Source organism: Chroicocephalus ridibundus, chromosome 1, assembly GCF_963924245.1.
Source record: "Chroicocephalus ridibundus chromosome 1, bChrRid1.1, whole genome shotgun sequence".
Lineage (NCBI taxonomy): Eukaryota > Metazoa > Chordata > Aves > Charadriiformes > Laridae > Chroicocephalus > Chroicocephalus ridibundus.
In genome coordinates this window covers 187,855,275-187,916,222 of record NC_086284.1, presented here as the reverse complement: position 1 = coordinate 187,916,222, position 60,948 = coordinate 187,855,275, and the positions used below count along the sequence as shown (strand labels likewise).

The 60,948-nt window shown below is 42.5% G+C and overlaps 1 long non-coding RNA gene across 1 annotated transcript; it reads left to right on the top strand.

The window, feature by feature from the left end:
• The first annotated feature begins 1,035 nt into the window (after positions 1-1,035).
• LOC134510169 (uncharacterized) lies at positions 1,036-15,569 on the top strand. Its single transcript, XR_010069517.1, has 5 exons — positions 1,036-1,302; positions 4,615-4,688; positions 6,105-6,252; positions 9,150-9,344; positions 13,144-15,569. It is a non-coding gene; the product is annotated as an uncharacterized LOC134510169 (long non-coding RNA).
• Positions 15,570-60,948: the final 45,379 nt, after the last annotated feature.

Genomic DNA, 60,948 nt, shown 5'->3' with positions numbered 1-60,948 from the left:
TAGGATCATAGAATCATAGAATGGTTTGGGTTGGAAGGGACCTTAAAGATCATCTAGTTCCAACGCCCTGCCATGGGCAGGGACACCTCCCACTAGACCAGGCTGCTCAAAGCCCCATCCAGCCTGGCCTTGAACACTTCCAGGGATAGGGCCAAAGGACTCGCCTTTCGGTATCCTGCAAGGGTAATTCGTAGGTCTTCATGTCACAGAATGCTGTGGACAATAACATTATAGACCTGGTCAAAAGGGATTTGACAGATTCATGGAATAAAAATCCATTGAGGGATATTAGATCGAAAAATACCTCTCTGATTCACAGAGAAGCTGAATATTGGGGATATCTCGAGAAAACACCACTTTCTGCTTGCCCTGTGCATATACTGTTCCCTGGGGATCCACTGCTGGGCACTTTTGGAGACCCATGCTGGGGTAAATGGACTTTTGGTCTGCCTTGCATGGCTGCCTTCTGCAATTAATCCTGTTTGAGTTAACGGAAATTGAAGAACAATTTAGACTGGCAGCAAGGCTTGACCTGCAAGGGGGTTTTGTTGAAGTATTTATAATTCTGATAAACCGAGACTGAAATTAAAGAATAAAGGAAACACAATAACTCTTCCCCTAGTTCTTCTTATTGTGGTTTCATTCCTTTGTTTCTTGATGTGGATTCCAGAGAATTAATTGAGCATTAAGACCTAAAGAGCAGTACTTTTGGGGCTGATTATTGCACGCCTCAGCTGCTATAATAAGGTATGAGTTAATGACTTTAACCACCTGAAAAGTGTAACAATTTCCCTGTAAATTCAGTGCCTGGAGTTACTTATTGCCTGATCACCTAGTCTGTGGCTCAGGAAAAAGGAGGAATTGAAAAAGCAGAAACTTACTGCTATTGCATTTAAGAAGCGTTAAATAAAAACAAGTTTAAAAACAAATCCAGATTCTTGCACTTCCCGGACATTATTGTCCTGTGCACGACATACCTGGCAGTGAGTCAGCACATTGCGCTCACGTCTGAAGTCTGGAAGCTGTTTCGTAACGAAGGAGAAACCCGCGACCGATCGCTAGAGGCAGCCAGGCCTGAATCTGGCAGCACCGCACGCTGTAACTGGCTTGGCTGGTTGCTTTGTGTGCGTGTGTGTGTGTGTGTGTGCGTGTGTGTGTGTGTGTGTGCGTGTGTGTGCGTGTGTGTGCGTGCTTCTCGTGGGTGAGTGGGTGCTGTCGGTGACTTTCCCTCTCAGCTCCGCTCGCAGGAAATGAGCAAAACTCCCGTCTGCTCCGAGTGCTTTTCAGTACAAGACCAAAAAGGTAAGCTGAAATCCAGTGCCCCTCGTGCTCCTGGCACCCTGCCTCCCCTACCTAGGAGGGCTGCGCCGTTTTTCTGTGTTTGTAAAATGTTGAGTGACTGGGGCCGGTGAAAATTTCAAGGTTGGACGGGATCGTCCCAGCAACGTGAGGGACTGAAAGGCTTATTTTCAGATTTTGACCTCTTCAAGACAAAACCCATCCTTTCATCTGTATTTTTGCAATGCTTGGAGCAATGGTCTCTGCTCCTTTTTGAAAACCGTGCCTGCTGTAATACTGTCTGTGTTTATTAATAGCAATAACAACAAAAGGCGGAAGCTAATGGAGACAAAGGATGGTGAGTTGCAGTAATTTATGTTCTTTTCCCAGCTTTGTCATACGCTTGCTATGTGACCTTGAAGAAGTTATTTAATCTCTTTCTGTTTTAAAGTTCCTCCGGAGACGTAGGATAACAGTGTTTAGCCAGGGTGTCGGGAGGCTTAATTCGGAAGCGCTTGTGAAGCCCGCTGGTCCCCGCAGAGGGGACACGTTCTGTACAAGGCACGGATGATTGTCCTGGTAGCAAAGGATCCGCCAAGAATGCGAGCAGGTCATCAAAACAAGAAGTCTTATGTTGAAAAACGTCAGAGTGACCCTTCCTGCCACCTCCGTATGGTTTGGAGACAGATAAAGCAAAATGAGGGAATTCCTGTCTGAAGCAACACCGTGATGGGAAGCATTCCCTTTAAGTAAGCAGCAGGAAAACAGCCACAAAACTTGCAGCAAAGTGGAAGAAAGAGCCTGCCTTGAGCACACAGGCTATTGCAATTGCCAAGAACCGAAATCTCCCCTCCTTTACACCTGAGGGGTTCTCTCTGCCCCCGGCGCGGGTCTCTCAGCCGTCAGCAGAGGTTGGAATGAGCGCTGCAGTTGCCCTTGGCTCGGCATTCCTGGCCATGCCTGGCCCTTCCCCTGCTAATCACCGCTAGCGAAGGCCTGTTATCTCCCAAGGCACGCCCGTGAAGGGAGCTGCCCGGGAATGTGATTTACAGCGTGAGGCTGAATCCCATCCCTTGTTCTGCAAGCTGCTCGGCAGCGGCGAGAAATACCACCTCCTCCAGGAAGGGATGGCTGGAGCCGGGGCCCTGACAGTGAGGGATTAAACCACGAGCAGACTTGGATGGGATACAATCAAAACCTCCTTCTTCCCGTAACAAATCTGCAGCTCCGAGGATCTTATTTTAAAGTACCTCCGGGAGATACCGCCCTTCCTTTCTCCTGGCTTATCCTCGTTGCAAAGTCCCGCCGTGCTATGCCACGCAGACCCGGCCCGCGCTTCCTGGCACGCAGAGCTACGCCTTTCCCCAGGAGCTCCTCAATCATCTCACTGCTGTAAATTTTCTTTTATTGCTTTTTAAAAATTTTATTACAGGGGCCTGATCCTTTCAGTTGGAGGCTCTTGCTCGAAGACACTGCGCTGCAAACCCTGAGGGAGTCACAGTTCCTCCTCAGAAGAACGCGGGCTCTGAAGTCCACGTTTCCTTTCTGGAGAGCCCCTTCTGAGCACATGTTGGGGAAGAGCTGCCAGAAGTGCCCATACGAATGCGTACCCAGAGAAGTGAAAGAAGTGTCACTTGATCAAGGGAACAGATTTTGTGAGCGCATCTTACACCATTCAGATGGTTCGTTCACTTCCTCAGATTAGAATTAACAAGGAGCTGTTTAGATAGATGCCATTGAACCCCTCTTTCAACCAGCTCGTGACTAAATGCAAACTGACAGTTGGGAGAATTTTGAGGTTTTGTGACCTTCCTTGTAAAATTTTAGTTTTTCAGATCGATGTCTGGATGACACGTATTCAGAGATCCAGGGCACAGCTAATATATATGGGATGTGAAGTCAGTCAGGAAAGACACAAAAGTAGTAGTTAGCCACTTGCATACAGTAAAAAACTTTCTGCACTTTGTTTAGCTTTTTCATAGTGTCCTGTGTCAAAACCACCGCTGAACAGGAATGGCGTGGCTTCCTGCGACCAAACAGTTTCAGCATTTTATAACATTTGCCATGGCTTTCAGAGAAGTAAAATGCATGTCACGGAAGGCGTTCTCAGCTGGGGCATATCACTGCTGGATGCACTGGCATTTCGTTCCACTGACATGCATGCTATGTGCTGTTGAAATGCTACAAATTTCACCAGGGCTTTTTTTTTTGGAACCTAATCCCGTGGTGACAGTAAACACGGCATATGAGAGAACCCAGCTCAGAAGTTATTTGTGCATCACTTTACATCACCCCAAAGTTGCTGGATACGCTTTGCAAACTGCAGGAAGCGAAAAAGTTGCTATTTTTAAAGTCTACTTCTAATTGCTGCATTTTTCAGTAATGACAAACAAGGATGAAATTTCATTTTCGTGATTCTGGGCAATGAATGGATTTAATCACTATAGTTGCAGGAATAAATACCAGACTAAGAATGTGATTGACCAGACAGGAGAATCAAGAGAAATGCACTGATTTATTATCTGCTGGAGTAACATTTCAGCAATTTGAGGAAAAGATGGTCCAAATGAAATGAACAAACAAAGCCCGCAATTTTTATATGAACAAGATGGCTATTTCAAGAAACCCATGCACTATCCTGGCTCAGCTCTGCTATATTTTCTTGCTTTTACATTTGTCACATTCCTCTCAAAATTTATTTAATAAAGTTGCATTAACGGGTTCTGGTTACCATTAGCAGAAAGTAAATAAAATAAATTAGAAGTTCAAGAGCAAATGAAAGTTGTGTGCGCACTGAAAGATGTCTAGTGACTGGATCACATAGGTAGAAGGTTTTTGTGCAAAAAGCTGCCTGCCTGACCTGAAACTGGGTAAAGCAGAAAAGTTCCAGCTTCACTGAACCTTCTCGAGGAGATTACTTAAACCCTAAAAACTTCCTGCTTGTGGTATGCAACCATCCTTGGTGTCTGCAGAACGAACAGAGCACAAAAATGAGAGCTGAGTAAACTTCGTAGAAATAGTTTTTTAAAAATGAAAGAAAAAAAGACGTCCTCATTCAGTCTTACTTATGCAAACCAGAATTTCAAAATTACTGCGTGAACTTTTGAAATGAGCACCCTCTCCTTTTCTGAAAGCCCTATTCGGGCTCCACCAGTGACGGTGTTAAGCAGATGTTTTCCCTGATCAGCAGGTAGTTTTCTTGTCTCTTGGGAAAAGAATGAAGCTCCTTTGCTTGGGGACCAGACGTTTCCAGCCTATTTCAAGGTTTGAAATGTCTTCAAACTCCTGACTCCTTTGTCGCATCTAAGTACCTTCTCCTGGATCTTCTTTTGGCAGGTTTAATCGTTATCTGGCTGAGTTCCAGGATTAAGTGTGTGGGGTTATAGAAATCATTTGATACTTTGAACCTGGTGAGTTTCATTACCTGGCTATCACTGCAGTAGAAAACACTGCACAAGTTCTAAAATTTAATTTCATGCTCCATTCGTTTTTGTGTCACCGCCTGTTCTGTGACACCCAGGCTTGCAGGTCTGTCATCCCTTCCCTTCACATAAATATGTGGAAAGACCGTAACATTTGGATAGATATTTTAATCCCAACTTTCCAGCGTCTGCTGAAAAACTCAGAATTAATTGTAGCGTGTGGGTGCTTGCCCATCTCAATTATCAAGCAATCAGTAGGTAGCAGAGGATGGTAGAGCACTCTCAGGGGGTGAAAGGTATCCAAATAAACAATGTGAAGGCTTTCCCACCCCCATCCATAACACGGCAACAAATGTAGCCATGGTTATACTAATCAATACACATTTAATTATTGAACCTTCCCGCCTGATGTTGGCCAACCAGATTAGAGAACTTTAAAAAAAAATTATTGTCAAAAGCGAGATGGATAAGTTACCCTCTGGATGGATGGATTGTCCCTAAAACAAGCAGTAATTCAGACAAAGGGACATACATCATTTTTAATTGACGAAGGCTGGTCCCTGAACATGAGTAATCGAAGCTTAGTGCCAACTAATGAATCTGCAGTGCAACACCATTGTAGCATTTTGGCTTGAAGTTAGTGCTTCTAAACGACCACTTAATTGCTTCAGTTCATATAATTTGGATTTATGAATAAACATGTATTTTCCTTGGGGCTTTCCTAACCTTTTCTTGCTGTGGTGAACAAAGTAAAACTTCTTTTAAATTTTGTTACTTCCGCAGTGTTTTGATTGAAGCACTGCTAGTTTTCTAAATTTTAATAAGAATTTCTCAGTGTAACATCACTGTCACCACAAGGGCTCTGTCTGATGAAATCTGTCATTAAAAGTGCAAATGGAAAATATGATTCCATGTGTTGCTTTTCTTAAACTTCCTGCTGCTTCTACTAGTTCATAATTTAAATCCTGTTAGCTTTATTTGAAAACATTTCTGTCCATAAGTATAGTGTACAACAGCACACAACATTATTTGTGAGTGAAATGTCTTTATCACAGTATTAAATTTTTAATTAGTTGACAATAATATTTTGAAGGGAAGTTCAAATTACCTTGTAGTTGTCTGTTTATACATTTGCCACTTTTCTAGCCCTCGTTGCAAATTCAGTATCTGAAAAATAAATTATAATTCCAAAATGATAAGACTAATTGTAAAGATAAAAGCTGTCATGGACCGAGTGTGCAAATGTCCTTGCGTTGCCCTAAATGGCACGTTGACAGGAGAAGGTACACACTAACCAGCTAAACTTTCAAGTCTCAACTTGTGAATTTTAGGCGTTTTTTTCTGGATTATGTAGAATTTGCTGTAAAAAGTAAATGTAGCATTTATTTTGCAAATCTTATGTAGGCAAAAGCTGGTGATGATTTGGGTCGAGTTACTGCCAAGAACACCCGAATCACGCACTGGTGTTTTATAAACATCAACAGAGCCATCTGCAACCTTTGGTCCAGGCTGAGAACTCGAAAGCCGAAGGGAGTCTCCTCACAAGCAGGAGGTGAGAAACTGAGCTTCGATGAACTGGGCTTCTAACTCAATCACATAACATTATGAATAGAGTCTGGGGAAAAAAAAAAGAAAAAGTGTGTACATTTTTTGTACATATACCACTGAACAGACTTAAATGATGTTTGGCACATGTCTCCTTAGTTCGAAGGCTGAAACCTGGCTTGTGTATTAGGAAAGCACAAAATATAGGGGTGAGTTCATCAATTCATTTTTCATATGACAGATGTTGGAGATAACCTGTATATATTAGTCATATTCTTTTATTGAAATGGTATGGATTTGGAATATAAATATTTGGCAATAAGTAGAGCCATATGAATAAAAAACCTACGTGTTGTTTGAGATATTTTTGAGCAAGACTCTGGATTTGAAACCAGTGTTTTTTTCTGGGAAGATACGGTAAAAAGGAACGTACAAACACGGGAAAAGGTGGTTTTACATAGACTTGAAGACCATTTTGAGGGTCATTAAAGCAGATGTTCAGTCCTGACAGGGTAGGATATCCTAAAAGTAAAATGACTGGTTTCAATTACAAATGCATACTGTGATTCAGTTAAAATTAGACCATGAGAAATTGCAGCTGCTTGAAGCAGGATAGCCAACTGCGCCCCAGCCCATCTGCCAACCTCCACTGTTTTCTTTCGGGGCTAAAACAAAATATACGTGAGATAAGAGAAGTTATTCAAGATAAGGAATGACACAGTTCCTTTCCTAATCAGTCATGGCCAACACCACTTCACTGTGGCTGTCGTGGTGTGTAGTATATCCCTCCTTCCATCACGTCCCCAAGTCATAGGTGTGGGGCCTCTCTCACCAAGAGAGATGTTGTTGGCCCCATGGGGACCAGCACTGCAAGGTATTTGTTTGCTGTCCTGAATACGTCTGGTGAGATGGCTGCAGCTGTTGTATAATTGTGTTATCTAATATGGATAAAGAAGAGCATCATCTGGACACTTGCCCACCCCAAGCGGTCATTTTTTTTTAGTTTATCTTTTGTTTGGGGCTTTTTTATTGTTTGTTTTCAATTTTGTTTTGTTTGTTGGTTTTTGTTTTGTTTGGGTTTGTTGGGTTTTTTTGAGTGTGTAGAAGATATCCTAGTCACTTTATTTATAATAATTATCTTCTCAAATGGTTTGTCCTACAAAGACTCCCTAGTCTTACTCTGAGGCATGGATGACAATGTATTTCAGGAGTTATACTGAAAAAAAATATGTGTTGTATGCCAAAGGAAAACTGTTTTTGTTTTTGACTTTGCAAGGACAGTGTTTGCAAGGGAGACATTAGTGTGATTTACCATGGGTGTTCAAACCCCGCACTCACAGAGAATGCATTGCCCAGTCTGTTCAGAAGCTGCACTGGATCAGTGCTGGCCTTTGCTTTGTTAAGCAGAAATTGCTTATGGGCGTACGGCTGCAGAAAGGGTGACTACCTTTGCAATGCATGTTTGGTTTTTGAGCTCAGAGTGAGGGGAAAGGGAGTTCTTCTACTGCTTGGGACGAGCCCACCTCAACCAGCTTCAGAGATTTTTCAAAATCTTTACCGAGGAAGTTCAGAGAGTCCTCAGGCTTCCTAGTGACCCCGTTAAAAAAAAAACAAACACAAAACCAAAACAAAACCAAGACCCAAACCTACCCACAATACAAAGTGCTCTGAAACGGTTTGGTAAGAGGAGGAATTGTGTTACAGCTGGCTACCAGAGAACAGTGCTGAAAGGGAAATAGAAAACAGGAGCGACATCGGCATGGGAAGGGCTCGAATTAAATAGTAGAGAAAAGACTGTGAGAAACATATATATATATATATATATGTATGCATAACTTAAAAGTGAGAAAGTAGAGGAGACAGTAATATATGGAAAACTGTATTTTCCATAAATTAATGTGTCTTGGTGGTATTTATTCCAGGAATATTATTAAACATTATGCATTAAAGTACACTTTCATGTCTACACAGGTATGAGTATGTACTGTACAAAAGAACATGGCAGGGTGTTGCTAGAAATGGCACTTGAATGTTTGGAGAGGCTGCTGTTTTCCGTCTGTGTTCCCCAGACTTGTGCAAGAGACCTAGGTGATCCTGGAAGTTTTCTGGCATCCCTGTACCAATGGCGATGGCAGTGTAGCAGTCAGCTGCTTGCTGCCCATCCGGCAAGCGTATCCGCAGCGGTGTGCAGTTAGTATCCTTCCACACTCCCCAACGAAGACAGGGTGCTAGCACTCACAGCTCATCAGCAAAAAGCACCCGACCCCCAAAACGCTGGAGAACAAACCTCGAGCAGCTGTACAAACAAGGAGCTGACAACCAGTTTCTATAATGGGTGCTGAACTTGGTCGACCTGACCACACAAGCAGGACTACTGCGTTCAACGCTGACAGAGAGGGTAGAAGCAGCTATTACTGTCACCCTGGTAGATCTGGCTGAAAATGCCAACTAGTTAGATTTATAGATACAACTCAAATGTGCATTTTAGCCTCCTTCTCAGTTACCCCCAAAGACAAGGAATCCAAGAAACGTTTTCAATTACCCTTTCAAGGACGATTTGAGACGATGAAGGATCAAAGGCATGCCCAGTCTTTGAGAAAAGTGAAGGTGTTTTCAAACGCTGCTTTGTCTGGGGTAGATAGAGCCCTTCAGTGCACCGGAAACCAATATTAAACCAGCTGGTTATCGACAGGTTAGCGAGAAGCCAGCCGCAAAGCTGGTGTAGGCAGAAGGTTCTGCACTGTCGAGGGACCTCAGGATGCAGCCTCCAGTCTTGATTCAGATGGAGACCTGATTAACAGGCGATAGCATTTACTGTAAACAGTCCTGTGGCTGTCTGGGGGAGCCGCTGTCTGCAAAGCTGTCTGCAAGAGCTAATGTATTCTTTATATGTTTTGTCTCCAGGTTGTGCAACGCATTCTGTGAAACTCATAAAAATCTCTGGCCTGTACCTAGTTTATCATAAAGGTGGCCACTACGGGACGGGGAACGACAGCGAGACTGCGGGAGCAGGTTTGAGCACTCTGCATGCCTGCCAAGATTTCAAAGGGAAAACAACAGGCAGGCTTTTCCAACTTCTGCCAGCTCCAACTCTATCAGGTCACTCTATTTATTTTTCCTTTATAATATCTTCAGTAACTTTAATAAAGCTCTTCTTATGACTAACAGCTTGAAGGGATCAGGGTATTAGAGGAAATACAAAGGGAAAGACAACACTAAGTAGGCCCCTCCCTTACTTCAGTGCCGTGTCTCAAATAAATGTATGCAATCTATGATCTTCTAAATAATTACCTGGTGTTCCATTACCTACTCCCTCTTTGCAAACCTGTTTTCGAGCTCCTGCAAACCCAGATCCCACCCAAATGCTGCCAGGCTCATTCCAGGGTGTAACAATAGCGGAAATGCTGAAACAGATTGATGTTAAACTTCAATTGATTACTGTAAGGTGATATATTAAGAATTATTGATACTAATACAAATGAGAATTAAGCATAGAAGAAAGTCCCTTGGACAGAGGGAGGCAGAGGGGAAGGTGACTTTGTGGCTGTATGCATCCATGTGCACAGAGCGGTGTGGAACATTAATCCATTCATTCCAAAGCAACTCAACTGGTATTAGTGCTTGTGCTTCTCTGCTGTTTTGCACAGAGATGTCATAAACCAACACTAGAATAGCTTTTTGTGCTGTATCTCCATGGATACTAATGTTACACAGGAGGTATAGATTTTTCTAGTTAAAGAAAATTACATTCTTTTTCTAACTAAGTTTAATCATAAATGTGCAAACGCAAGAGATCCAGTTCATCAAAGGTACCTTTGTGGTTATGGCACATACAGCTCCTCGCAGCTCCTCTGCCCAGGGCTCCTGCCGTTCTATGAAAGCACAGTTCCCCAAAAACAAATATTCCTGTGTTGCAAATGTGTGTCCTCGGAATGTGCATGGGAATTTAGGAATAGCCACAGATATCTGCAGAAATTGGAGACACTGAAATCTCTGTGCAGAACCTCGTAATTGTTTACTCTAGGTCTTACCTTTAGCTTGGCACAATATGCAGGGCAGCACTAACGGCGAATAATTGGTAATAAATGACCTCTCTCTTCTGGCACACATTTTAGCATGTTTTTCACCCCAGAGTTGTGTTTGCAGTGTGAGCAAGGCACATCTTACTGACTGATGACCCAAATGAACCCATCCTCCCACTCCTGACCTCACACAGTCCAGCTCCCAGCACCGTATCGCATTGCTGAAGTTAGTTCAGAGGCAAAAAAATCAGCTTCAACCATCTATATATTTGGCTGGAAATGGGACCTGTGGCTGCCTCAGTGCTCCCCAGGGCACTGTTTCAATGCTGCTGATGGGGGCACAGAGGCCCCACATCGCCTGCAGCCTGCTGGCAATGGTGAAGCCAGGCATGATGTCCCTTCTGGTCTCTGGATGCTCAACCCAGGTGACCTGGAGTACAGAAAAAAGAGCTGGGGACTAGTCTCATGACGGCCAAAGCTGGTGCTCTGGTGAAACGCTGGTTGGCACCAGATGTGCTTTGCCCACAAGGAAGACCCCTGAGGTCCTGCCCCTCTTTCCTCCGCTGAAGGGTGGGTGCGTGGGGCCTGCTCTGCGCCATCTCCTCTGCCCTGCTTGGCTGGAGGTCAGCAGGAGACACAGTCTCTCAGCAGGGCAGAGTGCCACCGATTAGCTGGTGGGAATTTGGGTCAGCAGCACCCGTTTGAGGGTGTTGGCACATGAGGCAGGAGTGGGACCAGCCTCAGCAGCCCTGGCCAAGGAGGGATGCTCAAGTGCAGCCATGTGCGCCTGTGCTGGGCGCTTGGGCTCTGTTTCCCTGCTCTGCTGAAGCCAGAGTCCAACGGCATCCAAGGTCTCCTTGCTTGCAAACAAGCTGTCACCAACCAGCGCACGGGATGTATTTTTAGTGCGTTGGAGGCAGTCTCCTAGCTACAGCTTGAGGAGCTCAGCTGGGCAGGGGCTGGCAGTCCTCAGCCTGCACAAAAGCAAACACCGCTGATGAATCCTGGTGTTCAAGCCAAATCCTGCCCCAGGCTCGCTGTCATGTCCTCCCCCCGAGCCTACTCCTTGGCTTGGCTTTCAGGGTTTGGTAGAAACGATGCCCAGGTATTCCTGTGGGCTCCTGGAGCGCGGCTGGCGACCGGGGTTGTTTGCATCCTCTGCGGAGCTAGAAGTGGTCTTTTGTTCAAGTACAGAGATGTACACTCCCCGCTGCAAAGATAAAAGACCAAATATTGTTTATGTTGTATGTAGTAATCTATCTCACATCTGCCAGAATTTAGCTTTATGTGAAGATGTGAAAGAGTATTCATTAATTGCTCTTTAAGGGCAAGGCTATTAAAAAGTTATTTTAATTTTGGGCACGAATTCAGAATTTCCACTCTTTCTGAAGTTGCTTGTCTTCCTTAAATTGCTATCTGTCTCAGAACTGTTTATGGATAATAAAATGTCTTTAAAGATTCTCTTTTGTTTTGGAAAAACCTTGGAGATGATTTGTCTGGCATCTCCTGGACGTTTCGCAGACACTGCATGGTTGTTGTTGGGCTGTTACTAGGATGACTGGAAGTCAGGCAGCGTTACCTAAGCCTCCAACTTTCTTTGTACTACTGAAACAGGCAACGCAACTGCTGCAATGTGCAGAGCGCCCGTGGAACTCGATAAAAGCTGAGCATTAGAGAAGACTGGGCTTTGAGACAGATCAGTTCTTGTTTGTCAGCAAAATGTCTAACTGTGCCTTGAATTAATCAAGTTAATTTCTTTTTTTCCCCCCATATTGCCTTCCTTTTGCTCTTTGGAGAGGCTGCCCTTGCTTTCCAAGAGCTAAATGACTTTTTCCTAGACTTTATTCTGATATGAGGCGCACAGGAACAATGAAACCTCTTGTTCAGCTATCAGGAAAATTCCCCCAGGGCCTGGATTTGTTTTGCTGCTGCCATTGTTTCCAGTTGCCATTTACTACTCCATCTTGTGTGTGCGCAGATCTCATCAACATTTATTAAAGACAAGCTCTGAATTTGCACGATTGCAAAAACACGGGATGGATGGAACATAATCTCAGACCAGGGGGTGACGTGTGTGTACCTGTAACATGCAGGGTTTCGTGTGGAACAGGCACACATTGTATTGTAGTCTAAGGAGGTGGTTTTGAAAATTATTTCCCTCTATGGTTTCGCCAAACAATCTTTCCTCTCCAGTTGCAAGGAGCTCTATGTCTCCAAGATGAAAAGTACACATTCGCAGGTGCGATTTGATCGATTCCCATATTATTAAAAAAGAAGGAATAGAAGCCCTCTACAACAAATACTGGACACGGTTATGCACCTTATATAGGGGCTATTCATAAGCTGATGAACAAATGCGTTTTGAGGCTTCTATTTTATATAGCCTAGAAAGAAACAGAGAGTCTTTTCAAGTCTTTTATAAGTTTAGGAATTACTATTAACAAAAAAAAAGAAGGAAGTAAGTTCCTTCCAGAAAGCTTGCATACATGATTACAGTGAAGCGCTCTTGTAGGATAGATATGGTTCTGTCCTCTTCTCTGAGCTAATTTTTCCTGTTTTGGTGGAAATTAACTGTTATAATTCTTATACTCAAAAAAGGGTATTTTTTCATCTGCACTGGAGGAATCCCCAAAATTTGCTGGGAACTACTCTAAAGAACATAGTAAGGTCATGCTGCTCTGGCCTATCTAATACCATATCTAATGCTGTAATCTCATATTCCCCCTTTCCTTGAGTAAGCCTCCCCCTAACGTGTCTTCCATGGAGTCAGCTGAAGTAGAAAGTAATTTCCCTTGTGACTATGGAGAATTTGAAATCAAGCTTTTTGAGATAAACAGAAGGTTTTGTGTCATTCAAATGTCTCTACCTTTCTCTAGGCAGAAGCGATGGACGAAGGTGCTGCAGCTGCTACAAACTAATTTTCAGCCAGGCTGGGTCTTCCCAAATTGCAGTATGTTCAGTAGATTGAAGAAGAACATTGCTGGAGTGTCCTGTCCAGCTGGGAGCTGCTGTCGTCGTCAGCGGTGGCACGTAACCAAGATACATTTGGGAACACTTGAAGCAAGCAATGAATCACGAGCTGTCATGTATAATTATATGTCACTGGATAACGTAATGTTGGTGTTGGAGTGCATGTGGGCTAGTAAACCTTTGCTGGAATGGATGGACTGTAACAAGACTACAAGGTCTGAGACCAACTTCTTCTCCTGTTGAAGTTTTCAGAGTAAGGCTGGAGGTGTCCCAGCGGAGCGCGCTGCTCTTGCCAACACACAAGTCATTACTGAATGGAAGGAGGAGCATGAATTTTTATAGCCTGTGCTATGAAGGAAGTAAAACTAGAAGACCTAATAGTCCTTTCTGGGTTTCAAATCCATGAAAACATAAGTGGTGTGATAAGACCCTCCCTGCTAACAGCAAAGCCTTTTCCCTTTGGTTCAAATGCCAGCAATCAATTGCTACTTGCTGGCTGTAATGCATTGTTTACCTGTCTCTAGAGGCAACTGATGTATTATTGTGCTTTGTTAATTTTCTTTTCTTTTCATAATGTCCCATATTTTTTTCCTGAATTGTTTCTTTTATAGCTTTACTAAGTGCTGCCTCTTCTGGGAAATAAGTCTGTGTTTGAGGCTCAGCCCTTCAAGGTGCTGAGAGCTCTGGACCTTCTCCAAGAAAGCTCTTAAGAGAACGGTCATCTTTAGGTGTACGAGTAGCCTGGCCTAAGAAGCACTGTGTTTTTAGATGGAGCCTCCGCAGCATAGTGGCCACTTTGCCAGAAATCAGATTTAAACATATATACTGTCATTACTTTGACATTTATCTATTGAAAGCTCCTTTAGAGCATCCCTGAAGTATTAAGAGACCCATGGAGCTCTTGTTATTAACACACGATTGATTAGCTGTAACTCTGAAGTTGTCTAGGGAAAAAAAAAAAAAGAGAGAGAGAGAGAGAACAAAAAGTCCTGTTAGATAGTTCAATATTCAGATTTTTTCTTAAGGAAAAATTAAAAGCTGAGACTTTGGGTGTTTATCTCCTTTTAGACATCCACAAAAATCCTCATTGCAGCTGAGAGATAAAAAAGATATAACAAGAACAAGAAAAGGGGAATAAAGAATGTTTGAAAAGAAACAGCAGAGCCTGGACTGATGTATTTGAGCAAGAGCTGATGTTAGGAATTTCCATGTAGAATAAGCAAAATAAAATGTCATCTCATGGTTTAAATACTGCCAGATGATTCAATATACTTTTCACAGCATTCTTTTGCCATGTGATATTCTCTTATGTTTGTTGAAGTCAGGAAATGAGAAACTGCTTGAAAGGGAAAGGTTAGGCCTCGTGTCATTGTATAATATATGCCCACAAGCCTATTATATTAACAGAGCTGCTTAAGATAATTCCAAATGGAAGATGGAGTTCATTTCTATCACAGTATATTCTCACTGTGATCTGCTAACAGAAATCAGTGTATCATACACTTGTTAAATTAAGGTTCATGAGGAATAGAGCCAATGAGGACATCGTATTTTTTTCTTGGGAAAGTCGACATTTGAACGAAAGTTTTTAGCTTGAATCAAGATGAAAAATCAAACTGTTACACATGTTCATTCCAACCATCTATTAAATAAGACATAAAATGTTGGTTTGAGTAAATTAAAACATTGTATGTCAATATTAGTAGACTTTTCATTTAGATTCTAACTCTCAGTTACGGTTTTTACCAGAATCAGTTTGAAGTTCTAAATGATTAATTGAACCAAACATGAATTTTTATATCCAAAATGTTGAAATTGGGCATTTTGAGAATTTCTTAAATAGGCTTTGGAAATTATCAATTTGTGAAAAAGGACTATTTGCAACAGACCTTTTTCTTTTCAAAGCACAGCCATTTCCTAAAGAAAAAATATTTTGTGCAAAAAACTCCCAGCCCCCCATAATGATGAAGTAAGCAATACATGTTTTAATTACCTTGCTGTTTACTTTCTCTGTAGTTTCCCAGACTTTAAGGAAACTATTAAAGCAAGGGTAGAGAGGATTGTCTGTTCTGCTCGCACTCATAAAACTCAAATATTGTGGTCTGGTCCGATGTCAGCCTGGTTCAGATGTTCTCCTGCCTGCCGTGCTCGAGGCTCTGTTCATGACCAGAGGCACATACGAGGCATTAACATATCAGTATCACACATAGGCTGCACCGTGTGCTGGAGGGGCTCGGAGGGGAAGAAAGGATCGTTCACTAGCTGCATTTCTCCAATCCACATGCTTGACTGTCACTGTAGATGGGAAAATCCAGTGAAATTTGGTCAGTTCTGGTTCTGGTTGGTATTAAAAATTGTATCTTTTGTCATAAATCTTGTGATGTTTTCAGTTATCTCTGGGTCTAGCAACAATTCTGACCCCCATCTCTAAATGCAAAGGGTGCCTCTTTCTTACTCCTTTGGCTTTAATGTGTAATTCAAGAATTAAATGTTTAACATGCATTTTACAGGAAGATCTTTAAGTGCACATGAACGGTCTCTACTGTCAGTGAAGGTGAGGTAGAAAATAGCGATGAATTATAAGTGCAGGGCTTAATAGGATTTTAAAATCAGTAGAGAGGCTGGCCCGACACACACAAACATTTTGAGGAAATTCATTTTTTAACAAATCCTGCCAGCACGTTCGTTTATTCGCCTTGCTGCTGCTGCTGCGTTGGTGTTGCTACAGCTGCCAAGGCTTGTGGCTGCTTTTCCTGCTCTGGCAGCCCTTGGGGTCCCGCGCACCCCACGCAGGCAGGCATCCCTGCCCTCCCCCACCACCCTGCCTGGGCAGGGGGCTGGGGTCTTCTCCAGGGTGGGATCGCAAGTTCCCCCTTCCCTTCTGGAAGCTCCCCATGTCACCTCCAGAACCTGCAGGGAGCTGGGCAGGGGAAGCTGCATGGGGTTCAACCCTTGGGATTTCAGTGTCTCCCTGCGTGCTACAGGATGGTTGGTTGAAACCTGCTGAATGCGGTCAGGTAAATAAACCTCAGGAAGACCTCTACTTCCACGTGTGCTTTACCTAGCAAAGTGTCTCTTCGTTCCCTGAGTATAACCCATAAGTATTGGTACAGGGCAGCCAAGCAGATCAGGGTTGGAAATGGGAATTTTACCAGTCTGGACTCATCCACATTTATTTTGTTACCTCTTCTCTATTGCATTATTCACATCTATGCAAATGTTCTATTCTGTATTACTGCATTTATCACATCTTTTCTGTGATTTGGCAAGGATGTGGGGTGTGCTTACTCTTTCCATACAGATATAAAAAATTCTTTCCGTATGCTAACAGGACAAGCTAGCTCAGCTGCTTCAATGTGAAGGCCCATCCATAACTCAAGAAGACCAACAAGAGGTGTTTCTGAGAGATTTTAGTTCATCATGCTCCATTTTGTGTCTCAGAGGTACCTGGAAATGTGCAGTTACAGCTCTGCAACTCTTCCTTTACAGAATCATTTCTGCTAATTGAGGCAGGACACATGGCTTTCTTCTTAGTCTTTGGCTTTCCTACAGGACTAGGACTTCTTCAGGCTTTACGCAGCCTTCAGATATTTAAATCTGCCAAAGGGCTGAAAGGAGAGGAGGATCTGTTGTGGTCACCTTTGTAACCTTCATTCCTAATACTGGAGAACATAGCAAAGTCCACAGTTTTTCTATGCTGAGGATTGAAAAGAATTCACTAAAAATCTTGGAAATAATCATAACCCATTGCATTTTCCAGAGATGCCAGAAAAAGGAAGAGACTTTCAAAGGCATGAAGTATGAGCTCATTTCCATGATCTTTTGACCAGAAAAGAAGAATGCATATGTGAAACTGTTGCATCCAGTCTGTCCTCTGTTGGCTGCCCACTGATTTATGCAAGCACATAAATTACTCAGCATCAGAGGACTGTATACTGTATGGCCTCAAGTCAGCAAGACAAACAAGTACATGCCTAATTTTAAGCAGATGAGTTTTTCCAAGAGAAAAGGCTTTTGTGAAAAATTAGAATTAAGCATTTTCTACAAAGAACTGAAACATATACATTGCTTCCAGATGAGCCTCCTTAGAGAATCCAAACATCCTGCAATCCATCCCAAACAGACCCAATACAGTTGGCTTTTCAACAGAAATATGGAATACCTAAAGTATGGTGGAACCTATGTCTCAGGATGGAAGAAGCTGGATTTGCTCACAGGCTTCTGGAGTTTCTATTCTGGAGGGCAGCAAAGGAGCTTTGGGAACAGAATTTATTCAGTTTTCCAAAGCAGTTGACATCTTCAGAACTGTGTTTCAAAAAAACGCCTTTTGAGTATTCCTGTCAAAGTCTTGTATTAAAATTTTATTTCTCCTGTCAAAGGCAATAATTCATATGGTAGCAAGTCACAAACATTGCCTTATAAATGGCATTGTGAAAATATGTAGACAACATCCTACTTTCCTCAAATCAGGCACGCTAAGGACAACAGCTGCTGCCTTTCTAGCTTGGGGAGCAGGTGTTTGACCACCTACAAGCAGGATGTTTTCTCCTTGTATGAAAATCACGCAGGTTTACGCAGCAATGCCAAAGAATCAAGGCAATGCAGTAGTCCAAAAATTAAAATGCTGACAGTCTTCCTCTTATTGCATAACTTGGTTCAGCGCCATAGAAAAATACATCAAATTAATCAAAACAGAACAAAGAGTTTTGTCCCTGTATGTGCTGTTGAGGCTTTATGAAGCCACCTTTCTTGTTCTGCTGTTTATTTATTTTATGGCACCCTGGAAAAGTCTATACAGTGAATAATTAACTTGGGAAATCTTGTGAGCCTGGCATCTCTGAAAAAATGCAAATGCCTCTGAGCTTCCTCCCAACTTAATGGAGTCTGAGGAAGTTGTTGGAGTTGGTCCACTGACTGAACAGCATTGGCCCAAGTCCTTAATTTTGAGTAGCATAAAGATATTATTTGGCAAAAGAAGTGGTTTTTAATGAAAGTTATTAAAAACTTACGACAAGAAAATGGTAAATTAAAGCTCCAGCCTCGGTAAAACAGTAGGAACTGATAGGAAGAACTGTGGGAGAGCAGCAGGAATGGATAGAGGCAGAGTCCAACAGCTGGAGCAAGAAAACATAAAGCATTTTGTAGGTTAGCCTAAGGTGGGAATTGAAACTTGTTCCTCTGTGGCACAGACTGACTGGGGCTTAGGAAGAGGAGTGACAGAGCTTCTTTCACATGTTTTCTGGCTAGGGCAAAAAGATATTCACGAAAGACCCTTAGCTTTTTATTTTGGGAGCTGAAAGAAGATCAAAATAGACCATATGCTCAGTGCAGACAGTACCGGTGTTTGATGAAATGACTGTAAACCTTTCAGAATTTTGCTGAGGAAATTAGCAGGAAATGAAAAAAACCTCCTCCGGTTCTATTTTTACCTTTCATGACATTGTATTATATTATCCGGTTTTAGTACAAAGAAATCATGGCTCAAGTATTGAAAAAGGCGGTTCTTGAAATACCAAAGAAAAAAGCTTTCTTAAGAGCAGAAAACCTGAAAGAACATTTCATACAGGTGCAAGTGCTCAGAGGAGCTTTTTGTTTTACATAATTAAGTTTGTAAGGATCTCAGCCGCTTTGTGTTTAAAATAACTTTTAACATCCAGCATTGAAAGCTAAAGCTCTCATTTAATGTAAGGCTCATCCAATGTTCCTTAAAATCATGGAATTTCTCCTTATCATTGTTAGCAATCTGTGTCTGATATATTTTTATTTGTATTTGTATTTGTCTTAGTCCTTCAAAAGGTGTGACACTGTTCTAGCAATCATGCAACTGAAAATAAGAGAAAGCTGAGACTTTGCATGTACAAAGCATAAAAGTTCATTTGCCTAAAATACTCTCCTCACCCGAACCATGAAGGGGACCCCATGAACTGTCCTGACATGTGACATCTGTGACTCAACACTGGCTCTGATTGAAATAAACACAGTTCTTCTAGAAGATGAGTCAGAGGAAAATGGCAGCTGGGAAGACTTTTCTCAAGGATAAGACTTGCATCTGCTCAGTGTGACACTTTTCTCCTGACTGCTATTTTGAATGGCCATCTGGTGTGAGTCTGTTCCAGCCACGTACACGTTCTGAGCCGTTTCTCCGTCTACCTCCAGTACTTTGGAGGCAGAGGCTCCCCAGGCCAGTGTAGATACGATCTGGGAAGCAAGCCTAACCATATTGCAGTTGAACATCACTGCATCTCCCAAGCAGCCAAGAGAACTGGCTGAAGAAGCAGTTTCCAAGACACCAGATGCTGTTGCAAACCAGTCATGCAGAGCTCATTCTCTTTTTGAAAGCTTTTTTCCATCCTCCTGCGATGGGTAGGCACAGAGAGAAGGATGGCCAAAGTAAGTTCAACTCTGCTCGAGGAGAGGTGCACGTGCTGTGTTTTGCCCTTCAAAAATAATATGTCTCTTGTTCATGACAAACATGAAAGCTCTCTCCACATTTTGATATTTGTGTCCCCTCCTCTCCTGGAGTCATTACAGGAATGAGGTGCCAGAAGTTGTTAATTCTTGTACTGTGACTTTCTAGCAATATGTTTTTAGCTTCAGAGCAGGAGATTCCCAGTTTCAGAGCTGCCTTTGTATCAAGATTCCCTCCTAGTCTCCCAGTCTCTCCTCTCCATTTTCAGTTCACTGTTTCTTTTATCACTCTCCCTCCTGTCTCCACCCTACAACCTCCTCCTTGTTGTGTTTAGTTTAAATAGTAACTTGGAGCACAGCAACAAAATATACATTATGCCACTATTCTTGAGGATCTTTGTGGATGAGTAACGGGCTTGCATATCTTCCCAGCTATTTTTTTAAATCCATCCTCACCAAACTAGGGAGTAGCTGCTACTGATGTATAATCTGTTCTTCATCTTCTTCCTAATACTGCACCCAAATTCTTTGGCAGCTTGCAAACACTTAGTGCTTGTTTTGGAATGTCTTTGATCACTGAGTTGGGGCCAGGACATGACATTCACAGCTAAGCTGTACCTTCTGCACTTGCCTTTTCTGCATCCGCAGTGATGATTTTTATCAGTCTTTAAGTTTGGTTTGGTTGTGTTGCCCTGAAGCTGTTGATCAGAAAGTCTCAGTTCTCTAATATCCAGCAGCGCCCACAGATAGTAATCACTTCTGGTGGGGGACAAGAGGAAAAATAGTCCATTTTTTATTAAATGAAATTCTCCAAGTGCTTCTTGGCATTGCACAATAGATTGCAATCCATGATTTCAGAGCTTATACATACAAAATCTTGGAGCAGTAGCCTCAGCTGTGCACTCCTACTTGGCCAGTCTATGTGGGATCAGAAATGCAGTAGCTCAAGCTACAGGCCGAATGGAGAATGGGCAGTTAAATATCTGTTTTGCCATTACTGATTCCTCTGCCAGCTTCAATGAACAGGTTTAATTCTGCTATTACTCAGAAGAATTGCGTATGCATAAAATGAGTTTCTGTGGTTTGGGAATCGATTCCCTGGTTTCTCAAAAACCTTCTTAATCAGATACACATTTCTGACATTATTCTAAATTTCTTTAACCTCATTAAAATGAGGTTAAAACTGACTTATTTCAAATTTTATTAACATCTAAGAAAAAACCCTGTCTTAATTTTTACAATCAAGAACTGCTTAATACCAAACTAGGTGAAATAGTTAATTATGCATAAGCTATTTTTAAAAAGTGTCATGCTTCAGCTTTCTTTAAATAGTTTTTTTCCTTGTAAAATTAATACATAAATTCCATATGACTTCATGATAATAATTTTTATTTTCCCACTAAACTATGGGGAATTATATTTTTATTTTCTGCTGTAGCATCCTTTTTTCCTTCTCATGTGTAGCATTTCCAAATAAATATAGCAGAGCAATCAGTGGATCTTTAGAAAATACACAAAGGACTAAAACAAACACGCCAATGAACCATAGGCCTGTTGGTCTATTTCCTGCTCCACATGATATTTTTAGTGCTCATCAAGCTTTCAAAAGTTAATTGGAAGTCCTAAGTATTTCCCTAATTTCGGATTTCATTCTCCTGATGCAATGAGAAACGAACAACGCTGAGAAACAGAAACTCCACTTGGCTTAGCACAGTAGGTTATACAAAGGCATGTATTTAAGTAGGTGAACCCTCAACCTCGATGTATTTAAAATCAGTTTTCTTTAAATGCAATTGCAAACTAGAAACTAAACAGATGCAAAACACCTGCAGCACAAGATGCAGCAGCTCTGTGAGTGGAAGACTGTTGACTCCCTGTTTGGCTCTTGGTGGCATTCAGACCTGGAGCTGATGGTGTGGCATCCTTAAGCTTTAAAGGTAACCGATAGCGGCAGTAGCAGATCCCATTAGCCAGCTGCACAGCGCTGGAGCCTGCAGAAGTTCAGGGGTCTTAAGCCCGGTTTGAAGTTCAGGGGTGCTGTGCTCCTCTGCTCCTACCCGCACCCCGTTCTTCAGTTCGTGACCTCTCCCTTTGGAGAGGAAATTTTTAATTACAGGCATTTTTATCTGAATTCCTTGTAGCTACATCTTCTGCTCTCGGTTTTAGAATGATAATCATCCTGTCACAACTTATTGATATAAAGAAGGAAAAAGGGTGCTCATACAATAAGCACAATAGATATTTACCCAATAAGTGGCATAATTGCTCATCTTACAGTGTTTTCACCTGTTCTCCTAGCTGATCTTGCCTGGCAGGTTAATTCAGAGAACCTACTTAAAGTAGCCTTCAACTACTGAGTTACAACTAATTCCCATGCTTCTGTTTCATACTCTGTAGCTGTGGGTTAACCCATCCCAGCCAGACCCAGTACATCTGTAAACTGGAAACGCTTGAAGAAGCTTAGGAAATTTTAAATAATAATTTATTCAGGTTGCTGAGAGCTTAAAACTGCATGATCTTGCAGAAGTGTATCACCGCATTCCCCACTTTATTCTTGGAAGGCAGCACAGGAAAGAGAGCAGTAGAATTAGCTGTCATCTGAAGATTAAAAATTACATTGATATGAAATATTTGCCATGTCACAAAGGTGACCTTAGTTGTTGGTTAACAAGACACCAGCAAGGTTGAAAACTAAAAGCAGGAAAAAGCTGTAAGCAGCATGTGAATTTACAAGGATGTTACCCAGTATGAGTCTCTCCCAAGCAGATGGGTGAGAGGTTTACTTCTTCATCAGAGAGCACCAATGGAGAGAGCAATGCCAAAAGCAGCCCCGCTTTGCTCTAAAATCTTGCCAGAATTGCTTGAATCAGACTGAGTTTGTACTAAAGTACTTGTGAGGTATCTATCTGTAGTTTCTAGTTACTAATGTTAGTCACACTTTTTTGCACGTTTTTCCTTAACAGACTTCAAAAACAGCTAAATGCTTTTCCCTCCCCCTATAATTCCAGCATTGATCATATTTTCACACTTTGTCGTTTTGAACAAGTAGTGCGCAGCAGCTACCGCTTGCCTTAAATGTGATCAGCTGTCAAGAGAGTCTTTGACAACATGAACAGAGAGACTATGTGACACATACTGGAAATTTATAGACTACTGTGCAAAGCTGTCTGGGTTTTGAAGGATTTTTGTTAAGAAGGAAAATGTGCCCTCTTCTATCCTTCTGTTCCCTCTGGTTCCTCCCCCCTGTCCTGATCTCTCCATCCCTGCTGCTGCTAGTGAGAATTAATTGAACGTCTCACGCTGGAGTGAGTAGTGGTGCAGTGATTTTGCTAATGATAGTCTGAGAAATGCCTGAGAACTGCAAAAGTTATTTGGAGAGAATCATTGAGAACAATCACGTCACACAACCCGCAAGCCAAAATTAAGAACTGCGGAGGTCCATACTCAAGTCTGTGTGATCTGGGTAATCCTATTTAACCCCTCCTGGTGCATTTCTTAAAGGCTGGCATTCTTCCCAAGTCTTGTCATTTTATCTGTAAGACAGTGAATTGATCGAATTGTAAAAACGCCAGTTTTCAGATGCTTCTCGTGCTGTCCAAGTCCAACATCACTGGCATCAGCATGAGGTTCAGTGTCTTTAGTGGCAATGTGCTAAAAAGTGCATTTTTAGCTACATGAGAGCAACTTATCTATCCAATGGATGAGAGAAGTTTTTCACATGAATGTGTGCTCCAGGTAATAAGAATGAAATGGCTAAAAATCTTGAAATCCTGCAGATGTGTCTGCCATTGCAAGGATTGCCCAAAAGGGGCTTAACCTGGCCAGCAGGTGTTTCGATGACCCTGAAATCTACAGAAAGAGAGACCAGTTTAGGAACACCTATCATGTCATAATCTTACTGAAGCAGCAACTTTGCAGTTCAATAACTTCAAGGAGCTCACCTAATGCTCTTGGTAATGTCTGATGTGGGTTATATTGGCCACCAACAGGAAAAAAGGTGGCCTTTGCAGCTTTACGGCCTGAAATTACAAAAATTTTCTAAATTGTGCTACGTTTTGTATTGTATTTTGTTCAGAACTCAAAAGAATATATTTGCTGTCATGTCCCAGTCAAGCTTAGTAATTCTCAATAATATGCTGATCCTGATACTTACTCAACATGACAACAAATCTTGTCATCAATACATACTCCTTTTGATAGTAAACCTCCAAAGAGAAGAAACGTGATTCTTTGTGAAAATATCCTCCCAAATTAAGGAAGAAAAACAAGAAAGGAAACCTCTCAGCTCTTGGTAATGAAAACAGAGCACCTAGAAGTGACACCATGAAGAAAGTGTTTGCTCATCGAGTATTCAATAATCCAGGAGTGAAAGCAAAATTTCTCTTTGCAAAAAGAACCACCGCACAGTTTTCTAAATGTGCAGTGGCATTTTCTAAATGCGCATGCATTTTTTCTGACTTCTAGCCTTTGGAGGAAGAGTATAATAAATTTTCATTTTACATGATCACATGGCGGAAACTTAACCTTCAAAAATGAGATTGAGAGTAAATCACCTACAATGTGATACACAGCACAAGTAATTTGTTTTGAAAACAGAATGTTCTTTGCCTTTTGAAAATAAAGCTTTTCCATGTGGTTGTTTCTCGAAGATAAAAAAGACAAGCACTGTTTTTAGAATATCAAGAAACAGTGACAATGATGCATATTCATTCTGTCTTGCAAGTTTACCTGTATAATTGCTGACTGCACTGTCATACCAAATATCAGAGTATACCCAATACCTCATGGCAACAAGTTTAACATGTTACGTCTTATTCTTCAATTTTATATGTAAACAAATGTAGTACTTTGATTTGGCATCAAAATTCCTCATCAACAGTTTCCTATTTTTTAGTTTGCTCGTGGGGATTACGTTTTCCATCATGTTTGAAGATGAGAACTACACTGTTTGACTTGTAGACTATATTTTTTACAGTACACTGTGAGGCTGACACATTGAAAGAAATACTGTTGCTAGATAATTGTCAATGTATCATTTTATTAGTGAATATTAGCTGCTTTTTACAGTAAATATGTGGTTAGAAAAATGTAAACCTTGTGCCAAGAACAGATTTGTGAACTGTATCCACTACTAAGCCAAGAGTTTAATAACTAGCATGAAAGTTTAAACCGATTTTTAAGTAGTTTTTACACATATAATAAAAATTAGATTTTTCAGTTGTTTAGATGAGAATGTCAGGAAGTATCCACAGACCTCAGTCTTTTATGTAAAAAATATAAAACCTCCTGAAAGCATTTAAACAAATGTACAGCATGCAACAACTGCTAAAGTAAGCCATCCAAAAGCAAGTAGCAGTGAAAAGCAGAAGCCCTGTGTAACACAGCACATAGATTATTGAACATGAGTGATATGCAAGGGTAAAACATTTTTCTTCCGACCGCAAAGGAGGCAAAATAATACAATACACTCTTAACAAGAGCAAGTGAATGAGATCAAAGTGCCTTTTGTTAACATTTCTGGCAGATTCGGTATTTGGCAGCCATTGTGTCAGTGTTAAAACTAATCTGTAAGAACAAGGAGGGATCACATTCGTTTGGAGAGACCTCCCATCCTGAGAGCTGTTCGGGCTCCACCTCGCACTAACAGGACTCTGCTCTGGTGGGCCTGGCGTAGTTCCAGTTTGCTACATGAATCTCAGTCAGTTCAAACCGGGGCTGCCTATAAAGTTAATACAGTTATTTACACTGAATGAGCAAGTATAAGCAGCACCGCAAAGTAAAGCGCTATCTTCTAAACATACCCTCAGAGAGCGGTGGAGAGCCGTGGTGGGAAAGGAAAGCAGTGGGACAGCTCGGGAGACCTCCACGCACGGTCTGCTCCAGAGGGGAGGCCAAAGCAGATTTTCCTGCACACAGCATCTCTCTCTAAGCTTCTGCAGAAAGCATTGCTGAGATCAGAGTTCATCTTTCCTATAAATAACAGGCGTATCAGCAGAGGTGTGCCTGCTCCCAGGTCTGTAAAATCAAGGCGAAGATGCCGGAGAGCTTTGCTGCTTCCACGCCTGCTTTCTGCTGTTGTCACTGTGCTCCCTCCCCACCAGCAGCATGGTGGGAGGTTTGGTTTTACAGCACTGAGTGATGGATTTAAAAATACCCCTGCCGTGTAAACACATTTTTTGCCCAGCTATCCGCACGGTTCTTGTACTGCGCCTGCCTTGACCCTTTCCCAGGTCTTTCCACCAGAACCCTCGGAATCCCAGTGCCTCAGGCTCAGGGTCCGCAGGTGTTGCCCCCTTACTCTGTGAGTCGCCTCTAGCCATGCACTTTCTCTTCCACCTGGAGGGTCACAGGGTTCAGACCTTTTCTTGATGGGCCAGATCACTCTGGCTTCAAATCTTACAATTGAAATACAATAACCTATGGTGGGCCAAGAGCTCTGAGGTGGCCCCACCAAGTAGCCAATAACACCTGGTGGAGGTCCCACATGTTGGCTTTGCCTTGCTCTTATTCCTGGCCTGCAGTACCTCACTGGCTCTGGCTTTTCCAGCATTCAGGCCCACTTGGCTGAACTTCCTTTTGTTTAGGTGAAGAAACACCTTTGCTGAGCTGGAACAGGATCATCACATCCAGCATGAGAAAGCCAGAACCGTTCTCAATGGGGCAATCAGCCACTGCTCTTGCTAAGCTCAGGCTCAGCTGGGGCTTTCCACTGAACAGAAGTCCTTCATTTAGATTTGCTCTTATGTCCTCCTCACCCTCCATAAACACCTCAGGTCCTGCAGACACAGCTGAGCACATGAGAACATGAGCATGAGCACATGAGCACACAACCACCATGAGCACACAACCTTCTCCCCCCCCACCATGCCTCCTTCTCTTGGATGCCAATTAAAACTGAAGTTTCCTGTCCCTTCCTGAGTCTGAGAGATCCCTACGTGGTGAGCAGGAAGATGGAGTCATGCTGGGAGAGAGGGGCTGACAATGGCAACACTAGGATGTCAGGAAGAGAAGCTCCTGTCCCTCTGCAAGTGAAAGGAACAGAGACTGCTTTCATTTCCCTGTGCTCACAGTCGCAGCATCTGTGGGTGAATCCAGACTGTCCATGACATGACTGCATGCCAGAGCCAAAAGGATGGTGAATGCGATCCAGTATAAACAGGGAAGAGGGAAAGGAGGCTGGCAGCCTTCAAAGAGGTGCTGCAAACTGTCAGCATGCAGGAGCAGGAGGAGTGAGGCAGCCAGATGTGGCACACAGCCGAGCACCGCTGGGTCCGTGAAGCCAGCCAGCTCTGTGGCCAGGCCAGGAGGGACGGGAGGTGAACACTGTGAGAGCTGCTACAGGCAGCTGCGAGCAACCAGGGAATATTTGCAGTGTCTTTGGATTATACGCTACATGGACAGCTCTGTGTCCATTTTCCATGTGCCAGCCAGGTGCCTTCCAGCCAGCCTCCTGGTGATCTGATGGAGAAAACAAGGAGCACTTTATGGCCAAGCACAGACCTGCTGAGCCTAGAGACTTCACAGCGATCCTGGCTACCTCCCCTCATTCCCATGGCTGAAATCTCTGTAAATAGGTGTACACGCTTGTTCCCAGCACTGAGATGAATTCTCAGCTTTTTTTCTTTTTCCTTTGCAAGTTTCCTTCATTCACTAGCTTAAGTTTCTACCGATGTTCCTGAGGGAAACACCCCATTAGCTCCTTTAAGCCCGGGATGCTGGGGGCTCCCAGAGGAAAGGAGCCCTCATGCTACAGTGGAGGAATAAAGGAAATACTGGTCTTTGGGCAGAGCTGTTGAGGACTGCAGACCTTGGCTGTCAGCAGTGAGAGCAAGTTGCAGAAAGAAGGACTGGAACCAAGAGATGATAGAGTGGCCATTTGTTACTTTCATGGAAAGCAGAAATTTCACTGCACAGCAAGCTGCAAGCAGAGATTTTGTGGGGAATATTCTGTCAGTTGTCCCTCCTGGTCTGCTCCTTCCAAGTCTCACAGGGAAGTGAGAGAGCCACGTAGGGAATGGTGGCAGCTCTAGTTTCAGCAAGGCTTCATTTCCTGTTCTTCCTCCATCTGCTCCCCCTTGCTGTTGGAAGTGGTGTGCAGGACACGTACCAGATGAGAAGGTCCTGGTGTGAAAGTCAGACTGTAGCATGTCAGTCCAGTCCCTTCCTGAGGATGGCTGAGCGCCTGCTCCTCTGCTCTCCAGCAAATGCTCAGGTGACAGCAGAGGAGATCCTGACCATGGCTGAGACAGCTAGTGAGGGTTCCTCACCTGCAGGAGGCCAGGGGGATAAACAGCCCTAAACAGCAAGAGAAGAACAATGAATTCATGATGTCTACACAATTTGTCTGCTGGACTATTTCCATGGCTGTTACCAAGTAAGAACTGTGGAAAGCCAAGGCAGATCAGCCAGAAATGTCAGCAGTAAAGCATTCATGGTGAACCACAGAGGCCTGCAGCACAATAGAAATAGGAAAAAATGCCCCTTATTGACAAAAAGTAAGCTGAGCTTGGAGACATTGGTCCATAGATGACTGTAAAAAAAATTGCAAGGAAAAGTACTCTGACCTCTTCTCTGTGTGTCACAAATGAAAATAAAATGGAGCAAGGACCTTTCAAGTGGCAAATCTCAACTCTTTCTCCACGTAACGACACTTTCATGTCAGCCTTGGCAACCAAAAAATACACAGCAGGAATATTGCCTTTCATTTCCTGCTGTTAGCCTTCATGGCTGTCACTCCCAAAACTGGAGCATGGTCCTCTGCACCTGTTTCGTTCTTTTTATAGTTGTAGCACTGAAAAGAAGCCAGCCCCTTTGGGGGGATAACTCACAGTTATCACCAGAAAAAAAATAGTGGGGGAAAATGAGTCCCTGTTGCTAAGCATCATCATCAAAACCTTCTGAGAACACCCCTGTGTGCATGCAGTCTCAAATGGTCAGCTGAGATATTCCCACCAGGGTTAGTTAAGGTACATATGGAGAGTGGATGAATAATTTGGTCTTAAAATTTCAGAGTCCCTCGTGATTAACAGATGTGATTAACAGATGTGATCTGTTGCAGTGCTTTGGTACCAGAGGAGTTTGGGACAGTCGGAGCTTAAATTTAGTTAGCTTTAGTTAGCTTAAATTCAGAGGCATAGAAATGTGAAATGTCATGGAGATGATTCAGTGTTTTGACCAATGTGCTGATCTCAGTGATGGTGTTCCCTTTTTCTGCTCCACAGAGAAGATGGCACAGGATATGGAGGCATGGCTATAAGGGGAAAATCACAAAGTTGGTCCTCTTAACACATGAAAAAACTAAGGACCTGCCTCTTGGTTAGCGTGAGACCACTACTGAGGTATACAGAATGGAACATCTGCTTAGGACATGGTCAGTTAAAGGAGCCTTGCCATAGAGGACATAGATATCGGGTCTTCAAAGATAAGATTTGTGCCCTTTGGGACTGATTTCCAGGTGCATGAACATCCAATTCAGAAGAGACCAAGTCTGCATAAACTGGTCTCCTGCTGGGTTACACAGGATCTGAACTAGGCTACCTGTATGGTTTAATGTCCAGCTGGTGAGTTGTGGCTACAGGGCCCCGCCTGGGGCCTTGCTGAGACCCATGGGCACAGCTCACAATCAGGGCCCACCAAAGAGGATGGCACTGGGGTTCCATTTATCAGACAAATGCATTTAGCCCTCAAGCAGGCGGGTTGCCCGTAATAAAACAATAGCTGATAATTTCAGTGCAAGGTGATGCTGGATAAACTCAGACATAACCCAAGCTCTGATTATATCCCGAATCAGAGGCTGTGAGCCTGAACCAAGCATCCTTGAGCTGAAAAACAACGTCCTTGAAAGTCTTTAAGCAGCGCGCAGGATCTTTTTGTGCCTCTCTGTGCTTTTTCCTTTTGATGTGTTTAGAAGGGCTAAAATATTATGTGGAAGTTTGATGACCTTGACAGTGGCGTTTTGGCCTGACTGGAAATGCCTAAATGCTTGGGTTTTAAAGGACCGGTTTCTCTAAGATTTTGCAGTTGATTTCAGCCAGCCCTGGAGGCTGTCACAATTAAGATGAAGTTCAGGCAAACCTCCACGCTTGTATCTCTTTTGCCAAATTGACTGCTGGAACCTCTGCTCACATTCCTGCAATTTCCTACTGAAACTGATCTTTCCACGTATGCTCTCTTCATCTGCCTCTGCTCTAGGACCCTATTATACCCTCAGTTTAGCTCAAGTACGCTGAGTTTCTCTCTTTTTTCAGCCACAGAAATAGTTGCTGGCCATTCCAGCAAAATGACCTGTTGCTGAAAATTGCTAGTGGAGGTTTCTCCTCATTACCTCAGCTGGTATCAGAAGTAATCGAACCACCAGCCTCTGTAGTAGACATTCTCTCTTATTCAATCCTTTGGCTTGTTCAATATTCTTGCAAAAAATAAGTCTCCATGAACAAGACCATAAATGGTTTTTGCCTGGCTAACATCAGTTTAATCATTTTCATTGCTAATTGATGAATGAAAGGTGAGTCACAGGAATCTGCTACTGATGGGCAACAGGTCATTCCTCAGAGTAAGGTGAAGCAGTGGAAGCTGATGGTTTGCTGGGTGATGCAGATGGTCCTGCTGTGATGTATGAGGTGAAAACTGGTCTGGCTGAGTGGTAAGCAACTTGGGAGAGCAGAGAGAAAAAATTTTGGTTGAGGAAGATTGAAATGTTATAGGGGTAAATGGCTTTAAACCCCACTTTGTACTTCCTAATTCCAAATGTCTCATGCAGTTGTCAGTGGTACCACAGATGATTTCACGTAAGTAGGCAGAAACAGTGTTCAGGAGAGAATAACAAATAACAAAATGGTCTGACTTGTGAATTCAAGTGCAGATTATTTTATTTATCCATGATCAGAACTCAGAATTTTTCTAGAGAAGATGGAATAAATTTGTCAAAACCCATTAGGGACAGGAAGCATTATTTGAAATGAAAAGAAATTTTTGAACAGATTTACCTGCTAATAATCAATACCAAATACAGTGCAAACAAAAAAAATTTAAGAGAAAGATTTCACGTAACTTGTATTCACCTCATTTGCAGTCCTGCCTCAAAAGAGAGATCACTCATAGCACTTCTACCTCTCTAACAGGCCTTCATACAAGGGTTATGGTGCCCAGCTTATCTACATAAAACAGCTTTATTTTAAATGCATTGGATAACTGTTGTCAAGGAGAGCTTTAGATGCTCAGTATCTCTGAAAATCAGGAAAACTTCAGTTGGTGCGTGCTTATGATTTGCAAGCCTGCAGTAAGTCTCCTAACTCGGGAAAGGCAATGCAGCCAACCTCCTTGATTTTAAACGTGACTCTCGTGATGATTTTTATTGCTCTTTAATCACCACTTGGTGGTACTTCTTTCAGTCAGAAGAGTGTCTCGGCTTTGTTTTTGCCTTTTTTTAGAGAAAGTTCTTGGTGTGGTTGGAAAGAAGAATCTCAAAAATGTGACCTCTAATGTTTCAGAAACCAGACTACATATATGAAGACTCAAAATGATTATTTTTCTAATCTTATTATTTCAAGATCAGTATCATAGTATGGTGATCATGAAACAAATTAAGGAAGTCTAGAGTTGACACTAACTAAAACATTAACCATAGTTACATCAAAAATTGTTATCCAAAACAGGACAATAAATTATACTACTAAAATGTAAGTACATTCTGTCTTTCAAGAATCTGTAACCTAAATTGGACCCTGTTTACAATAAAGAAATAAACAGTGAAGCCACAGAAAATCCCATTGCTTGCTTGCTTTTTTTTTTGGATAAAAAGAGGAAATAGAGTAACCAAAAAGTAGATAAATACTATAACAATAGATAACACAAGAAGAGAGCATTTGTTTAGAACCTCTTGTATTTTCAGACTTCCTTACTTGTTAACTGTTTCAAACTAAATTTGTTGTAAAGTGCCCAGATCAATGAATAAGTTAGGTGTGATCTTAAGCAAAATGAAAAAAGTAGATAAAAAAATAATGGAAATTGATTTGAATAACCACAGCTGCAAAAGCAACATGTAGAGGAGGGAGACTTTTCTTACTTTAAATGTGAATTAATTGTATGCCAGAGAAGGAAATGGAAAGACGGAAATCTGCAGTCGGAAAAGGTATGAAGGGGATTTTGACTTTGAAGTATGGATGAATTAACTCTAGAATTGTATCTTTGCAAATGAGGATAGCGTAAGTGGTGGAAAGCAGAATCATCTCATTTTAAACATGTTACTCCAAGTTCGGCTCAGATGTCTGGGAATTAGTGAAGGCAACTCTTCCTGAAAGGAACAACATTTTGGATGAATAAAGTGAGGATTTATTTAAAAAAAAACACTCACAAGGCAACATTTTCTCCCATTCGATGCTGAAGGAGTTGGAACTCTTGAAGCACTCTTGGATCTTTACCTACACACGGAATTAGCACATTAGATGTCAGAAGTGACATCAACGCCATTAAATTAAACATGCCCAGCAGTGCTCTCACGCATGTAGGCCAGCTGGCCAGGAGTGGCCCTGTCTGTGCTATGAGACTCCTCAGACACCCAACTGGGGCGGCCATGCACAAGCTTCCTCCCAGGAACCAGACTTGGAAAATTTTGTTGCCAAAAACCGTGCCTGGGAAGCGCGTGACAGAGTGAGACAGCCAAAAATGTGCCGGGGAGGAATATTAGCCATTCAGCAGTGTGGCAGTCGTGCTCCAGCTCCCAGGCATGGTTAAAATTGCTTGTATGGACACACACAGGTTGCCCAAAAGGCTACAATCAGAAGCCCAGTCCAGGCACTCAAATGTCTTTAGGCATCTAAAAGAGGGCAATTCAGACTGCCTTCTCTCCAGGGCAGTACCTCTTCTGCCTCCCTATTCAGCATTGTATGCGCTGCCCCATTTCAGTGCTTCCTACACCTCGGGAGCCAGAGAGGAGCCCCTGAGAACAGGCTGCCTAAATCTCTCATCACCCTCTTAATGGGAGATGTCGCACTGGGTACCTAACTCCACACACGGCAGGCTGCCTGCCGGCAACCTGCAATAACTGCGGTGCCCCCGAGCACCCATGTGGCATGGGAGCCTCATTAGGTAGCTGCAATGTGCTTCGGGTAGAAGTCCTCCTTTGGTACTTCTGTAACTTTTTGTATTTCCTTTGGAAAAAGAGAGATTGCCCCCTTTCAGATTTTTTCACTTTGGCTGTTGGAGCAAAAAAAGGACTGCGTGAGGCTATTCTGTAGTTTCCAACATACAAAAATGCAGACTGAAGGATTCTATGTTCAGCAGAAGGTTATTTTCCTCCAACGGCTACTGGCTACTTTGGAGGCAAGGGGTCAGGCACTTGATTAGATGAATTACAACTTAAAGCCCCCTAGTATAAACTATGTCATGCCCCAGGCTTCTCAAAACAAGGCACTCTATTTTAACTCATAATGGGTAGCTGGATTCAGTAAATGGCCTAATCACAGCAACATAAATATTTATGGGAGAATTTTTCTAATTAAGGTATGAGCTTGTTTAGATGTTATCAGTTAGGAAGGGCTTTCCCAACAAGAAAATGGCTGTTAGGAGACATTAGGAAATGGTTAAACTCCAAGGGATTAAAAGGTCATTGAAGTGGCAACATGCAGAGTCTATTATGGTTGAAATTTAGCTTGCATTCATGTCTTATATGTCGCTTACATCTGGAATTAAAAGACCATCTTCCATGCAGAAAAACAAAATGGTAATTTTGTTTATTCTTTGAAAAATAACATAACATGACAAAAGATTGCTTAAGCTATGTATTTATGATCATTTTAGAAACTAAATGTTCTCAAAAGAAACATGCTTTTAAATTCTTGCTTCCTGCTTTGCTCTGTGAAAACCTGTATTTACCTCAGTAGTGATGTTTGCAAAGTGAAGATCTAATAACGGCCGAAGATCTCAGCATTTTTCCCCAGTCTCTCAGCTACACAGTGACTTTAGGTTTAGAAAAATTACAGCTAACATAGTTCTCTTTAATGCTGTTGTTCTTTGCTGATGCTGTGAGTGCTGATGGTGTAAACATGGATAATAAATTCAGGGTAAGTGACATTTTGGTAACCATGTTTTTCAGGTCTCCTACTACAAGCACCAGCTAACAAGATATAGATCACTTCCAGGGCCTTGTTATGCCAGATAAATCTTAAGTAACTTCAGTGCCTTCAAGAAAATTGCTCTAGGTTTACTCCGGTGTAAGTATCAGTAGAATTCATCCCTTAAAGTCAAATCTGTAAGTTGTCTAGCAGGGAAAGAGCTGTATAAAATTGGCTATGTGAAGTACAGGCAGAACTATTCCCTGGGGGAAAAAGTATGTAATCTCTGTGGGACTTCATTACTCTGCTAAGAAGTGTGTGTGTGTCTGCCATATGGTATTTCACTCTGAAGGTATAACTCAAAAGGAAAACTCAGAAAAAGAAAAGAGAATGTTCTACGAGCTTTCTGCCTTTGAGCAAAATCTGCTCATTTTAAAACATTTCTGTGAGAAAGTATGAAGTATAGAAATCTAAATGGCATCAACAAGGTTATTAATTACCTCTGTCTACCTTTCTGAAGTCAGCATCTGCAAGAAGTTTCAAGACCAGGCACAAGGAGTGAGACATTCCTGCTTTCCTGAAATAATGACGTCTGTAATGTTTGATAGCTGATATCAGCTGCAACCAAACTGGACATAAAAACTATAGTTTCATGTGAAGGTTGCTTTGCTCATTTAGAATGCCATCCTAGCCCCAAACATGAAAAATCCCTCTGAAATATCACAGCTGTAACCTTGCTAAAGGCATCTACACAGCTGAGACTGCAGGAGCTGCCGCTGCAAACGATGAAAAGGCGTGTTCAGAAGGGAGTGGCATTCAAATGTTTAATAAATCAGATTTCAGGCTTTATCCTTCTTCTCTAATTAACCTGTTACTGACGAACACCCCCCTCCTATACAGGAGGGCAGTGACTTAGAGGACTGGAGGTGGAGGTGACAGTTCAAGTGGCACAGACGATTGCAAATGTTCCATGACAGAGAATATTTGGAAGAAAGCAGCATGGTATAGGATGGTGTTGATCTCTTTGATTGAGATAGGTCTGACCATGGCAGAAAAATGAAATGTAAGGAAGCCAAAGGTAGCTGGTTTGAGGGCCTGGGAGTCTGGGGGGTTTGTTGGATGCTGTCCAAGCCCCGGTGGCCTCGGTCACAGGAACCTGTGTGATGCTCGCGCTCATGCTGTGGCTCTACAGCCATTAGTCGGAGGCCTGTGTGCTGACTGATCTCCCAGAAGTACAAATTTGATCTGGCTCAAGAACGAGCACATGATCACATTTCTGTCAAATTAGCCAGAACACACCATACGGAGCTTACACGCAGTTTATGTTGGCTTTATACCAGCTGGGGGAGGATGGATGACATTGAGTACAGCTTAAGTTAGAGTGGTGTGGACCAACAATACTTGGTCTGAGCTGAGGTCTGCTTGATACGGATAATCCCTTAGCATTTCTGGATGGATTTGAATGGGTGGTATGATGTCTGAATAATGCATTTTGTCTTACGGTTGCAGCATTTCTGATGCAGTAGGAGGAGTTTCAAAGGGTAGATGTACTTCCCTGCTGAACTGCAGTTTCAGTTTTATAGCTGCTCTCCTACAGAGAAGAAATTGTTTAGTGATGATTTGCTTTCCTCTTTCTGAAGGATAGCCTTTCTATGGGTAGAGTGGTACCCAATCATGTATGCTGAAAAATAATATTGAGATACCAAAGGTGAATTGAGCCTGGACTCCTATCTCCCTGACATCTCCAGTGATCCTTGACTGTGTTAATGGGCAGCGAGTGCCCACAGGGCTGGAAGTCTATAGGCAGGCTTACTGAGCACTTCTTGGGCATACATACAGGATGAGCAAAGTTTTTCCCTTCACAGAAATATCCTCAAACCAGGAGATTTGAGTTTTCAAAAAGGTCATCCAGGAAAGAGTCAATGTGTGAAGAATAATGATGCCTTATTGTCTGAGTGCACCATGAGAAAAAACAAGGGGAGTAATAGTACTTGATGGCCAACTATCACAGCACAGGAGTAAAATATGACATGATATGCTTGCAGTTTGTCATATGGCTGTAAGGCCATGTAAGGGTCATGTAACTGCAGCTCCCACCCCTCGACTGGCTGGGTAGTCAAGGTGTTATAGGTCTTTAGGTCCAACTCCCACACTGGCCGGCAGTTTCTCAGTAGAATTCGTAGAAGTATTGCTGTCCTTCAGGCATTTTTAAATGAAACCAAACTCTGACTAGAGATCACCTCATTGTGCAAGCCCACTTCATTTTCTAGACATATGGTTCCCATAATGTTTTAGTATTATGCAGCGTTCCTGTGAGGGGATGTGACTGGGCACATGGATGGTGGGAGGAGGAGGAGGCTGGGCAGGGAGCCAGTCCAACAGGAGGCAGATAGCTTTTACTGCACTGTGCCCACCGTATAAAGAGAGACAGTCCAACAGTAAGCAATTTGCCACTGGAAGATTATCGTTGGTAACAGGTAGCCTCAGACAACTCACTTTCCCTGGTTACAACGGGAACTATCAGTCATGTTTACATTGCTCTTGAACTTTATGACAGTAATTTTCTGGGAGTTAACAATTATATACCATTGCAATAATTTATTGCACCTCTAAAAGCATGCAGAGAAGCAGCCTTCCTTCCCAACACAAATGTGTGGGGCTGTCCTTTCAGGAAGAGACGGTACTCCTGCCTCGGCACCAGGCAGCTTCCTGGACGTCTTGCTTGTACGGTGGGTGAAACCTGATGGCATGTTTATTCTGACATCTCCTTGAGACATACCAATTCCCGCTTAAGTCTTTCCAGAAGAATATAAAATGCTAGACCTAGCTTTTCAGAAGAAATATATGATTTTTAGTGTTTCAAGTTTTGCCCAACTTTTACTCATTTTGAGACAATTATAAAGAGTTCTGGCTTTCCAATCTGTATTGCTTCCAAACAGCTACAGAAGCCCCACAGATAGAATTGCCCAGACTTCTTAGTCACATTTAAATACCTCGGACTCAGTAAACAACTGTTTTGTCTGAGATTTAACTTCAGAAGCACAAAAGATTGTTATGAAGAGGCAGCAGTGGAAACAGCTAAATGACGGTGGTCTCAAGTCCTTCCAGGGGTAAAGCGTTTCTTTATCTATTTAAATTTTTAGGAATGGATAACTTACCTTACAACGATGTTGCAAGTAAAGATTTCAATTGTGCCCTGAGTAAGAAAGCTGGAGAGCAGCAGCTGTCTCTGCTAAAATGCACGTCAGATGAAACCTGGAGGAGGAAAACAGTAAGTGTGCACAAGGCTTATTTTCCTCACATTACATAGCAGCAGAAAATACATGAGAACAGGAAAAGCAGACAGGAACAGTGACCTTTTCAAAACTTGACTCCTGTACACAGGAGTCAGGTGTTTTCACCCTTGAAAATGGTGCGTTTGCGTATGATGGTATGGATTACCTTCACAGAGACTGTAGCAGGAACCAAGCCTTCTCCTGCATTGGTGAAGTGTGTAGAAGGAAATGTGGCAGTTCCACAGGCGGAATGGCCCCATCACAGTGTAACAGCGAAGGGTGGACTCCTCCAATGCTTGGGCATTGGGATGCCTCAGAAAGCCCAGAAACCCACAAATTTGATAGGTTTAGGATTCAGCAGACCTACAGTTATCAAATTAGCCAGTTTGGGCAGAAGCTGCTGAGAGGAAGAGCTGCAGCCCCGGCACAGAGCTAGCCTCTGCTCCCGCGTGCTCTATGCTTTACCATATAAAAGATTGGTAAGTCTTGAAATATTAATATTTAAAATCAAGTTAATTAAAAAAAAATCTTCTAAAAACGTGACATTTTGCCTCTCCCAACTACAAATTACTACAATTAACTACTACCAGCTAATCTTAAATTTTAGCAAGATGCTTTTCCCAGGAACTCTTCCCAGAAACTCTTCCCAGAAATTTTATAGGTGCTTAATCCAAGCCTAAAACAAGAGGATACCAGTGGCTCCTCTTAACTGTAGCAGCATGAACTGCTTGCAGTAATTCATTACATCATATACGGGGGTGAAAGAATTCACACTACTAACCTTTCCCCCCAGAATTCAATGTGTATTATAGTGATAAAAACAGCGGAGAGATTTGCACCACACCACAATTTCCCAATTCCTCCCTAAACTCCTGAAGATAAGGAGACACCTGGGGGTCCCCCTCCTACACTGCGAAGGCAAAAGCCCTTCACCAGTTTGTACCCAGAGAAACAGCTTCTTCACTCTCAGCAGTTTTGTGGAAGTGCTGAGAGTTTTCAACGGAGTATGAAGAAAATGGCTGCTCTAGAAATTATTTACTTTTACATGGCAGATAAACCAGTTGTCGTTTACACCATCCTAACCTGTGGGGAAAAAAGGAGAGGCAGAGATTGTCTAATTGAATGTTTTCAAAGTGTTTTGAGATCTTAGTTTTGAAGGAGGTGTTACACAAATGGAAAAAACAAGATCATTTGTGTGATATTACAGACACATGCAAAATAGGTTTTTGTTTTGATGGTAACAGTGATGATGACACAATCCTCTGCCTTGTGTGCTAATTGATCCATCAACAGCCTGCACCACACCTCTGCTTTTCCTCCATATGGTGTATTAGTAATTAGGCCATTTGAGTCTATTTTATGGAGGTGGCTGCTTGGTACCTCTAAGTCAATTAAAGTGTTTTTCACTCTGAGGGTGGTGAGGCACTGGAACAGGTTGCCCAGAGAAGCTGTGGATGCCCCATCCCTGGAAGTGTTCAAGGCCAGGCTGGATGGGGCTTTGAGCAGCCTGGTCTAGTGGGAGGTGTCCTTGCCCATGGCAGGGGGTTGGAACTAGGTGATCTTTAAGGTCCTTTCCAACCCAAACCATTTTGTGATTCTAATTATTCAAAGACTTCTTATGGATTCACTTTTTATGAGACTCTTTAAAGAAAAATCCCAACTGTATGGAAAAGAATTTTGAGGATGATAATGCAATTGTTTATGCTTGGATTAACCTGGCGGTAAAAAGCAAAACAGCACAAGAGGATCAGAGGAAGGGTGTAAGTCTTATGCAGATGCTTTTGTTAGAGAAACTCTCAATCTTCTTAACACGTCAGTCAGCTCAAAAATTGGAATGAAAAGCCTTAGCCTTTTTTTCCTTTCTGTTTCTCTCCTGATATCTTAAAACTGACAATTCAAGGACCGAAATATTTCTGAGCCCTTGGGGAAGAAAAAAAAAAAAAAAAAGGAGGGGGGGATAAAAAGGACTAAAAATGGTCCTACAATTGATATGTAAATCAGGCTGATAATGTCTGGCTAAGACAACAACTGCAGTGCATGGAGGAGCTATCAGAAGCGTGGCTCCCGCAAGCAGCCTACCGCTGCCGTGCCGCCTTCGGCAGCCTCCCATCAAAGCCAGAAGACGAAAAGCTCAGCAGGGCCGAGGATGTATGGCTGTGCTTGTGTCTCTTCTGCCTACGATGGCTTTGCCTTTGGATAAAACGCCTCTTTGGGGACCTGGCTGCGGCGCTGGGGTGAGCCCCGCTGCAGGAGTTGCTGCTTGACACTGATAAGCTACAAAGAGCCATGGACCTGGCCCCCGAGCCCGGCTGCTGGCTACTTGCAGCCACATCCAGCCCCGCTGCAGGTGCCGGCTAATTAGCCTCGTTAAAGCAACTTCATTTGCCCCTCCAGCAGTTAATATCTCAATTTCAAACCTTCATTACTAGGGGTTAATAACTCAGGCGAAGAAATGCACTTGGGACTTACATTTGGTATAACGTGGAGACTGTTTTTTCTTCCCAGTCGAAATAAATATTGTGAATGTGAAATCCTACCAGAAACAGACCAAAGTCATCCAAATCCACTCCTGGGTACTCACACCCCTCATGGGTGCTGTGGCGGGGAGATGCCTGAATATCATTTGGGGGGTCAGACTCTTGTGCTGGGTATGTATTTTCCTGTGACTTGAAAGGCCATGTTGTTAGCCCCGGAGAAAGCACATTTAAATGAGAGCGCTCATTTCCCTAAGGGGTTACAGGCAATTAGCACTGCAACATTTGGATCACATTTCTGACATTTAGAATAACGTACAGGAGTCGTAGAAACTTCATTTCTCTCTACAACTCATTTGGGTTAGGATAGCGTTTCAAAAGGGAAAAAAATGTTCGCTGAAGAAAACCTTCCTGCTGTGCCAGCCGTGGCAGGCAGGGCCCGGCTGGTCCCCGCTCCCTGCCATCCCTGCCATCCCCACCAGTTGTTTGCAGCAGGGATTAGTTTTCTTGGGAAGGCCCTCTAGCATCTGGTCCGCATCTCCCCGGACTGGGGACCCGTGGGGTTTTCACAACAACAAGTTTCGAGCCCTTCACGACAAGGAGTAAACCACTACTGAAACTGTGTGCTCATTAGCTGTTTTGCTTCCACTATTTCCATTGCTGGAATCAACTCCAAAACAACAGAAATCAAAGATTTCTCTTTGTTATTTTTATTTTCTGGCACAACGATCGCCACCGGTTTAGGCAGGGAACATGTTGTGGAAATTGCCTGCTCCCTGGATCCCACTTCCCTTTTGTTCACTCCCACCGAGTTGGCAGGGCTCGCCGGCCACGAGCTCCGGGGGCTGGAGGGGAACGCCGCGCTGCCGACACTCCCCACACGCCCTCTCCGAGCCTCTGGAGACATGCCTGGCCTTTTCAACCCTGGCTTGTTTCTCTCAGGCCAGTGAGGCTAAAGGCAAGGCTCTGATTGTGGAGTTCACTGTCTGAGTTGGTCTTTGGGAATGCTGAGGGCTTGAAATGCACTTCACCTTTGCGAAAAAAAAAATAAAAATGGGGCGTGTGGCAGGTTATACACATAATTACCCTTCGAAATAGGTTGGAAAATAGCAGCTAATAAATATCATGAATGTCTGCAGAAGGATTTCATTTAGACTGTACTTTTGGAAATGAACTCCGAACTTTGGTTTGGTGTCTCTTCTTGTACTTGATATTCTGAACAAATCTCTTTGCAGTTTTGTGGCTTATTGGCCCCGTGCGCATGAGGAATGTTTGTGACATGGAGCAGCAAAATATGTCTCCAGCTGAGGTGTCAAGAACATCCAGAACTGGAGAGACTGCTCACAGGGCTCTGCTGATTTATTTGTCCCGTTTTCTCTTGACAGACACAGACAAAAATGGATCACAAATGACACCAAAATCGTTACAGATCCCGAAAGAGAAAGAATCCCCTTTCTTCCCTTACCTCACCCTTGCTGTCTGTCACCACCTAGCAGGTGACATTTTTAAGCTGGGAAACAGTCCCTCGTCCCATTTCTCCCAACTCCAAAGACAGCAAGTGAGCAACACCTCACCTTGCCACCAGGTCCCAGGTTCTGGGTGGGAAACTGTCTCCTCTCTTCCACAGTATACTGTTGCTGCTTGTAATTAGCTCTTAACCTTGTTTTTAAACTGCTGCGTGCTCTGATGATCTGCTACAACTGGGTAACAGGTGGCAATCATTTTATGGCTCTAAGGTTAATACATAGCACTGTGTGTTGCTTTTTTTCGCGATCGCACCTTACTTCTTTCATGGTGCTTATCTGTGCTGCAGAGCCTCTGTGAGCAGGAGGAAGCCCCGTGGTGAAGGTGTGAGCCTTGCCAACAGCCCACACCAAGAAAGCTGCACCACCGCGTTTCTGACAATGGAAACGGTCTGATAAAACCAGCCTGCTGTTATCAGGCATGTCTGGAGCAGGGACTTGGTGGTACCACGTTGCTGGATAGGACGGATGATCTTGAGATATCTAGCCTAGCTAAGCCAGCCAACACTTTGTATCATGAGTAGAGTCATTTTCCACCAGTTGCCAATAGATTCCCCAGAGACATGGCCTGTTTCCCAGGCGTTCACAAAAGGAGAGGATGCAAAAGGGTTTTGCTGGGTCTGTATATAGGGTGGATGGGCATTTATAAGGAAGCTAGAGTGTCCCTTGGAGATCCACAAATGGAGAGAGGTTGGAAGCTCTTGGTGCTGACCAAATCTGATATTCTTTGGATGGAGTGCCTGTTCCCCTTGAAGTCAGTGGGAACTCAGTGATTTCAATGGCAGAAGACTCCTCACTCTACAGGTCTCCAGGGGGTATTTCGCATTCTTCAGGGCTACTAAAGTGCTGCAAATCCTTGAGCATCAAGGCCCTCTGCCTGGTAACTAGGCGTTGGGAAGGAGTGAGGTGAGTGTCCCCATCTCTCCCACACACCATGACAACGAGACTGGAGCCCTTTCTCCCTTTTGTGTTTTTGTTTTTCCCCAGTCTCTTTTCTTCATGCAGATTACAAACAGTTTCAGGGCAAGGTCTCACTGCGACAGCTAACATGTCTGGTACAGAGAGAGGGATGGCTTCTAAATCCAACTGCATTAGACTATTATGCAGCTGAATACATAATCTGGAAGCCAAAAGAGCCACCAGCATATTTACTTTGTGAAGAACTAGAAAGGAATAGTAGAGATAGTCAAATAGAACAAAGAATCTTTAAAAACAGGTGGGGGGAAAAATGCTTCTCTGCATTTATGAATACTTCTTGTGCTCATACCAATCAAAGAAAATCCATATATATATGTGTTTTCCGAAGAAAGTCTCCTGTGGTTAATAAAGGTGAGAACATATTGCACTGCCTGCTACACATATGACAAACCATTCCATTCTGCTGGAAGAGGTAGGTGATTTTTTTTTTTTTATCTTACCGATTTATTTTAAATCAGACCAATTAAAGTACAAATTCTTTTCTGAAAATCTCACCCTCCTCTGTGCATAGCAAAATGATATCATGGTTCGCTCTTGCTTTATATTACTCCCTCCTCCATTTGTCTTTTAAGACGTAATGATATTTCTCAAACTCATGCGCTTTTACATGAAGAGAGTACACTGTTCTCTCCAATATCAACAGCAAAATATTCAGCGTTCCTTTGAATTTCCAGCCGTACAAAGGAGTTTTCAGACATGACAAGAAGATTGAGGTGGCTGGTAATGCAACATTAAAACCAGATTTTGATTCAGAATCTTTATATGTTTTGCTTGATTTTTGGAAATAACACAATGGCATATTATGTCAATGTTTCTGGCTCAATCTTTTAATACAGAATGTAATTTGCAACCTTTCCATCGTGGGATTCAGCTACTGAAATGGTATGTGGGAGTGTTCTCACTGGGCAGCAAAAAGAGCATGATGGATAATCTCCATCAAGCATATCATTGCTTCCAGGTGTTGGCTCATTTTTATTAGTTACTCATGGGCTTACCTACTTTCTCAGAATGTTTTCCTTCTCAAAATGGCAATTCCCAAAAAAGAAGCTGCCATCCAAGGGGCAGCTAGATCAACTAAGGTGCTTGTGATACATTGATTGATTCTACTTTCCAGGAATAGTCTAGATCTGACTTACAGGAAACTCCTCAGAAAAAGCAACACAAAATTATTTTTCTAACTGTAGATCTCTTCACAAAAGTAATAACTGCATTCCTTCCCTCCCACATTTTTCCTTTAATATGTAAATTAATAGATGTCTTGGCATTATTTTGTAAATATTTTTGATGATATGCCACTTTTTGTGAAACAGAATAACACTGACGGCCATTGATTCTGAAAATCCATTTCCTGTCTGGAAAAAACTCTAGCAACTGTAAGTAAAAGTAGTATCTAATATTACCATAATTGAAAACTATGTGATTTTTTTTCCCAAACTACTCACCATCTATGGATTGACAACAGTTTGTGAACAGCCCGTGACCTGATTTTGCAAGTCATCTTCCTCAGCGATGGATGGATATCAAGGAAACATAAACCGCTTATGAGCATTTTAAATATTTGTCTTCAAAACGGTGTATTTCTAAAGAATGCCATGTTAAAAATCGGAGCTCAAAACAAACTTGTGCTGAAAATCTCGAAATAATGAGAGGGAAATGAGGAGTAGAGTGTCTGCCTAAGTGTTCTGAACGTTTTGGGACTGTTGACGCCATTCTGAAAAGCAACTATAACAGTTCGTCAGGTTGAATGAAAGCTGATGGGATTCATGTGACTTGTGTTCTTGGACAAATTACTCTTTCCAGACCCACAGAAAATAGCTTCTAGATGGTAGTCTTAAAGTCAAAAGATGAATATTTGGTTCTGCATGAGAAACCTGTAGAAAAATATCTTTAATTAAAAACACGCAAATTAAAGAAATTGCAGATAAGTGTTTCAAACACCAGAGAGGGTTTTATAAACTCCCTGATTTCATATAGCTGTATTTTGGCTGAGGGATTACATTTTAATAAGAACTCCGTGCAGATATATGCTTTGGGCCCACTTCAGGTTATAAAGTCTGTGGATGAAGACACAGGGAGCTTTTCCTGTTATATTCAACACTTGCTTATATTCTGGCAGGTTTTTACCACAGCAGCTTGGCTGGGTACCAGGATGGAGAGGGACCCTCTGGGTTTGCTCTTGGTCATCAAGTGTGACCAGCAGAAGCAGGGAGGTGAATGTCCCCCCATACTCAGCACTGGTGAGGCCACACCTTGAGTATTGTGTCCAGTTTTGGGCACCTCAATACGAGAGAGATATCGAGGTGCTGGAGCGAGTGCAGAGGAGGGCAACGAAGCTGGTGAAGGGCCTGGAGAATAAATCTTATGAGGAGCAATTGAAGGAGCTGGGACTGTTTAGTTTGAGGAAGAGGTGGCTGAGGGGAGACCTCATCGCTCTCTACAACTACTTGAAAGGACACTGTAGAGATGTTGGTGCTGGGCTCTTCTCACAGGTAATTAGCGATAGAAGAAGAGGGAATGGCTTCAAGCTGCAGCAGGTTAGGTTTGGGCTGGACATTAGGACAAAATTCTTCACAGAAGGAGTGGTCAGACACTGGAATAGGCTGTCCAGGGAGGTGGTGGAGTCACCACCCCTGAATGTGTTTAAGAGTCATTCAGATGTGGTGTTAGGGGATATGGTGTAGGGGAGAACTTTGTAGAGTGGAGTTGATGGTTGGACTCGATGATCCCAAGGGTCTTTTCCAACATAAATGATTCTATGATTCTATTCTATGATCATGATTTTTCTTCCCTATCTTTACAGTTATGCTGTCTGTTGTGGATGTTGCAAATACATGCTGTTACTCGTTTTTATCTCCCTCTGGCTTGAGTCAGAGGCAACGGCCAGCTGCCCAGCCAACAACTCCATTTCTCTGGATGTGGCTATCCTGAACACTGAGGTCCTGGGACACCTGTGAGCCCCCAGAGCCACAGGCACATTTCTCAGGGCAGGTCTCAGTGACTGGGGTAGCAATGCAGCAGCCTGTGGAGGTCAACAGTCCTGTGAAGAACGTATCTCCCAGGGACTGGTCAGCACACCAAGAATGCTTGGCTTGCAGCAAACTGGGACAGAGGATGACCCAACCCAAGGGGAGCTCCAGAGCTCCCATTGCTTTGTCTTTCAAAGCCAAGGGTGACTGGAGCCGAGAACAGCAATTTAATACAGCTGGGAGGAGTTAGATGTCCTTTACTGCCAGATAATTAAAGCAATTATTTCTTTCTCCTGGTCTCCTGGAGCCAAAGGCCCTACATGTGTGTCACAACATCCCATCAATCATTCAGGCCTATTCCTGGACAAACGGGACCGGTATGTGTACATACTCCTCTCTGCTCTATGCCAGGGTTAGTTCCTGCAGCAGCCCCAAGTCTGCAGCCCACACTTTTTGTTCTTCCTCTCCTCGTCTCACCAATGCTCCCCACACCGGCATGACATGGACAGGATTTGCAGAGACAACAGGACAGACAGCTGCTGGGAACCTGATCGTTTTCAGACCATGCTCAGGGGTAGGTGGGCCAGAGTTGGGCTGGATTTTTTTCCGAATCATTTTTCCAAATGATTTTGAGATGCTAAAGCTCACTGACAGCCCATTAGGCAAAGGTAGCCCTTGCCAGGTCCAGCAGTTTTCTTTAAAAAAACCTACCGGAGCTCAAAGCAAATTCCCAGACACTTTCTGGCACTGTAAGACACAAACTTTTCTTCAAGCTTGCTTTGAATCTACTTAAAGCTATGCCAGTTATAAAAGCTGCTGCTGGAGCTGAAGAGAAGTCTTGGCTTTCACATTTTTCACATCCACAACTGCTTGAGAACAGTGTGACATTCTCTCTTTGGCAACCGGGAAGAATTTCGGCAGAAGGGAGGCTGACCTGACAGGCGTCCTCGGCAGCCTCTCCCCAGCTGCATGCATGGCAGCGGGTCGGGAGGCAGAGAGCTGTGTTTTAGGTGAAACGCACGTGCGGGACCCAGATGGGCTGGTGAGACACCACATATTTCACTGTGGCAACAGTCAGGCGTTCCCAAAAAGCTAAACTTCCTCACCCACAGGCTCTGATTATCTTAGAAACCAGAATTAATTAACAACAACATCAGCTGATAGTTAATGTCAGAAAACCGGTTCTTATTCCATTGATTATGGTGAGAAAGTAATCGAAGAAAGGTTATAAGGGTCTGGCCCTCAATAAATACATTAATTCCCTTCTTAGAATGACCCTAATGGTGCAAACTGCGTTAGGAAATTCACCGTCAGGCACGTCAAGAAGTTTTGCCCGCATAAAAGTTGCAAGACCAGACAAGTTATTTCAAAATATAAAACATCTGCTTTGTGTATTTCTTGCAGGGATGCCCTGCTTTATGCAGAAGCAACGTAAAACGCATTTTAATACAAAGATTCACCAGTTAAATATGCAAGCCCCAAACAAGGCTTAACTGCTAGAATTCAAGAGCCTTTCTATCCCTGTGAACTCCTCAAATGAATCATAGCCCTGGGATACATTTTGTTGCATGCATATGTTTAGAATGTAAAAAAATTAACCCTTGGGCTGCCGTTGCTTTGGCAGGCAAAGACATGCTGTGTGTGAAGTGGGAGTGTGAACATTTCATGCTTGTTTATTATGGTAGTCAGAGCGTTAAAATGAAAACCACTAACTAAGAGCAGAACAATTACAGTGTTATTTCATTTTGTAAAGAATGTGTTACTTGACACAGGAAGTTCAGATTATAGTGCATAGGATGTAGAAAGCGAGAGAAGAGATCTGTACGATCAGGATTAGATGAAAGCTTAATGGGGTTCCCAACCCACAATTAACAGAACTACCCCCATTATAGACTGTCTTTTCCAAACCCTCAGGTGAACCCGTGCTGTTTCCTTCCCACTTGGTTCTGTATTTTTCTACAAGAATCGTCAGCTCAGTGCAATGCAGTTGCCCCTTCTGCCTCCTTGTGCCTAAGCTCCTGCTCACTGCTGGACCATATTTCACAGGTCTACAGCCCTTAATTTGACCCCAGGTGAGGCACAGGGCATCGTTCCTAATGGAAAATAATAAACAAGAACATCAAATACTACTGAGCAATTTTTTTCTCTTTATCAAAGTTGTCCTTGATGGAAAGAACGTGCATTGGGCAGCTGCCAGCATATCAGGAAGGATGAACCGAGACATGTGTATCCCCAGACAGGCTTCTTACATTGGCTTGAACTTTTTAGTTCACCGGCTGAAATTCTGTCTTTATTTTCTATGAATTGCTTCTTTATATTTCCAGAGTGTCTAACCATATGTAAACACCTTCCAGTTCCTGGATACTGTATGTACACTGTCATCAGAGCACGGTCAGGGTTTTGTACTCTCGTCCTCCTCCTTCTGGTTGTGGACTGAAAGATAGTACAGGCCAGGTCTCAGGCTCTACAAACTTCAGATACCCAAATCACATCAAGATATGGATATGAGTCCCAAGAGGTCATACCACATGCCCAACCACAGCAGTGCACTATGAAAGCAGGTTTCCGGAGAACGAGGCAGCTCATATGAGCCCTATCGCTCACGTGAACTGCCAGATAGCCAGAGTGGGGAGGCAGAAGGCAGTGTCGTGAGGTCTCAATGATATGGGGTCCTTGGTCAGCCTCTGCAAGGACCATGGTCTTGTCACTAACAGACTCCCCAGCAGCAGTATCAGAAAGGAGCCACAGAGCTGGCTTGAGGCCATCTTCACCAGAACTGGCAAGTAGTCTTGCTTTACGTTCAAGAAACTGAAACAAGCCTGTCTCCAGAGGAGAAACAAGAACCTGTTTTTATGTGCAGCTGCCATGAAATGGGTGTTGGAGGGAAGCGCAAAGGCCTCCATGGAGTGCACTGCTCAGGGTGAGGGCTTTAGCCCTGAGATTTGTGTCTCTGTTTTGGCATCTGAGGTGACCAGTCAAAACCTGTTCAGTTACTAATCCCAACAAAACATCTACCCGCATGTTTTGCAGCATCCTTCTCTGTGGTTCCAGTTAATTGAACCTCAAGGAAGGCAGTTGGTTTCCTTTGTGGGCATGCAGGGAGCAGGCACGCAGTGACATCTCAACTTGTATCTTAGCCATGGGTTCCCTCTGGCTCCTCACCTGCTGCTCACTTCCCCAACAAGAGAAAGAGGGACAGTTTTCCTCCCTGAATCTGGAAGTCCGGTACCCCTGCTCTGCTCTGGATGCTTTGTGCTGCTGTGCACAGACACAATAGTCACGCTTTTCCAAGGGAGTGGGTTGGCTTCCCCTGGAGCCGAAAGCCCAGTAGCTGCATTGCAGCGTACCCTGGAAACCAGCTCTGGGGGAGACCTGCCGGCGGGTTTCTGACCAGCTGGGGAAACCTGCTCTCACTCTGTTTTGAAAGAGGACTGGCTGGTGGTGGTGGGACCAAAGGACAGGCGAGGAGCTGGACAGCCTGTACCAGTGCTCACACCCGCCACATCCTCCCAGGAGCTCTGGCAATGGAGGGAACAGTAGAATCATGCAACATCACTGTCCTCTCTAACCAGAGCACCAGTGTCCTCAGTCACTGCCGTGGTGTGATCCCAACAGGTCACCATCTGCTACTGACACCGACTTCGGGAATCTTTGGTGCTGCTTCATATAAACAGTCTGTCCTTTTCTTTATGTATTTGAGACTATTATACAGCTACTCAGCACCATGACTTCCTTGTAAAATCAATGGTAATGTGGACTTATAGGCAACTCTAGCCCACTTCCCTTCCTCAGGTGAAAAATGTGATTATCGTTGGGTATTACCTGGAGATATTTGTGCATTCGTGGATGGGTACACAAATATATGTATGAATACACACACATACACACACATATTGTATATGTTTACATATGCGTGTACTTCATTCTCATATAAAGTATACATACAAGTATACATAAAGATACATACAAAAAGTAGGTATCATGGCATGGATTTATTAGGCATGAAATACAGGTTTGTATGTCAAACATATATATATGAGTAGTTTACGTTCTTTCTTTTTTCTTTAAAAAATAAAATTAACCAACTTTGCGTGAGTGCTGGGAGTTGTAGAGAGCTAGCCCAATTCAGGAGAGCATCAGGAGCGTGCCTCAGAAACACTCAAAGCTGCTGCACATTAACAAAATAGTCTGATTTGCAAAGCTGTCAGGTTTCCTGAGTTTTGAAACTGTTGCTTGCAGACATCGGCAGCCATGTCTCTCATAGAGCAGGAAGCACTGTTGTCTGATAATAGCTCTGTTTTCAATTTGGTACCTCCTTCAGGGTTTACAACTCTGAGAAAAAAATGCCCATTGTACTGGAAACAAGATTTTTCACAATGGCTTGTGCCTTGGCCCATCTTGTATTTGTAGGTGCCAGCTTATAGATGTAGAAAGAGTGTTCCTTTTGAGACTGCTGCTTTGAGGAAATGAGTTATGGTGAATTTTTCTATTCAGAGTTTCAGCTCTTTTTTTCCCCCCGCTTAATAGTCTCTGAATGCTGCGATGATGTTCAGATCTTTTTGTCCTCAACCATTAGCCCTTTGAAAGATACAGTAGGGTAAGAAGTAGGCAAAATAAAACCGAAGTTCCTGTATTTTCCTCCAACCTCTATATTTTTATTACTTTCAGGCTTTTCACTCAAAGAGATAATCCTTCTCATTTTCACTATCTGTTCTTTCTTTCTCAGACATAACTCCAGGAAAAAAAAAAAAAGAAAGGATAAAAAAAACCAGATTGGTAAAGTTCTGCTTAAACCCATGTAGTTGGCTTAGCTAGTGATCTAAATCTGAGATACATTAAATCCTGAGAACATAAAAGTTCTGTTATATATTGCCGTGTTTTTTCTAGATGATATAAGGCAAAACTCAGCTCACATCAATTTATGAGCCACTTAGAAGAGCTAAATATTTTCAGTATCACCTTTCCTGGCGACCTCTGCCAGATGGGCTCTAGCAGAGCCAACAGCACGTTTCAACGACTGTCTGTGCCACGCTCCCATAGGCAGGCACTCATCTAACTCAAATCTGGGTGTCTAAAAATTAGATTTCTAAATCACAATTAATGACTCTCTGCTCCTTTTATAACCAGCGGAGATTAAAAAGAAACCCTTGCAGAGAAATGCATGTTTTGGAGTGAGATTAGCGACAGGTTTTTTTCAGGTGGCTATTTCTGTCCAGTGAGGGCTGCTGGATCACACATGTTCCTCCACTGATGTGCAGCAGGACTTGATGTAGGTCCTCTTTGCCTTCCTTCTCTTCGTCTCCTTTAAAACTAAATTAGCACTGAAATAAAGCTACACGAAGCCCCCTGTATAAGATGGAAGCTTGATGGGGTGAATTTGATTCAGCATAATTATAACACTATCTAACCTTAAGCAGGCTTTTAAAATAATTAAAGTATTTTGTTTGTTCTTTGTTTTATACCATTGTTGTTAAACACTACCACTACAAGGGAAAACATGGTATTATATGCAAATTATTGATGTGCAACTATCCAGGGAACAGAAAAACTCTTCTTAAATGGACGTTGTTTTTTCCCCCTATGTTTAAGATAGAGCATTAGTATAATAATTTTTTATTTTGCTTCGTTGATATGTGCCTTTATCTTAATGGTTTTTAAAAGTGTTTGCGAAATATCCTGGGCGGATATGAATAGGCAGAGGTCCACTGGCTTCAGCATTGCATTGGCAGGCCAGCATTTGTCCATTTGTATTTACCTGACTTAGCAACAAACTCTGGAAATTTTTAGAAAGAAAACAGAACTGTAGTATAAGGATAGGTCAAAATGAAATGTTAACAGTCTGTTGCAAAGGCAAATGGGACCACTTTGCTGTTTAACCACATTCCTCATTACAAAACATATCTCTGCAGACTTTGTGCTAGTAATTAAAAACGTCTGGTTTAGCATTTGATGTGTATTAGGCAAAGTTTCAAGTCATGCAGTCTTCAGCAGAAACGAATGTCCCCCACGATTAAAAAACTCTTTGGATTCTGAGAGAGGAGAAGTGGAGAACATTTAATTAGACATGCTTTTATATTGTCTTGTGAATAAAATAAAATAAAAAAATCTCTTATCCAGGAAGATATTGCTTTGGAATTTGATATGATTGATGTTACTCATATATTTGTGTTAGACAGCTATGTAGAAACTACTAAGCACTGAATGCCAGGAACAGACCACGGGCACAGATTTGTCAAAATAGTGCGTGGATATGCTTCTGAGACAAATGTGTTAATAATTTACAGCTCCCAGCCAGTTGGAGTTTGGCTCCTGAGGTCTTCCCTGAAGATGGAATCCCATCTCTGGGAGGTGTTTGTGTTATCTCAAGTTGCCTCTTGTCTCCTTATTTATGTTTGGAATCTTTTTTCCCTATTCTTTTCTCTTTGATTTCCAAGCAGCTCCGTTTCACACCAACAACTCTGACATTTCAATTTTTCAAAGCCTATTTTAAAAGCATGGTTGGGCCTGCCACATCTCAGGGTAAGGAGAATGATATGCTTTTAACAATGGATACTTATACTCAAGTTGGAAACAAGGCGGCACTTCCGAAACCATGGTCAATAGACTGCAGAAGGAAAAGGATGCAGTGCAGGAGACTATCGCTAGTGATCCTATGAGACCGTATGATTTAAAACTTTTCTGTATAGTTTGAAACAAACCGTGATAAGGACAGAGGGGCCTAATGATCAGGGAGAAATCTCAGGGCTGACAAAGTTCAAAGAAAAGGAAAAGAGAATAAACAATGAACTAGAGAATTCATTTGCTGTGCATCACTGATATGTTCCTCAAAATGAATTCTGTGCACTCTGTGGTACTTCCTAGGTAAACAGCATTATTTTAATCAGTGTACGTGCAGTAAACCACTATTTACAGGAGCTTATATCTAAGATGACTTGGATAAAATGAACACAACTGCAAAATTATTTGAAAGAAACACTGTCTCCATGCAATTCAACCGTGCAATTAAAGGTTTGATACCTTACATATGCATCTTTGAACTTTTATCTTGATTTGTGGGCCTGTTACCACCAGACTCTTTCTTCAGATTAAAGTATTTCAAAGTGAGATGAAACTACGTTCCTCATGTTACTTGCTTCCAGTATTATGACACCATTTTGTTGAAGCCACAGACAATTATACAACTCTTTGCTCAAATAGGAAGTGCATTTCTGCCTAACTGTGCACTTTAAACAAGCTAATATTTCTTGCACGTTTGATCCTGTTTGGAGATAAATAAAAGGCTTAAACTGCATTGCAATGTCCTCTGGGAAAAGTCAAAGCAAGTTCAGTTTATTTGTAAAAATTTAAATTTAAGGTTGTACATTAACATACTTTGACTTAGCTGAAACGGAAATTGTAACTGCTGCACTATTGTAGGTCTGGGTCATGCCAGGTTCTTTTCTAATATTTAGTAATAATGCATACCTGAGTTTTATATAGCTCTACACAAAATATATTTCAACAAATTATCCATTACTGCACTGAAATTTTCCAGGGCATATTCCTATCACTCTTCCCACAGCCTAATTTGCACTTCCTAAATCAGATTAGCACCAGTGAAAAGACACACTTTAATTTGAAGATATCCATAAGCAGGAGCACGGTGCCTCAGAAGTTCTCCTGAAAGCCATATTCTCTCTGAGGGGTCCTTTCCTCTTCAGAAGCAATTTGAGTCAAATAATACTTAAATATTTTTAAACCTTTTGGGGCATTTGGAGCTGTGGCTGGAACTTGCTGTGCAGGCACTCAACGTAGCTCCAGCAGCTGGCTTATGGCCAGCTGCAAATGGTGACGTTGCATCTTTCCTTTCGTTTCATCAGGTGTGTAAATGCAAGTGCTGGCTCAAAGAGGCAGGACGAGGTTAAACTTTGGACTGAGAATACAAGACATCCTCTCCGAGAGTAAGGCATGAGCCTGAGACAAAGGCAAATCTCTTTTTGCTCTGGAGAAGCCACGTTTTGGGGGGAATGTTTACCTAGACAACAAACTAGCTATAGCCAAAGAAGCTTCTCCTGCCTCCCTACTTCACTTCTTGTTCCCAGTTTGAGGTACCAAGGACTATTAATCCTTCCAACATCTTTTGAATTGGACTCAGGTTTAGCATGTGCAGCTCGGTGAGGTGCAGGCAATCCTGTGGATGTTGTCTGTGGCTGCAAGCCAGCTGCACATCCTTCAGCAGCTGCAGTGATCCGCAGTGAAGTTGTTGCTTCGTTGATGATTGCTGCCCATTGTCATGGTGAAGCAATGCTGGAATTTCCCTTATTAGAACTACATCCACTAAAATGTCTCTATTTGCCTCCTGAAGTAACAAGAGGGATATAAAAAATAGCATAATACGAGAGTTTTGTAGTAGGTAATGAGCATTTTAATAGCAACGGGAGGGAGAATGAAAGAGCCTAATTATAGTATGTGCAGGAAATGCATATTTTAAAGTGTTGTAGAAAGATGTGTGGGCAGGGAGCTATTTCAGCTGAGCCTTTGCAGTGTGATGTTTCCCCAGTCAGAGGTCTCATGTTAGCTACCAAACACCTGAAACGAAACACAGGAAATAAGCAGTCCAAGGAATTCTGGACATTTAAAAGTAGAAAGTAATACCATGGCTGCATGTGATCCCACACTGTAGGTCTGTTTCTGGACTGATTTGATACATCTAGGACAAACACGGTTTGATGACGGACAAGTCTAGCAGTTATATTTGCTTGGGTTTCATAGGTGAGGCCAAAGAAAGAAGAAAGTGACAGAGTGGACCTTTGCCGCTGAATTTTGCCTTTATGTATCCCATCTTCATAGAGCTCAACTATTTCGAACAAATCTGGCACTCTTCTTTCAAAGAGAAGTCAAGAAGCAAGCTGTGACACTTAAGGAGCCATCCAGCGCCATTTTATGGTTGCAGAGAAGCTACAGGAAAGGATAGGGGCAGGAACTGACGAAATATAGGAATTATGTGCATGGGTAACACATTCTGGATTCCTGGAAAAATTGGATGTGCAACTAATGTTGTGTCCAGGCAGCTCTCACTGGTATAAACAGCATTTGCTCAGGAGATCTGTACAGGTGTCACTGCCCTCGGCAGCACTTTGGGGATTAGACATCCAGAGTGGAAGTGCTTTTGTCTTTTCCTTGGCTAGAAAGCCTTGATAAAGCCCATGCCACCCACCTAGTGTGCAGAGATCAGCAAGGGATGCAAAATATATGCATGGCCATGAAAAAACCTCTGTGTGTGTCTTCCCACCCAGAATCTGTGCAAGCACATCTCAGGAAAAGCTGGAGAACTGGATTTGTCATGCTGGCAGGTGACACAGTAAACCTCTCTGAGACCGGAGCATCACGTCAGATAGACTACTGACCTCTCTCTCATTTTAGTACACACATGGGGAAAAGATGAAATGTTGATGCTGTGAAACTGTTTCACAGCTCTTAGCTTTCTGTCTTTACAGTTATAAAATTTCACAATGTAACTAAATTCCTGAGGAGGTCATGATGCAGAAATAAAAGCCCCTTAAATTGAAGTAGACAAGAACTAAGGCAAGACAGCCATTGAAACAGAACCTTTAGCTTTCAAAAGAAAAAATTGGGGGCTGACTTTGATTTATGCTTTACTACTTTATGTCTGTATGACTCCTTTGTTTACGTATTCATGTTTTTTTTCCCCTAGAAAAATCAGCATCAAAGTCATGCCTAGAGGACATGTATAAAATTTAAAACCAAGGCAGACAAGAATAAACAAATTCCATGTGTATCTGTGTCAGTCACTTGCAGGATGCTCAGGAGATACTGTCTGTAAATATTCTCTCAGAAGCAGAGTGGGATTTATCCAAAAAGTGGCTAAAGAATATTTCCCTTTATAGAGCATTTAGCAAATGGGTATGCTCCAGTCCTTCCTGGCGTGAGGTTGGCCATCTTTGGGAACCTCAGCCCTTACCTCTGAGGCGTTCCTCTGAAAACCCCCCTTAAGGGAGAAGAAACAACAGCTACTTTGAGTCCATTTCTGGCTGGAGCCAGTGTGCTGATCCATTCTGGCACTTCTGGAAGCAGGGCAGCCTTTGGAAGCCCTCGCTGCAATGGGGCCCTGCCTCTGGCAAGGAGGAGCCCAAAGCCTGGCAGCCCTCCAAGCTGGGTTATTCAAAATCAGTCCTGTTGCTTTTCTCCAGGTAGTGTTTTCACATGAGACAGGAGGTGGGGAGGAGGCAATTTCATGCCTGTGTCTTTGGATCAAAATATTGGCTTAATATAGATCTGACCAAAGCTGTTCCTTACCAAAATGCCGCGAGTGCAATAGCCCAATAATGGCATTTGCACAGATTGAAGTCTCTGGATAGGACTCATAGAATTTATTTTGGATTACTGTATGAAAAGTTTACTGACAAAAAGTCTATTGTATCTGTACATAATGGCCTTCAACCTACATTTATTTTGCTTTTTAGTCTTGAAACATTTAACTGTCTTTGGGGGTAATTATTCTTAAGTAAGTAATAAATAATCTGCAACTCATTGACCAAGAAATGAGTGCTTTTTTGTAGGGAAATTCTTAAAGAGCTCCTGAAGTTACAAAGAAGAGGTTGTATTGCTCTAAAAGAGGGGTAGCATGCAGGTACAGCCTGTAAATTTCCCATGTGAAAGCATGTTCAGTCACTCTTCAAATACAGCTCAGAAAGTTACTGTTCTGCCATTGTCAGGCTTAATTCTGCATTTCACTAGGTCAGCTTTATGACACTGTAAATGCAACGAATTAATAGCAGTACAGCAATCATACCTCAGCATGACATCAGAGTAAAGGAGTGGGAATTCACAAGGATTTAAAACCAGTTTTACCAGATTAGACCAAAGGTCCATCCATAACAGTGTCCCATCTCTGATAACTTTCAGCAGCAGATACTTAGAGAAAAGGTAGACAAACCCACCAATATCTATATCTAAAGTGATATTCTTTCCTAATACACTGCCAGCCTCCAGCAGCCAACTAACTGGTTCTTTCCCAAGGAAGATGTGGAAATTTTGTACAAACAGCTCTTGAGACTTTTTACTTCCATGCGTTGCACCTATATAGCTTCAACCATCCAAAATCCAGACCATGAAGTCTTACGCCATCCACTTTGAAGCTTCACTGTTCATGGGAAAATGATAATTTCTGGCTTGTGAAAATAATGTGAGGATATAACATATAGAAAAGTGATAAAATATCTCAAAAGTCAACATCATATTTGATACAAGCCCCCAGATTATTCCCTAAAACAACTTCCTTGAACTCGAGATGCCTCTTGTCTTTTTTCCCAGTAAAAGAAAGAGGTTAGTAATTTCTAATGTCTCCAAATTTAAGTGAAATGTGACAAAGTAGATGTGGACAAACTGATGATACATATGACACTGGGAGTTGAGGTAGTATGTCACTGATCCCTTCTTGCAGGCCCCAAAGTTGATACCTCCTACATCTGATTGCCAACAACAAATCTGCAGGGCACATTCAGTTCTGGGACTGCACATGTTTTCTTAAGGTCTTCAATGAGATAGTCACACTTCTGGACACTTGTAGCTAGAAGTCCCAGCCTATTCACACGGAGAAAGTGGAGTGTGTGGAGACATCACCCTGGCAGGTGCTAAACCAGGTGCATAAGGTCCAAGAATTTATGAAGTGCCCCAGCGCCCTCCCATCTCACTCCTATCATCTACATGGACGTTTCTCAGAGGCTGGCAGCTACACCAAAGGACAGCAGAAGATATTCAGCTGTTAGCCTTCATATACATACTGATCCACGAAGCTGGTTACCGATTCCCGTGAAGCAAAAGCAGCAGCTGGATCTCCAGCCTCGGGGTTACCCTCAGCAGAGTCATAAACTGTATTTCAGATAACTCTTTGTGGAACATCGCAAGTTTTATAGACACTTAGGATCAACTTTATGACTTCCAGCTGAAAGCCTCATCTGGAGGATATCTTTTGTCCCCAGACAGCTTCCTGTTGATTACTTGATATTAGATAATTGATAGCCAAATAAGGATGGACAGGATCCTAAGAAAATACTGCACATCAACTTCTTGTAAGAATCTTTGTAATGGCAAGTGCAGAAAGAGGCACCAGCAAAAGAGCATGAGGAAAGCAGACAATGAGGATACAACGCAGATTTCCAGAGCGGATAGTCATAAATCATTCAGTTTAATCAGATGTCTACAAGAAGAAACACATGCATTACTGACTTGGATATGAGTGTCTGCAAAGCTGCTTTGTACCATGACTAATAGCAATGCATATCAAGTACTACTTCTGCTATACAAGTGCATACTCGCTTGCTCTGGAAAGGTGACTAAAACCACCAAACATTTTTTCCCTATGACCTAAGCTGGACAAGGGAACAGGTTTTTGGATTTGGAAGAGTGATGCATTTTAATGCACTTTTTTCCTCCTCCCAATGTAAAGGGAAGACAAACCTCATCAGATCAAGAAAACAAACTGCGTAGTGGATGTGATATCAAGAGAAAAAGTCTTGCATCCCACACGAAGAACAGAAGCAATTCTGTATTAGTGTTAAATCTAGTGCTAGGGTAACTTTGGTTCATCAGAGAAATTAAGAAGTGAGTCCAGTGACTGAAGGGGCATTTATTCCACCTTCAGCTACAAAGCCCGAGAGACAAGTAACACTTGGCTGCACATAAAGCAAGCTGTTGTGAAACGCAGAAATGAGGAGGGAGAAGATTGTAGTGCTCGTCTTAGAGTTTGCCTTGGATACACACCTAAACAGACCTCAGGGTTTAATGTCTCAATTTGCACCACTATTGAAATAATACTAAAAAGGGCAAATTAAGAAAAGAAGCAGCCTGGAGAAAAAAGTTGTGACAAAACGTTGGTGATGGGGGAATGAGAAGTGAAGAATCTGTGCAGACCTCTTCCAGCAGAACACCCTTACCAAAGCAAATTCATGCTTGCCCAGCCAAAAGAGGTCAGTGGAACAGGCAGAAAGAAGTACGTCTAGGTTTCCTAAAATTTATCCCACAGGTCGGAGATAGAGGACCCCAAGAGCTCCGTCAGATCATGATTAATACAACAAGAAAAGAATGACAGCAGTTGAGACTGTGGCAGGGTTATTATACATCTTATAACGAATACTATAGTGACTTCTGATAGAAAAAACCTTACTTTTCCCCACAATTGTGAGAAACTAGAAGACAAAATATGTGCAGCCAGTTGTATATTTAAATGATGATGTTTCTTACAGAACACTAGTTATGGTTATAGAAACAAGATCCTGAAAATATGATAATCCTATAGTATGAATTATCAATGTGGTTGGACGCAACCTCCCTTGACAAATATAACTTAACCTATGAACATTTTTAGTTCTCATTTCTGTAATCTTCACAGAAGTCCAGATTCACAGAGTTTAAATTACACAGTTTTTTACTGGCTGGGTTTCAGCCTTCAAAGCTGCTTGGATAAGTAGGAAGGAGAGCTTATGTGGGTTGGTAGGCCATGTGAATCTGGAGCTCAGCCTTTTTTTAGTCCAAAAACTCAGTGAACATCTTGGAATTTTTGGCCTAATATAGTGTTAAAATATGAAACTGATGCTTCAGGCTTTGCCTACCTTTACTTGATTGCATGATTAGAAATTGAACTAATAAAAAAATAAGTAGAATAAATATTATTGACACAGTACAGCACAATATTATCAGTACAGTATATTTACGCTGGTTAAGACACTTGAAAACCTGCCACATTTCCACCAAAACCAGCTGCCACACTGCATCTTGGCTGCTTAAATTACAGTCCTTGACACAACAAACATTTGTGGGAAGTATCAGAAGAGTTTTTGGTGCATTTAATAAACTGTGGGCTCAGGCTACACTTGTGTTTGATGAGTGGACCTGACAGCAGCGACCGGGTCTTTCTGAGCCTGGGGCAGGACTGGATGGTGGGAAGTCTCCAGGCACGAGCCCCTAGGGCTGAGCCCTCAGCTGCAGTTCCTGCAGAGGAGAACAAGCGACAGCATCCCTAGAAAGTCAGATACTCCAGAGAAATGTCAGCCCTCTGCATGCCAGAAGGAGGTCCTACAGTCCATGCCGCTTGTTTTCAGTGTGGATAGTACAAGAGAGATTATTTGGGCCTTGACTTACTGTAATCTTGCCTTGGAGAGTCATCTGAGTCAGAATGCTGGCTGTCCTGTCTGGCCCATTAGGAGAGGTGGGACTTTCATGAGACAAGTCAGCCCCTCTGAGATCTCTGCTTTCTGCACAGACCCGAAGCCTTGGTTTCCACGAGGAGAATTTGCAAGCTTCAGGATAGGTTGTATTAGTGCACTTGCAGAATTGGCACTTCATAACCATACAGTACCTAGGGGCTCTGTTTTATTTCTCCAGCGTGTTTCATTTTTTAATGCTTGAAGATAATTACATAACATATAAAATAGGTATATGACAGCGTATAAGATGTAAGGTGTAAGATACAAATATACATGTCAGGAAGTACCTTAGAATCGAATTTGTTTAAAGTGTTTTTAACAGAATGCTATGAACAGTGAGAAATTATGGGGTTTTACCTCTTGTTTAAGGAATTTACTGATTTTTTAATATGTATTTTTGTTTTAAGTATGCACTGCATGAGGTTTTGCCTGGTCTATGTGAATGTAATTCCACTGCATTTATGATTTATTATCTTTAACCGTCTTTGGGATAGTTTTTCTTTTGAGTTCTACCCACAGAAATAAGTTCAGACAAAAACTATACAACAGTTGCTTTCTTTTGTCAGCGTGTGGTTTCGCTCGAGCACCGGGGGGACACTTCATTCGTGGTCACTTTCTAAAGGAGATGCGCGCCTGTTAAACTCCACGTCCTCTTCCAGCCCCATCAGGAAGACACCGTGTTGTTTTCCCTAGCTCTAACAAGCCCTGCCTCCCACTGCTAACTCTGATTTGTCTGGAAGAGAAGAGAGGGCACTCCCCGTGATAACCCGGCGTTAGGCCCTCTGTTCAACAGCTGTGCTAAATGAACCTATACTTGATTACGTATTACAACCCATCAATCTTGCACAGGGTTTCCAAACCCTCCACAACCTCCTCAGCAGGCATAATGGCAATCACCGTGTTTAAAGGTCATGGTTAGGAGCTTAATTTAAAGCTCTTATAATAATGCAATTTAATTCTGGAAAATGCCATAGTATCGCTCTCCGAGGACTCCTGTCAGTGAGAAGACACTGCTTGTGCACAGCTTTGATTTATTTATTCCTTTGAATAACATCTATGTCATTATCTTTTTAACTTACTAATGTTTCCACTTGCTAGGTGGTAGGCAGGCTTTCATAGCGGCAGTAAATTTCAAATTAAAAACATCAGTTGCATTTTAATTTCTCTTATGGAAAAAATATTGGGTTTTTTTAAACAAAAGCGGATAATACACATGCTGTGTAGTTAAAAAACTAAAGGGGGCTGACTACCACAAGATTTTGTATTGCTTTAAAAAAGACTTTCACATCTAATGAAGCATAAACCCATAATAAATAGATTTGCAACATGTGGTTTATTTTGATAATAGTAGTGGCAGCTGAATAGAGCTGAAGAGGTGGTTTAGTGGTGTAAGCACCACGTTTGAAACACCTAGACTCTCTGGAACCGCCGGCTTAAATCTCAGCAGGGTTGACTCAGCCCTTTAGCTCCTTTAGGCAGAAACTGAGTTTCTTGCGTCTACCACGCAGAGAGGTGAGACTTTATGAACCAAGGCCCTGGCTCCTATGCACAAAACTTGCATCACTTGTTCTGTTCTTAGGGCCACTGGTGTTAATTGCTTTTCTCCTTATGGGTACAAGGCTTTCTTGGTGCTGGCGGATGCGTTCTGCTCTACATCAGTCTGCAGACTGGCAGGGATATACGCAGCCAGCTTCAATTGTCCTGAGATACCTGCAAGACTGGAAACTCTGGACAGCAGAAAAAAAAAGCTGATCCTTGACCCAAATTTACCCTTATTAAGACCAGCTTATTATTTGGGGCACAGCGCTGTGCATCCTCAGCGGGGAGGTGAG